Source organism: Hyla sarda, chromosome 6 (genome assembly GCF_029499605.1).
Source record: "Hyla sarda isolate aHylSar1 chromosome 6, aHylSar1.hap1, whole genome shotgun sequence".
NCBI lineage: Eukaryota > Metazoa > Chordata > Amphibia > Anura > Hylidae > Hyla > Hyla sarda.
The window spans coordinates 280,954,030-281,026,118 of record NC_079194.1 but is presented as its reverse complement, the minus strand read 5'-3'; the positions used below and the strand labels follow the sequence as shown (position 1 = coordinate 281,026,118).

At 44.0% G+C, this 72,089-nt stretch overlaps 1 protein-coding gene across 1 annotated transcript; it reads left to right on the top strand.

Moving 5' to 3' along the window:
- Nucleotides 1-12,937: 12,937 nt before the first annotated feature.
- C6H11orf24 (chromosome 6 C11orf24 homolog) lies at nucleotides 12,938-50,291 on the top strand. The gene is made up of 4 exons (XM_056527500.1): nucleotides 12,938-13,536; nucleotides 38,064-38,283; nucleotides 44,006-44,116; nucleotides 47,507-50,291. The coding sequence occupies exons 2-4, from the start codon at nucleotides 38,127-38,129 to the stop codon at nucleotides 48,739-48,741; spliced, it is 1,503 nt and encodes a 500-aa protein (XP_056383475.1). The 5' UTR covers nucleotides 12,938-13,536; nucleotides 38,064-38,126; the 3' UTR covers nucleotides 48,742-50,291.
- The last annotated feature ends 21,798 nt before the right edge of the window (nucleotides 50,292-72,089 follow it).

Genomic DNA, 72,089 nt, shown 5'->3' with positions numbered 1-72,089 from the left:
GGAGGAGGAATGTGGTTGTGTAGTGGCGCCGCTGGTGAGGACGTGATGAGGACGGGGGGGTCGGTGCTTTTGCTGCTGAAGTTGTCACTCTAACTCTGCAAGTGATTCTGCAAGTGATTTACGGGGGGGGGGGGGGGTTTGCTGGCGGACATGGTGTCACCCTGGTCGCAATGCTACTGTGTGAGTCTCTCAGCAGGTCCGGAGCCATCTACGTGCCGCCGCACACATGAGGACGGGGGGGGGCTTGGTTTGTGGGGCTTGCTGGTGAACATGTCACTCACTGCTGTTGCTCACTCTCTGCAAATGATTTCCGGGGGGGGGGGGTTAGCTGGCGGACGTGGTGTCACCCCTCCAGGCTGGTGTCACCGGTGCGGCCCGCACCCCCCACACCCCGGTCGCAACGCCACTGGGCTCACCCCAGGCAGTTAGATGAAGTCTACTCATATTCTCTGAGACAGGTAAGATGATTATGAAGCGTGTTGGTCAGGTACCTTTATTGTTTTACCTAGGTCATATGTCAGATGTAAATGATGACGTCTGTACAAACCTTCTTTCTGCATTGTTGAATCCTGAGGCCACCCAATGTACGGATATTACTACACACATAGCTCCCCATTGCTTAGTGTATGGGGTCATATATGTTACCATGGGGTACAAGACTGCTGGCACATACATTTTCTTACCAACTCTCCGGATCTCGTCTTTGCCCTGTACCACCTCTTTCTTCTTCCATTGGTCTCTCTCAGCATGCATAGCTGGTTCCTGCAAGAGAACTAACCAGAAAATTCCACATTGCCCATCCACCTGTAAACTTTGTACCATAACTGTGGGGGAACAGGAGCACTGCAGCCTTGGCAGACTCCTTCACCATTTAGTCAAATTGGCGTCAGGGGCTGTTTCCTTCATGTGGCTCTGATCTTTATGATGGCCACTTTCTCTGGTCACTCTCGGACTTTGAATACTTGAATTACAAACTACAGATTGGTTTGCTCAAGGATTCAAGAACACTTTTACTCCAATAGGCCCATACTTGTGGGTGGTAATTAAAGTGTAATCATACTCATTGTGTCATACCTTCAGATATCTTACACATCTCAGTGAATACCTTCAACTCTACTTCTCTGAACCACCAGCTCAGATCAAGTGGTTTATTGTAGTAGAACTTCATTCTGCGTGTGGTCACCATATATCCTGTCTTATGTATTACATCTTTACATTACTTCCAACAAACTTACATTTATAACTAAGCATCAACCATGGATTCTCTGAAATACTATCATGGCTCTTGAATTTTTAACCTTATAAGTTTAAGACAATCAGCATCTTCTTGTTACACTAAATTATCATTATAAAGTTATCCACTCAAAATTGATGTTATTCAAATAAATACAATGTAGAATGTATAGGTATATCACATTGTGTATGCAGGTACTATAAACACATTCAAGTTTAAACAGTAGATATGTAGTTTCTTCAATTTAATCTGACTGTGTTTCAGTAGACCAAGGCTGTTTTGTCAATCTTCATATAAGCCCCTCCTTTCTCCTCCCACTCCTCTATGTCACTGGTCACCACCCCTTTGAGTCTGGCTTTTTGTCCTCCCTCTGGTTTAGTCATTCCTCAATAACGATCGAACATCTAGGTATCTGCCTGGATCCCTGTGTTACTTTACAAGGAGACATACAATACACATGTAACATGTAACAATACCAACATTTACAAATACTCAACATACAACTTACAGGGCCCACATTCTCACCAAAAACAAAATGTAAAAGAATAAAAATATACAGAGCTATTTCAAAAATTGGGAAAGATCACCTTCAATGTGCATTATTTATAATCAATAAACCATTAGCTGATTTTAAATGCTTAAGGTAATATTAATTAATTAAATAGTGATCACTTTTTAATTTATTTTATATCTTATTTTATTTTCCTTGGCCAAACCTGTGAAAACAAAGCTTTTTAAATAATTTATTAAATATCATCAAATATTTTCATTATGACATAAATATGTCCAAACACAGCTTCACCAGAAACCATTCACTGGTCATACTCCATGTATTCCTAATTCATTTAATCTACATCATACATACTTCACTATACTAGGTGTGCTAAAATGGCTGCCGGAGAGTGGAGGTGGGAACTAATTGGGTGAGCTAAAATGGCTGCTGGGGGAGGAACTTCGCTTCTGGGGGTGGTAACATGGCTGCCCCCCATACGGATTAAGCATGTGGCAGAGACTAGCAGCCTCATGGCTATCCCCAGAGAGAGAGAGAGCATGGGATGAATAAAGGTAAAATCTTAACATTATCTGGGGTTGTGATTTTAGGGTGTCACTTCATACGGGATTCTTAAGTCCATAATGATAGCATTATACAGACAGTTCTATTTTCACACTCCCTTCTCCCCCCTCACTCAATCTCCATTTTCCATTCATGGTATCCCACACCCTAAAACAAAGGCTCTCTTCATTTAATATATGATATTTCTCACTAGCCTATCAATAGTTTATAAAAAATGTATGTCTGTACATCGGTGTTAAAGGGGTACTCCGGTGCTTAGACATCTTATCCCCTATTCAAAGGATAGGGGATAAGATGCCTGATCGCAGGAGTCCCGCCGCTGGAGACCCCCGTGATCTTGCACGCGGCACACCGTTTAAAATCAGTCCCCGGAGCGTGTTCGCTCCTGGTCTGATTACCGGCGACCACAGGGCCGACGGCGTGTGACGTCACGCTTCCGCCCCGTGTGACGTCACGTTCCGCCCCTCAATGCAAGCCTATGGGAGGGGGCGTGACAGCTATCATGCCCCCTCCCATAGGCTTGTATTGAGGGGCAGAGCGTGACGTCACACGGGGCGGAGGAGTGACATCACACGCCGTCGGCCCTGTGGTCGCCGGTAATCAGACCAGGAGCGAACATGCTCCGGGGACTGATTATAAACGGGGTGCCGTGTGCAAGATCATTGGGGTCCCCAGCGGCAGGACTCCTGCGATCAGGCATCTTATCCCCTATCCTGTGGATAGGGGATAAGATGTCTAAGCACCGGAGAACCCCTTTAAATTCATTACCTAAGTATTTTCATCATACTTTCAGCCAACAACTTCTGCCTATCTATATCCATTCAGATGACTACAATATAACTAAGTTAAATCATAATTGTTCTCAAGAATCACACTGCAGTATGACTGTATATAACACTGCTATATATGCTTACCCATCAACCATCAGTATATTTCAAACTTGCAACTGCCTTAGACATTCCATAGAACATTTCTTACCCCTATTCAGCTGCTAACCACATCGGCTCCTCTTCTACTTCTCCCATCACTTGTATATATCTTTAACGTTTGGACTCACCACATGCTTTTCATCAAAACGTCACTTTTTTTTCATACTCTATACAACTCTCTACAGTTCCCTTCCCCCATTTCCTGCCAGCAATTCTATCAGTGAGGTCAGGTTACATCTGCAAAATCCCCAGCCCCCTACCTCTCCCTGACTATATCTAAAGCCCACAGCCCCCCTTACCTTGGTAGGACCTATTCATGAGCCTCCAGCTGTTGCACAACTAAAACCCCTCTTAACTCCTGTACTTTAAGAGATATCTTTTAAACACTAATACATTTAAATGCAGTTTCAGTCTAGTAGTAGAAAGGGGAAGTCAATTCCCTCTCATCGTCTGAATTAGCTAATTTAACGATAATCCATGGACACATTAAGACAAAACATGACACATATACCACATATTCAATCAGTTATTATGGGACAAGGGTCCCGAGGATATGTTATTTTTGGGGAGTCCCTGGAAATATGTTATTTTAGGAGTCCTGTGTACACACTGTCCTAGATGACAGTCTACCCCAAAATTCAATTGCCCCAAGGGACATAGGCCCGTTTAATCAGCGTCCTGCACCAAAACTCCACTGATACCCTCTCTTTGGATCATCAGCTCACTCCAAACAACTCAATCCTCCCAGGCGACTCAATCAACTCCTCCCTAACAGGATCCTGCTTATTCACTCACTCACACTTCATAAACACTCGGGCAGTAGATAGCTACTTAATGACAGGTACATGGGTAATTGGCTCTTGGCAAGAATTTACCTGTCTGTCTCTGGTAGGTCACGAGCAAGTCGACTAGAGCAGCAAGATAAAACAAAGGGGGAGACCGGAGTACTTTGGCTAGGCACCAGAATGTCCTACCGTAAGCCTGGAGTTGATCAAATTCTGTCTGCGTCCAGCCTTTGTTCATCCATCCGCTCTGTGCATTGGGACTTGCCTATGAGTCCTAAACCCAGGCCCCACATGAGGCACCACCTGATATAGATTTTATCAGTGCTTTTGTAACTATCTTACTCCTGGCCAAATCCATATATAGAACCTATATACCGAAGTATACCAAAGTAAATCAAACGGAGCCATTGTCAGTTTCAAATGCTTCAAAGTTCTGTGTGCTCTTCACTGAGAGTTATTTCAAATCCTTCAAGCTTATATCACCTTTGTAATTAACATAAGTTCCCACCCCACTACTATGCCTTTCCTGAACAGTTTGGCGGGCTTCTTTGTTCAAAGGTTCCACACGATGGGAGGGGTGAGACAGAATGAGCAACATAGCATTAGGGGGAGGGGGGGCTCCTAAATAAACATTTTACATGAAAAAACATAGATACATCTATTACACCTCTATGGTGCCAGAACAGCAAAAAAAAAAAAAAAAAGCACATGGCATACTATTTTGGAAACTACACCCCTCAAGGACATAACAAGAGGTACAGTGAGCCTTAACACCCCACAGGTGTTTGACGACTTATCGTTAAAGTTGGATGTGTAAATTTATTTATTTTTTCACTAAAATGCTGGTTTTCACCCAAATTTTACATTTTTACAAGGGGTAATAGGAGAAAATGCCCCTCAAAATGTGTAACCCTATCTCTTCTGTGTATGGAAATACCCCATGTGTGGACGTCAAGTGCACTGCGGGCACACTACAATGCTCAGAAGAGAAGAAGTCACATCTGGCTTTTGGAAAGCAAATTTAGCTGCAATGGTTTTTGGGGGGCATATCCCATTTAGAAAGCCCCAATGGTGCCAGGGCAGCAAAAAAAAAAAAAACAACACATGGCAACTATTTTGGAAACTACACCCCACAAGGAACGTAACAAGGGGTACAGTGAGCCTTAACACCCCACAGCTGTTTGATAAATGTTAATTAACCCCTTAAGGACTCCTATTTTGGCCTTAAGGACAATTTAATTTTTATGTTTTCATTTTTTCCTCCTCGCCTTCTAAAAATCATAACTCTTTTATATTTTCATCCACACACTAGTATGAGGGCTTGTTTTTTGCGTGACCAGTTGTCCTTTGTAATGACATAACTCATTATATCATAAAATGTATGGCGCAACCAAAATTTTGGAAGGTTTCGTTTTCACGCCATACAATTTACGGTAAAAATGACATGTTTTCTTTATTCTGAGGGTCAACACGATTAAAATGATACCCATTATTACATACTTTTATATTATTGTTGTGCTTTAAAAAAATCACAAACTTTTTAACCAAATTAGTACGTTTATAATCCCTTTATTTTGATGACCTCTAACTTTTTAATTTTTCCGTATAAGCGGCGGTATGAGGGCAAATATTTTGAGCCATGATCTGTACTTTTTTTTGATACCACATTTGCATATAAAAAACTTTTAATACATTTTTTATAAAAAATTTTTAATAAAATGTATTAAAAAAAGTAGCAATTTTGGACATTTTTTTTTTACGTTCACGCCGTTCACCGTACAGGATCATTAACATTTTATTTTAATAGTTCGGACATTTACGCACGCGGCAATACCAAATATGTCTACTAAATTTATTTTTTACGTTTTTGGGGGTAAAATAGGAAAAAACTGACGTTTTACTTTTTTATTGGGGGAGGGGATTTTTCACTTTTTTTTTTTACTTTTACATTTTTTTTTACACTTGAATAGTCCCCATAGGGGACTATTCATAGCAATACCATGATTGCTAATACTGATCTGTTCTATGTATAGGACATAGAACAGATCAGTTTTTTCGGTGATCTTCTGCTCTGGTCTGCTCGATCACAGACCAGAGCAGAAGACGCCGGGAGGAGGAAGGTGAGAGGACCTCCATGCGGCGTTCTGATCTGTATTGATCCCGGCACCTGAGGGGTTAATGGCGGACGCCCGCGAGATCGTGGGCGTCGGCCATTGCCGGCGGGTCCCTGGCTGCGATTAGCAGCCGGGATCAGCCACGCATGACACGGGCATCGCTCCGATACCCGCGGTTATGCACAGGACGTAAATGTACGTCCTGGTGTGTTAAGTACCACCGCACCAGGACGTACATTTACGTCCTGCGTCCTTAAGGGGTTAAATTAGGATGTGAAAAGGAAAAAAAAAAATTTTTACACTAAAATGTTGGGGTTACCCTAAATTTTTCATTTTCACAAGTGGTAATAGGAGAAAATGTCCCCGTAAATTTGTAGATAAATTTCATTGGAGTAAGGACATACATCATATCTGGATGTTAACAGCTCTGTGGGTGCACACCGGTCTTGGAAGAGCAGGAGCGCAGTCAGGGGCCTTGAGCTTTTACATAGCTGCCTATGGAGCCAGAACAGCGGGACCCCCCTCAAGGAGCGTTACATGGGGTAAATTACTAAAATGGGGCACAGTGGGACATAAAAGCATAAAACAGGTTATGTTCCCAGAATGATGACCCAGAGCATAGCCAAAACAACACATTTTTGGGAATGTGATGTGTGTGCCCGTCCCTAACCTGTTTCCTCAAATGCGCACCCCGCTCAGGTGGAGAGAGAGTGCTGCGCATTTGAGGCAACATAAAAAAGTCCCCGATGATAGTGACTCAGTGACCCATGACCCATTTAAAAAAAAAAAAAAATAGCCCCAGAGGTCTTATCAAGTTTTTTTTTTCTTTATAAAAGAGATTTTTGGGCAATTTAGTGATTTGATGTGGTTAAAATTTGGAATGTAATCTGGACTCTGTACATTGGGGTCAAACTATGAGAAATTAAAATGAAAAGGGAAAATGTAGTACTCCATGGAAGTGTGATACTCCCTGAAGCAGTTTTTAATGCGGAGGCTCGGATGATCAGGGCAAGTGTCACACTGAGTGGTGGTGTCCTTCCGTATCCCCCTTTTGTGACACACTCTGCATTTTTTCTGGGATCGTCCCTTCTTTCCAGTGTGGGGGACTTCACCTGGAAAGTGTTGGCCTGGGACGATCCTGGCACCTATAACTCCAGTTCCTTGGGAACTTCGGCCTGCTCTTTTTGCCAGTCGCCAAAGATAAGGACCTTTAGGACTTCTTCTTGGAACTAAAGGTATGTCCCTGTGTTGCCAGCGTACTGGGACAGTACAAAAAAGAGTTGTACATGGCAACCTGTACCATGTAGACCGCAACTTTTTTTGTACCATACCCGTGTTTTCCGCATGGCGTTATATGGCTTGAGGACTTGATCAGAGAGATCAACTCCCCCCATATACCGATTGTAGTCCAGAATACAATCAGGCTTGAGGACCGGTCCCACGGTACCTCGCACAGGGACAGGTGAGCTGCCGTTACCATGAATTAGGGTTAGCATAAGGACATCCCTCTTATACTTATACCTGACCAGCAACAGGTTTTCATGGGTAAGGGGACGGGACTCCCCCTTCGGCATAGGTGTCTGGATCAAATTTAGAGGGAGGCCTCTCTGGTTCTTCCAAACGGTCCCACAAGCGGATGTGGATCTGGTGGCAAGGGATGTGATGCTGGTATAAAAGTTGTCCATGTAAAGATGGTAACCCTTATCCAGCAATGGGTGCACAAGGTCCCAAACGATTTTCCCGCTAACACTCAGAGTGGGGGAACATTATGGGGGTTCAATACGTGAATCTCGTCCCTCATATACTCTAAACTTGTAAGTGTAAGGTACTCTCGCAAAGTTTGTAGAGTTTCACACCATACCGTGCCCGCTTTGAGGGAATATACTGGCAGAATTTTTACAAGGGGTAATAGGAGAAAATGCCCCCCAAAATGTGTAACCCTATCTCTTTTGTGTATGGAAATACCCCATGTGTGGACGTCAAGTGCACTGCAGGCACACTACAATGCTCAGAAGAGAAGAAGTCACATCTGGCTTTCTGAAAGCAAATTTTGCTGAAATGGTTTTTGGGGGGCATGTCCCATTTAGAAAGCCCCTATGGTGCCAGGGCAGCAAAAAAAACAACCACATGGCAACTATTTTGGAAACTACACCCCACAAGGAACGTAACAAGGGATACAATGAGCCCAAACGATTTTCCCGCTAACACCCAGAGTGGGGGAACATTCTGGGGGTTCAATACGGGAATCTCGTCCCTCATATACTCTAAACTTGTAACTGTAAGGTACTCTCGCAAAGTTTGTAGAGTTTCACGCCATACCGCGCCCGCTTCGAGGGAATATACTGGCAGAATTTGTGCTTCGTGCAACTTTTATATATAACGGTGTGTGGGTAAAAAAATTCTGTGGCCAAAAAATAAAATAAAGGGGGGGGGGGGGCAAATGCAGCGCCTTGAACCCCTAATAGGGCCCGGGTAACGCAAAAAAATCTGCGGTGGACCCTTTAGGACTTATTAGGGGTCGGGGGGGGGGGGGGGATTTTAAACTCCCACCTGTCCCTGAAGATAAAACTCACCCTGACTACAGGACCCTTCTTCAGCCCTGAGGGGCTCCGATCTCGGCAGAGGGGGGGTCCCTGGCTCCTTTTCGCAGCTCTGCCCGCTCACTGAACTCAGTGGGCTGACAGAGCTGTGAGAAGGGGACATTAACCTCTCCCCTGCCGGCTGCTATTGGTCGGACGATCTTCTGGCCAATAGCAGCACTCCTGGGGGGGGGGGGTATCTTCGGGTCATCGGGTCACAAGTGACCCGTATTACCGGAATCGCCGCAAATCTCCGGTGTGAATTCACCGGCGATCGCCGCCATGAGTGAGGGACCCCCCTGGGCAATTTGCACGGCGAGCGGCAGGGACCAAAATTCCCACGGGCGTATAAGTACACCCTTGGTCCTTAACCCCTTAAGGACTCAGGGTTTTTCCGTTTTTGCACTTTCGTTTTTTCCTCCTTACCTTTTAAAAATCATAACCCTTTCAATTTTCCACCTAAAAATCCATATTATGGCTTATTTTTTGCGTCGCCAATTCTACTTTGCAGTGACATTAGTCATTGTACCCAAAAATGCACGACGAAACGAAAAAAAAAATCATTGTGCGACAAAATCGAAAAAAAAACACCATTTTGTAACTTTTGGGGGCTTTCGTTTCTACGCAGTGCATATTTCAGTAAAAATTACACCTTATTATTATTCTGTAGGTCCATACGGTTAAAATGATACCCTACTTATATAGGTTTGATTTTGTCGCACTTCTGGAAAAAATCATAACTACATGCAGGAAAATTTATACGTTTAAAAATGTCATCTTCTGACCCCTATAACTTTTTTATTTTTCCACGTATGGGGTGGTATGAGGACTCATTTTTTCCGCCGTGATCTGAAGTTTTTATCGGTATGATTTTTGTTTTGATCGGACTTTTTGATCACTTTTTATTCATTTTTTAATGATATAAAAAGTGACCAAAATACGCTTTTTTGGACTTTGGAATTTTTTTGCGCGTACGCCATTGACCGTACGGCTTAATTAATGATATATTTTTATAGTTCGGACATTTACGCACGCGGCGATACCACATATGTTTATTTTTTATTTTTTTTACACTGTTTTATTTTTTTTATGGGAAAAGGGGGGTGATTCAAACTTTTATTAGGGAAGGGGTTAAATGACCTTTATTAACCCTTTTTTTTTACATTTTTTTTGCAGTGTTATAGGTCCCATAGGGACCTATAACACTGCACACACTGATCTCTAATGCTGATCACTGGCGTGCATTAACACGCCTGTGATCAGCATTATCGGCGCTTGACTGCTCCTGCCTGGATCTCAGGCACGGAGCAGTCATTCGTCGATCGGACACCGGGGAGGCAGGTAAGAGCCCTCCCGGTGTCCGATCAGCTGTTCGGGACGCCGCGATTTCACCGCGGCAGTCCCGAACAGCCCGACTGAGCAGCTGAGTCACTTTCACTTTCACTTTAGAAGCGGCGGTCAGCTTTGACCGCCGCTTCTAAAGGGTTAATACCGCACATCGCCGCGATCGGCGATGTGTGGTATTAGCCGCGGGTCCCGGCCGTTGATTAGCGCCGGGACCGACGCGATATGATGCGGGATCGCGGCGCGATCCCGCTTCATATCGCGGGAGCCGGCGCAGGACGTAAATATACGTCCTGCGTCGTTAAGGGGTTAAAGCGTGCCTGTCATAGTGCAAAAAAAAATATAAGAAAAAAAGTGATATGTTACTCAGGACCCAATCCTGATCATGTGCATATAATTTGTATGTGTCTCGGACCTATATATCCAGAGATATAAGCAATTATCTGCTGGTGAGTTACTTTTTCATTGTGCAGGCTGGAGGGGGCGTGCCAGTCTGTCTACCTCACAGGAGCAAGCCTGTGCAGTCAGCCAATCAGTACTCTTTACTCTGTAACCCTTTCCTCTCTGGTTTTATGCTGTGTCATGTGTCAGAGGAAGATACTTGGAGCTTGCCTGCAGTAATCAGAAGACATTACTGTGAATTCATAACAGGATAAAATGTATAAATATAAGAATAGATCTTTATAAAATTAGTGCAAGGATTTTTTAGAAAAAAGTACAGCATTTTTATGAATACATGTTCTATCTGTTTTATCTTCTAGTAAAGCTGGATGCTAATCAGCATAGCTGTCACTATGTGTGTCATTCATCTTTCACAGACTCCTGAATGTCTGATCAACTTCTTTGTCATTCAGGAGTCCGAGAAAGCTTTTACTATTTCAGCATGCTGGGAGTTGTGGTTTAATAACAACTGAAGCTGCAGTGTTTATAAATAACTGTTAGAGCAGTGTTGCCTCCAGCTGTTTTAAAACTACAGCTCCCAGCATGTCCACACATCCTTTATCTGTAGTTTTGCATACACAATAGAAATCTCCTATACTGGATACCGATATGCTTTACGGCCGGTATCCAGTATGCTGTAAAATCTAGACTAGTCTGTCTGGCTAAAAGACAGGCGACCCCTAGTGGTGGCTATTTTGAGCTTGAATTTCAGGTGAAATTTTTTTTTTTTTTAACAAGTGTATATTGTGAAATGTCATATTATAATGAGTCCTGCAATACATGAAAAGTTTTTAACAATGACAGTGCCTCTTTAAGTACCAGGGAGCGAAGGCGTACCCGTACGCCCTTGGTGCCTAAGTGGTTAATGGGGTACTCCACCCCTAAATATCTCATCCCCTACCCAAAGGATAGGGCATAAGATGTCTGATCTCGGGGGTCTGGCTGCTGGGAGCCCTGCGGTCTCCAGCGCCGGCACGAACTTTGCTCCGTGGCGGATGACTGGCGACCCCACTATTCATGTCTATGGGAGAAGGCGTGACGGCTGTGTACTAGCTCCAAGCTTCCAGAATGCCGCAGTGCCAGCCAAGAGATCGCATGGGTCCCAGCTGCCAGGCCCCCCGCAATCAGACATCTTATCCCCTATATAGGGGATAAAATGTTTAGGGGTGGAGTACCCTTTTAAAGGGTTAAAGGGGTACTTTTTTCTTTTAAATCAACTGGTGGCAGAACGTTAAACATATTGGTAAATTACTTTTATTAAAAAAATCTTAATCCTTCCTGTACTTATTAGCTGCTGAATACTACAGAGGAAATTCTTTTGTTTTTGGAATGCTCTCTGATGACATCACGAGCACAGTTCTCTCTGCTGAGGTCATTATAATAATAATAACACTTTATATATTGTTGTCCTTAGTGGGATTTGAACCCGAGTCCCCAGCACTGCAAGGCAGCAGTGCTAACCACTGAGCCACCATGCTGCCCTTAGCATACATCTGCTATGCATGGTTGCTAAAAATGGACAGAGATGTCAGCAGAGAGCACTGTGCTCGTGATGTCATCAGTGTTCCAAAAAGAAAGGAATTTCCTCTGTAGCATTCAGCAGCTAATAAGTACTGGAAGGATTAAGATTTTTTAATAGAAGTAATTTACAAATATGTTTTTAACTTTCTGCCACCAGTTGATTTAAAAGAAAAAAGGTTTTCACCGGATTACCCCTTTAAGGGAACAAAATTACATTTAGATGGGGTAGATTTTTTTTTTAGGAATCACAAGAATATTCATAAGTACATATACGCGTGCGGTTTACAGAGAACCGTTCAGACGTAGTAGATGTTCGCACTGCAGAAATGATTACAGTGGTCCCTCAACATACGATGGTAATCCGTTCCAAACGGACCATCGTATGTTGAGGGATCCGTACAATGTAAAGTATAGGACAGTGGTCTACAACCTGCGGACCTGCAGATGGTGCAAAACTACAACACCCAGCATGCCCGGACAGCCGTTGGCTGTCCGGGCATGCTGGGTGTTGTAGTTTTGCAACATCTGGAGGTCCGCAGGTTGAAGACCACTGGTATAGGAAGTTGTACTCACCTGTCCCTGCCGCTCCTGACCGTCACCGCTGCCCGGGATGTCGCCGTCCATCGATGTTGCCACATCCCCGAGGTGCCCCCGACGTTCCGGCAAGGCCTCTGCTTCCCCGGCATCCGCGCTCTCCGTCGCCGCCATCACGTTGTTACGCACGCCGCTCCTATTGGATGACGGGACGACGTGCGCAGCGACGTGATGACGATGGAGAGCGCCGACGATGCAGGGGATCCCGAAGAGGACGCGCCGGAGCCCCGAGGACAGGTAAGAGACATCAGCGGAGCTCACGGGGCACCGTAAACGGCTATCCGGTGGTAGCTGAAGCAGTCAGCGCTGCCGGATAGCCGCTTATGCGATGACCCAGACATAAAAAAGTATCGTATGTTGATGCTGCCTTCAACATGCGATGGCCTCTGAGAGGTCATTGTATGCTGAAATTATCGTATGTCGGGGCCATCGTAGGTCGAAGGGTCACTGTACATTTTTCCACACAGGACTGCGGGGAAGTGAATGGAAACTCTTCATACACCTTCTTTCTCACCCGTGTCTTTTCTAGTTACGTTTTATTCTTGGCGTTGGCACGCCCTGCCACAGTACATACTGTAAACCACTGTGTTGGAGAAGACATTTTCTGAGAGGAATAAAGGCGCCATTCCAAGCGGCCTCAAAATACCCGCTAACCGGCGTCAGCCGGTCGTGACGTCACTGCCCCGCCTATCTTCCTCCATGCATAGGAATGTGGGTGTGTCTAATCAGAAGGGGGCGCGGCGTCCCGTCACGGCAGTGCGGGTATGTGGTGGTGACGTTGCGTGTGCGGTACCGCCGGTCCCCTTCCTTGTCACGCTGTATGATTCACACTGGTGCGGAAGCAGAGGACACGCTGTGGACTCTGTCCTGTCATGTGACGCTGGTTGTCATCTCTATGAGCGCTCCTCTCCGGGGACGGGGTGAGTAGTATGGTTCCGTGCGAGTCCTGTCACTTGCAGTGGGTGGTGTAACGCGGGCTACGGGATCACTTCCTGCATATAGACCTATTCATGTCCTAGGCAGGAAACGTATGTATTGTGTGTACAGGGTCTGGCTGTGACATGATGACAACCTCTGGCTGGAGGTGCAGTGCCACGAATGTCACGTTATACGGCGCTGCCCACAGGATACATTGAGTAATGGCTGTGACGTGTTCATTGGCTGCAACTTGAAAAGTTATGGAAAACTGGGAAAACTTTCCTGAGAATTTGCAGGGATGTCCTGTACAGCAGTGTTTCCAGTGTGTTTCCAGCCTTTGGCTGCGCGGGCATGCTGGGAGTTGTAGTTTTCCAACAGCTGGAGACACACACTTTGGAAAGCACTGCTGTCAATCTATATACGCTCCATCCTGTGTATATATATCCATCCTCCTCCAGTCTATATACTTTCCAACCAGCTGTATTCTCCATCCTGTACCCCCCCCCCCCGCAGCTGTATTCTCCATCCTGTCCCCCCCCCGCAGCTGTGTTCTCCATCCTGTCCCCCCCCCGCAGCTGTATTCTCCATCCTGTCCCCCCCCCCCCCGCAGCTGTATTCTCCATCCTGTCCCCCCCCCCCGCAGCTGTATTCTCCATCCTGTACCCCCCCCCCGCAGCTGTATTCTCCATCCTGTACCCCCCCCCCCCCGCAGCTGTATTCTCCATCCTGTACCCCCCCCCCCCCCCCCGCAGCTGTATTCTCCATCCTGTCCCCCCCCCCCCGCAGCTGTATTCTCCATCCTGTCCCCCCCCGCAGCTGTATTCTCCATCCTGTCCCCCCCCCCCCCGCAGCTGTATTCTCCATCCTGTCCCCCCCCCCCGCAGCTGTATTCTCCATCCTGTCCCCCCCCCCGCATCTGTATTCTCCATCCTGTCCCCCCCCCCCCGCATCTGTATTCTCCATCCTGTCCCCCCCCCCCGCAGCTTTATTCTCCATCCTGTGTCCCCCCCCCGCAGCTGTATTCTCCGTCCTGTCCCCCCCGCAGCTGTATTCTCCATCCTGTGCCCCCCCCCCGCAGCTGTGTTCTCCAACCTGTGCCCCCCCACAGCTGTATTCTCCAACCTGTGCCCCCCACAGCTGTATTCTCCATCCTGTCCCCCCCTCCCGCAGCTGTATTCTCCAACCTGTGCCCCCCCCAGCTGTATTCTCCATCCTGTGCCCCCCACAGCTGTATTCTCCATCCTATGTCCCCCACATCTGTATTCTCCAACCTGTGCCCCCCCCCCACAGCGGTATTCTCCAACCTGTGCCCCCCCCCACAGCGGTATTCTCCAACCTGTGCCCCCCCCCCCACAGCGGTGTTCTCTAACCTGTGCCCCCCCCCCCACAGCTGTGTTCTCCAACCTGTGCCCCCCTCACAGCGGTGTTCTCCAACCTGTGCCCCCCCCCACAGCGGTGTTCTCCAACCTGTGCCCCCCCCCCCCACAGCGGTGTTCTCCAACCTGTGCCCCCCCCCCCCACAGCGGTGTTCTCCAACCTGTGCCCCCCCCACAGCGGTGTTCTCCAACCTGTGCCCCCCCCACAGCGGTGTTCTCCAACCTGTGCCCCCCCCCACAGCGGTGTTCTCCAACCTGTGCCCCCCCCCCCCCACAGCGGTATTCTCCAACCTGTGCCCCCCCCCCACAGCTGTATTCTCCAACCTGTGCCCCCCCACAGCTGTATTCTCCAACCTGTGCCCCCCCCCCACAGCTGTATTCTCCAACCTGTGCCCCCCCACCACAGCTGTATTCTCCAACCTGTGCCCCCCCACAGCTGTATTCTCCAACCTGTGCCCCCCCACCACAGCTGTATTCTCCAACCTGTGCCCCCCCACCACAGCTGTATTCTCCAACCTGTGCCCCCCCCCCACAGCTGTATTCTCCAACCTGTGCCCCCCCCACAGCTGTATTCTCCAACCTGTGCCCCCCCCACAGCTGTATTCTCCAACCTGTGCCCCCCCCACAGCTGTATTCTCCAACCTGTGTCCCCCCCACAGCTGTATTCTCCAACCTGTGTCCCCCCCACAGCTGTATTCTCCAACCTGTGCCCCCCCACAGCTGTATTCTCCAACCTGTGCCCCCCCAACTGTATTCGCCAACCTGTGCTGCCTCCAGCTGTATACTCCAACCTGTGCCCCCCAACATAAACCCCCCGATAATAGTGCAACACTGATAAAAAGCAAAACAAATGTACTTTCCTCTGCTGTTATCCATGTTCCATGCTAGGCCTTTAGCCTCTTATGGCCGGTCCCATTTTTTTGTGCCGTTTCTTTTGATATTATAGCTGTCTATGGGGCTATTAAAGGGATACTCCGGTGAAAACCTTTTTTCTTTTAAATCAACTGGTGGCAGAAAGTTAAACATATTTGTAAATTACTTCTATTAAAAAATCTTAATCCTTCCACTACTTATTAGCTGCTGAATGCTACAGAGGAAATTCCTTTCTTTTTGGAACACTGATGACATCATGAGCACAGTGCTCTCTGCTGACATCTCTGTCCATTTTAGCAACCATGCATAGCAGATGTATGCTAAGGGCAGCATGGTGGCTCAGTGGTTAGCACTGCTGCTTTGCAGTGCTGGGGCCTTGGGTTCAAATCCCACTAAGGACAACAATAAATAAAGAGTTATTATTATTATGATAACGTCAGCAGAGAGAACTGTGCTTGTGATGTCATCAGTGAGCATTCCAAAAAGAAAAGAATTTCCTCTGTAGTTTTAAGCAGCTAATAAGTATAGGAAGGATTAAGATTTTTTAATAGAAGTAATTTACAAATATGTTTAACTTTCTGTCACCAGTTGATTTAAAAGAAAAAAGGTTTTCACCAGAGTACCCCTTTAAGACATCTGAACAGGTACCCATAACTGTCGGCAGAACATTCTCAGTGGATAGGAGGAATAAGCAATTTCCAAACTCTTTTGGGGGGCCTATCTCTCCAAGAACATATAATTCCACCAGTGGAAATCCTTCCTGTCCAGGCATTCTTATTCCCAACATCACTTTATTTAGTAGCCTGCCATACACATTAGACCGTCAGCCAGTCTTGCTGCGGGAGTCCATACATATTTGTATCTTGCTTAAAGGAAATATATCGGGGGGGGGGGGGGGGGGACTTATCACCCTATCCAGAGGATAGGGGATAAGTTTCAGATTATGGAGGATCCGACCACATGGGTCCCCGGCTCTCCCTGGTAGCGGAATGTTATGACCCCCACATGAAGCAGGGCCGCCACGCCCTGTCCATATATCTCTGTTGGCGAGCCGTTCGGCTAGCTCTGGCAATCCCATAGAAATATATGAAGGGGGTGTGGTGGCCCCTGGTTCACGTGGGGGTCGTGACTTGCCACTCACAGGGAGGGCCGGTGCCCCATGCAAGAGATTGTGGGGGTCCCATCGCTCTGACCCTCTGCAATCTAAAACTTATCCCCTATCCTTTGGATAGGAAATAAGCTTTTACCCTCGATACTTCTCCTTTAACTAAATATTGTTCAAGGTCCCAGCCACCACAGGTGCCCAGGTGTTTTTTGAGGCCTGGTTCACACTACGGAATTTTGGAAATTCCAGAGCAGCAGAGTCCCATTTCTGGCAATGGGATTCCACTGCACAGTGAACACTACGGAATTCCACTGCTGAAATTCTGCCACTAAAGGAATGGGCTTGTCCATTCCTTGGGCGGAATATGCTCCACAGACATTGCTGTCAATGGGGACGGCAATGTCCATGCTGCCACACTCAGAATCTCGGATTTTGTACGGCCGAAAGTGTGAACCCGGCTTTATGTGTCCAGAGCTCTCTGTATTAAGAAGTCTACCAGCCCCTGTTCTCAACTGTGACTGATATCTGGAGCTCGATTGACCACTCAAGCTATCCGTCATAGCGGAGAGCAGCGTCTGGAAACACTTTCAATACAGAGAGCTCTAGGCACCTAATAATACCAGTCCCCTGGGCACTTGCGGCAACCGGGCCCTTCAGCCAAGTTTGTGATATGTCACCACTGTCCCCCTGTATTAGCACCAAAATCCTGTCCCCTCTATAGTGCATGTAGCCTGGCTATTTACACCATACAGTACTTTAACCACACAGATCTGTTACTGCCATTTGATCAGGTGGGTGGTTTTATGCTACTAAATTAGCATTATGCTAATGAGTTGTTCAGATAGGTACACCCTTAAAAATGCAATTTATGCCATGTTTTTGCTATCTCTGCTAGGCCTTTTGTGCTATTTACAGTTATCACTGCTGACTTGTAATTGGACTTTGGTTAAGAAATACCACAATCTATTATAATCCAGCCTCTGGAATTCTTATTGCAACTACAGACTGACTGTACTGATAAAGTTACCGCACTCAGGAGAGCCCTTTTACCTCTTTATGATGAGAGCCCTTAACCCCAATTGCGGGGGGCAATCCACCCCACTAGACCACCAGGGATGGTTAAAGGGTCCCCTTAGACCCCACTGTTAGCTTTAAAGGGTTCGATCTAAAGGGTTAATAGCTGGCAGCGGTGATCGTCGCATGCCAGCTATTAGCGGCAGCCCTCAGCTTCTGAAATCAGCTGGGGGCCGCCGGGTATGGAGCGGTCTCGATTCAGGAGCCCACTCCTTACACCCTGAGCGCTGGCGTAGTAAAATCAAAGGGGTAGTCGGTCCGGCCCTATTTTCCCAAAGCAGGGCTAAATGCATGAAAATTCAACTACCCGGTGCCCAAAACTGCATGTCACGGGCATTGGGCGATAGCATTTCCACATCCCTGCATCAGTTGCGTTGAGATCCAAGCTTCCCCTATGCCAGATATGTGTGATCCCAGCCATGGACTTGTGAGATGCATGTTTGGGAGAGAAGGGGTTAATCAATATCTATGTCCCTCAAAAATTGGGCCATTGCCAAATATAACTTATCCTCTTCATAAAGGCTCTTGAAAGGCTAAGTCAACAGAATATTAAATGGCTCTAGGATTTATTTTTTATGGCTTTAAAACATTAATGGTGTTGTCCTGTGAAAAACATTATTTAACCGATATGCCAGGACTGCAGAATAAAACTTAAAAACTTCTACTCCCCTCACTCACAGCTTCCGGTATTGGTGTTAAAGGAGTACTCTGGTGGAAAACATTGTTTTTTAATGTAATGGTGCCAGAAAGTTAAACAGATTTGTAAATTACTTCTGTTAAAAAAATCTTTATCCTTCAAGTACTTTTTAGCAGCTGTGTGCTACAGAGAAAATGATGTTCTTTTTTTAATTTCTTTTTTTGTGTTGTCCACAGTGCTCTCTGCTGACACCTGATATCCGTATTAGGAACTGTTCAGAGCAGGAGAAAATCCCCATAGCAAACCTATGCGGCTCTGGAAAGTTCCAGATACAGGCATCAGGTGTCAGCAGAGAGCACTGTGGACAAGACAGAAAAGAAATTAAAAAAATAACACAATTTTCTCTGTAGCATACAGCTGCTAAAAAGTACAGGAAGAGTAATGTTTTTGTTTTTATTAAAAACAAAACTGTTTAACTTTCTGGCACCTGTTGACTTATGAAGACCTATAAAAAAAGGTTTTCCACCGGAGTACCCCTTTAAAGGGGTATTCCAGGCCAAAACTTTTTTTATATATATCAACTGGCTCCGGAAAGTTAAACAGATTTGTAAATTACTTCTATTAAAAAATCTTAATCCTTCCAATAGTTATTAGCTTCTGAAGTTGAGTTGTTTTCTGTCTAACTGCTCTCTTATGACTCACGTCCCGGGAGCTGTGCAGTTCCTATGGGGATATTCTCCCATCATGCACAGCTCCCGGGACGTGACATCATCATTCAGCAGTTAGACAGAAAACTTCAGAAGCTAATAACTATTGGAAGGATTAAGATTTTTTAATAGAAGTAATTTACAAATCTGTTTAACTTTCCGGAGCCAGTTGTTATATATATAAAAAAAAAGGTTTTGCCTGGAATACCCCTTTAAGTCTCAGCATTTCAAGGAGCTGGAGATGCCATGTCACATCCCCAATTAGCCAAGTCAGTGAGTGGTGATGTGTCGCACTGTTGAAGTACTGCAGTGGCTGAGACTGGAGGCTGGGAGTGAGGTGAGTAGAAGCTTTTTATTTATTATTATTTTTTTTTTTTTTAAAGCTTCATTATGCGGTCTGGGCACATAGGTTAAATAGAATTTTTCATGGGGCAACCCCTTTAACTGTGTCAGTGAACTAAACCAAAAACTAAACTATAAAAAAACAAAAAAAAGTCAAGTGATAAATTATACAAACCTCTAATTGTGCCAATAACAAGCCATCATACAGCTACAACAGTAGAGAGAAAAAAGTTATGGCTCTTGGAATGCATCAGTGAAAAAAAAAAAGTCACGATCCTAAAGTTCCAACATGTACAGCTACCTTTTAAGGATTAAACCTTAGGCTGCATTCACATCACGATTTCTCCATCCAACCTGAGTACACGATTTTTATAACTTAAAATCGTATGAAATCGTATATAAAGTCTGATCCATTGACCTCCATAAAAAAATCGGATCCATTACACACATCCGATTTGATCCGCATCTGATTTCACACTATTTTTGTTCGGGTCTGAAATCGGGGTTGACCACGATTTCAGACCTGAACAAAAATCGTGTGAAATCGGATGCGGATGCGGATCAAATCGGATGTGTGCAATGGATCCGATTTTTTTAATGGAGGTCAATGGATCCGACTTTATATACGATTTCATACGATTTTAAGGTTTAAAAATCGTGTACTCAGGTTGGATGGAGAAATTGGAGAAATCGTGATGTGAATGCAGCCTTATTAGCGCAAAGTATTCTTAAAAAAAACAAAAAAACAAGCAATACGTATTTACATGTATGTACTGTTGAAAAAAAAGACAAATGTCCCCTAAATTCAACCAAGGGACTAATTGAGAGGGTTATGGGTGATTTTAGAATTTAGAATGTTTCACCTCTGTTGATCCAGAGTAAGCTATGACACCTACAAGGTATAAGCCATTGTTCCCCAAATAGGAATTTCCCACCTGGTACCGAGTAGCAGTCTGACTGGATCAATATTCAAAACAAGAATTCTGTATGTTTGTATAAGTACACTTTTATTTATTTTAGTAGGTCTTTTTGCCCTGGGGTTGGGGAGGCAGCTTATTACCGTATTTTTCGCCTTATAAGACGCGCTTTTTCTTCCCCAAATCTGGGGGGGGGGAAGTTGGTGCGTCTTATACGGCGAATACCTGCGGCCATCAACGGCCGGGACCCGCGGCTAATACAGGACATCACCGATCGCGGTGATGCCCTGTATTAACCCTTCACACACGGCGATCAAAGCTGACCGCCGCGTCTGAAGGGAAAGTGGCACTAACCCGGCTGCTCAGTTGGGCTGTTTGGGACCGCCACGGTGAAATCGCGGCGTCCCGAACAGCTTACAGGACATCGGGAGGGACCTTACCTGCCTCCTCGGTGTCTGCTCCGTGCCGGGATCCCCTGCATGGCCGGCGCTCTCCTTCGACGTCATCACGTCATCCAATAGGAGCGGCGTGCGTAGCGACGTGATGACGGTGACGGAGAGTGTGGATCCCGGGGAAGAAGATGTCCGAAGCATCGGGGACGCGGCGACAGCGATGGAGCGACATCCAGGGCAGCGGTGACGGGTCCGGAGCGGCGGGGACACGTGAGTATTACCTCCTATACCAGTGGTCTTCAACCTGCGGACCTCCAGATGTTGCAAAACTACAACTCCCAGCATGCCCGGACAGCCGTTGGCTGTCCGGGCATGCTGGGAGTTGTAGTTTTGCAACATCTGGAGGTCCGCAGGTTGAAGATCACTGTTGGGTTCAGAATCTTTTTTTTTTTTTGCTAGATTTTGGACCTTTAAAATAGGGTGCGTCTTATAGGGCGAAAAATAGGGTATTTATGTGGGAGGAATCAGTAAACCAGTGAATCTATTAAAGTTGCTGAAAAAATAAATATATAAGGGAAGAAATACTAAAGACCGACTTGTGTAGTTTGAATAGAAATGTGACAGAATTCTGAGGAATCCAGGTGTTAATCTAAAAGACATTGTATGTGTCCTGGAGGTAAAAGTAACTCTCTCTCTGCACTGTAATAACCTGTTCATGTTTGTCAGGTTCCACAACTCGCCCAGCAATCAGCCAATCCTGTCCTCAGTCTAGCAGAAGTGAAAGCACTTTTCACGTCCTGGATTATAATCCCTATTTTATCTGTCACTTCGATGGAACTGTGTAACCGAAAAAGACTTTCCTCAAGGGCTCAAAATAGAATAATATAATATAGATAGGGTAGGGGGTTTATTATTCACTAAAAGAGCAACTAAAACAACAACCTACAGGTGTGGAAGACCACACAACAAAATGGTGAATATACCCCAGTTGGAAGTAATTTATGATATGTATAAAAATGATTTTATGATATGTATAAAAATGATTTTATTGAAATATACAACTCCCAGCATGCATGTACAGCCATTGACTGTCTGGGCATGCTGGGAGTTATAGTTTTTCAACAGCTGGAGGCACACTGATAGGGAAACATTGATGTATGGGGTGTATAGTGTGTCTGTGTATTGTATGTGATGTGTGACATCGCATACAGTACTGTACAGTTCTTTAAATACCTTCAGGGGGGACAGAATGTCCTCCATTATTGCTGCTATCTGCCTGTTGGTTGTTATTGCTTATTGTTAGCACCATACTGGGTGACCCAGGTAATATCCTTTTTTTGGGTTGCATGTTCAGGTCCTTGCCCACTTCACTTGCACGGTAATTTTTGCACTTGTTGTAACTCACTTGAGTGTTGTGCTTTACTTATTTTTTTCTGCCTTGGTTATTAATTAATAATTTTATCATATATATTTGTTTGTCCTCACTGGCCGTTGCGTGGTATTTAATTCCACAAGTATTGCACATTTTGTTTGCGCATATCCTGCACGACGCCCTCCCCCCCCTTTTTCCCTTACCTTATGCATGCAACCCCTGTAGATATTAATTTATTTATAACCATTAATTGCACCTCACTATTAGCACCGTGACTTCCCAAGAAACTTTTTTATCTCTTCACCTATTCTATTGGCATACAGGTTTTCTCACCCCAGTATCCACCCTATATTTTATTCTTTTATATATATATGTATATATATATAATATATATATATATATATATATATATATATATATATATATATATTCTTTATTTTTATACTACCCTTTATGAATTGATTCTGTGATTTCAGATATCCATATATGTATTTTTTAAACTATATATTTCAATAAAATCATTTTTATACATGATCATACTTGTCATAAGTTACTTCCAACTGTGGTATATTCACCATTTTGTTGTGTGGTCTTCCACACCTGTAGGTTGTTGTTCGATGGAACTGTGTAGCAATACCACACATAAACTGTGGACACGAGTGGCGCTGCTATGTTTTTTTTAAAGGGTACCTCTCATCAAAAAAAACTTTTGATATATTATAGATTAATGTATGCAGAATAACTTTACAATTGCATGTTATTAAAAAATATGCTTCTTTCTATTTAATTTTCCACTTTGAAGAAATGACCACTAGGGGTCTCCCTACCAGTCCTGGCAGCAAGCATTTCAGACTCATGCTGGAGTCCTAAACACTACGAGCTGCCAGTCTGCTTTGTTTGCAAAGGAGAACACTCAGAGCTGCCAGCCTGCTTTGTTCACAGCCTGTTTGGCTGTGAACAAAGCAGGCTGGCAGCTCTGAGTGTTTAGGACTCCAGCATGAGTCAGAAATGCTTGCTGACAGGACTGATCGGGAAAAATACAATAGAAAGAAGCATATTTTTCATTAACATGCTATTGGAAAGTTATTCAACATTCATTAATCTAAAATATATCAAAAGTTTTTTTGATGAGAGGTACCCTTTAATAATTCATAACTTCTTTGATCTGGTATATGCAGGAATCTGGAATAAAACTCAGATAGTTGAGAATTTATCATCCGTGCTGCCAAAATGAGGTGAAACATCCGGGCCAAAATGAGATGAAACATCCGGGCCAAAATGAGATGAAACATCCGGGCCAAAATGAGGTGAAACATCCGGACCAAAATGGAGATGCAATGTAACAAAAATATATTTTATTAAAATTATTAACATGCGACACATTTTCATAGTGAAAGCCGGGACCCGCCTCTAATAGCGCGCAGCACTGATCGCGGTGCCGCGCGCTATTAACCCTTTAGCCGCGCGCTCAAAGCTGAGCCACGCGGCTAAAAGTGAAAGTAAAAAGTGCCGGTTAGCTCAGGGAGCTGTTCGGGATCGCCGCGGTATAATCGCGGCATCCCGAACAGCTGTCGCACAGGAGGAGGTCTCTTACCTTCCTTCCTGCAGTCCGATCGCCGATAGAATGCTTCAAGCCTGAGATCCAGGCTTGAGCATTCAATCGCTGAAAACACTGATTGATCCATTCCTATGGAGATGAATCAATCAGTGTTAAAGATCAGTTAATGCAATGTTATAGCCCCCCCTATAGGAGCTATAATATTGCATTAAAAAAGTGTAAAAAAAAATCATTAACCCTTTCAATTATCCCTTCCCCTAATAAAAGTTTGAATCACCCGGCATTTCCAAGAATAAAAAAAACACAGTGTAAATAAAAATAAACATATGTGGTATCGCCACGTGCGGAAATGTCCGAATTATAAAAATATACCGCTTTTTAAACCGCACGTTTAATGGCGTACGCGCAAAAAAATTCCAAAGTCCAAAATAGCGCATTTTTGATCACTTTTTATACCACAAAAAAGTGAATAAAAAGTGATCAAAAATGTGATCAGAACAAAAATGGTACCGATAAAAACTTCAGATAACGGCGCAAAAAATGAGCTCTCATAGCGCCCTGAACACAGAAAATAAAAAAAAGTTATAGGGGTCAGAAGATGACAATTTTAAACGTATACATTTTCCTGCATGTATTCATGATTTTTTTCTGAAGTGATACAAAATCAAACCTATATAAGTAGGGTATCATTTTAACCGTATGGACCTACAGAATAAAGATATGGTATCATTTTTCCCGAAAAATGTACTGCGTAAAAACGGAAGCCCCCCAAATCTTACAAAATAGTGTTTTTTCATCAATTTTGTCGCACATTGATTTTTTTTCCCGTTTCACCGTAGATATTTGGGTAAAATGACTAATGTCATTACAAAGTAGAATTAGTGACGCAAAAAATAAGCCATCATATAGAATTTTAGGTGAAAATTTTAAAGAGTTATGATTTTTTAAAGTTAAGGAGGAAAAATTGAAAATGGAAAAAGCCCGGGTCCATAAGGGGTTAAAGGAGTACTCCGGTGGAAAATGTTTATTTATTTATTTTTTTAATTAACTGGTGCCAGAAAGTTAAACAGATTTGTAAATTACTTGTATTAAAAAAAATTTTTATGCTTCCAGTACTTATTAGCTGCTGGATGCTACAGAAGAAATTCTTTTCTTTTTGGAACACAGAGCTTTCTGCTGACATCACGAGCACAGTGCTCTCTGTTGACATCTCTGTCCATTTTAAGAACTGTCCAGAGTAGAAGAAAATCCCCATAGCAAACATATGCTGCTCTTGGGCAGTTCGTAAAATGGACAGAAAAATTAGCAGAGAGCACTGTGCTTGTGATGTCAGCAGAGAGCTCTGTGTTCCAAAAAGAAAATAAATTCCTCTCTAGTATTCAGCAGCTAATAAGTACTGGAAGGATTAAGATTTTTTAATAGAAGTAATTTACAGATCTGTTAAACTTTCTGGCACCAGTTGATCTAAAAGAAAAAAAAAAAAAACGGAGTACCCCTTTAACCCCTTACCCCCTTAAGGACCAGGCAGGCCATTTTACACCTTAAGGACCAGAGCGTTTTTTTGCAAATCTGACCACTGTCACTTTAAACATGAATAACTCTGGAATGCTTTTAGTTATCATTCTGATTCCGAGATTGTTTTTTCGTGACATACTCTACTTTTACTTAGTGGTAACATTTTATGGTAACTTGCATCCTTTCTTGGTGGAAAAATCCCCAAATTTGATGAAAAAAATGAAAATTTTGCATTTTTCTAACTTTGAAGCTCTCTGCTTGTAAGGAAAATGGATAGTCAAAATAAAATGTTTTTGGGTTCACATATACAATATGTCTACTTTATGTTTGCATCATAAAATTTATGAGTTTTTACTTTTGGAAGACACCAGAGGGCTTCAAAGTTCAGCAGCAATTTTGAAACTTACACAAAATTTTCAAACTCACTATTTTTCAGGGACCAGTTCAGTTTTGAAGTGGATTTGAAGGATCTTCATATTAGAAATACCCCATAAAAGACCCCATTATAAAAACTACACCCACCAAAGTATTCAAAATGACATTCAGTAAGTGTATTAACCCTTTAGGTGTTTCACAGGAATAGCAGAAAAGTGAAGGAGAAAATTCTAAATCTTCATTTTTTACACTCGCATGTTCTTGTAGACCCAATTTTTGAATTTTTACAAGGAGTAAAAGGAGAAAATGTATACTTATATTTGTAGCCCAATTTCTCTCGAGTAAGGACATAACTCATATGTCCATGTAAAGTGTTCGGCGGGCTCAGAAGGGAAGGAGCGACAAATGGTTTTTGGGGGGGCATGTCACCTTTAGGAAGCCCCTATGGTGCCAGGACAGCAAAAAAAAAAAAAAACACATGGCATACCATTTTGGAAACTAGACCCCTCGGGGAATGTAACAAGGGGTAATGTGAACCTTAATTGGTTTCCCAAAATTTTTACATTTTTAAAAAGGGTAATAGCAGAAAATACCCCCCCAAAATTTGAAGCCCAATTTCTCCCGAAAACGCCCTATATGGGGGTGAAAAGTGCTCTGCTGGCGCACTACAGGTCTCAGAAGAGAAGGAGTCACATTTGGCTTTTTGAAAGCAAATTGTGCTCTGGGGGCATGTCGCATTTAGGAAACCCTTATGGTGTAAGAACAGCAAAAAAAAAAAAAAAACACATGGCATACTATTTTGGAATTTTTTTTTTTACCTAAAATGCTTGTTTTCCCAAAAATTTAACATTTTTAAAAAAGGGTAAAAGCAGAAAATACCCCCCAAAATTTGTAACACAATTTCTCCCGAGTATGGCGATACCCCATATGTGACCCTAAACTGTTGCCTTGAAATATGACAGGGCTCCAAAGTGAGAGAGGTATTCTACACCAGTGATTTCCAAACAGGGTGCCTCCAGCTGTTGTAAAACTCCCAGCATGCCTAGACAGTCAGTGGCTGTCTGGTAATACTGGGAGTAGTTGTTTTGCAACAGCTGGAGGCTGCGTTTTGGAAACAGTGGCGTACCAGACGTTTTCATTTTTATTGGGGAGGAGAGGGGGGCTGTATAGGAGTATGTGTATATGTAGTGTTTTTTACTTTTTATTTTATTTTGTGTTAGTGTAGTGTAGTGTTTTTAGGGTACAGTCGCACGGGCAGGGGTTCACAGTAGTTTCTCGCTGGCAGTTTGAGCTGCAGAAAATTTGCTCAAACTTGCAGCCGTATACTTACTGTAAACCTCCGCCCATGTGAGTACGGTGCATGCTGGGAGTTGTAGTTTGCAACAGCTGTAGGCACACCGGTCGTGAAACACTGAGTTAGGTGAAAAAAATATCTGATTTTCACAACTAGTGTGCCTTCAGCTGTTGCAAAACTACAACTCTCAGCAGTCACCGATAGCCAACGGGCTTGCTGGGAGTTGTCGTTATGCAACCAGCAGATGCACCACTACAACTCCCAGCATACAACATCTGAAGGTACACTTTTCCATAGAAAAAATGTGCCTCCAGCTGTTGCAAAACTATAAGTCCCAGCATGCCTATAAGGGAATGCTGAGAGTTGTGGTGGTCTGCCTCCTGCTGTTACATAACTACAGCTCCCAGCATGCCCTTTTTGCAACAGCAAAAGCAGAAGGCTCTCACTCACCTCCTACTGCTACAAGCCGCCGCTTCAGGTCAGTCCCTCGCCGCCGCCGCTCATGGGTTCCCGATCCCAACAGGGACGCCGTGGATCGGGGTCCCCAGCTGCCGGGGTCCACTTCCCGCTCACGTCCTCCGGAAGAGGGGCGGAGCAGGTTGCGGGAGTGACACCTGCAGCAGGTGCCCTGATTGGTCGGCCGGTAAATCGGCCGACGAATCAGGGCGATCGTGAGGTGGCACCAGTGCCACCTCACCCCTGCTGGCTATGTCTGTTCGGGGCCGTCAGAGACCCGATTGACCCGGAATCCGCCGCAGATCGCTGGGCTGAATTGTCCAGCGATCTGCGGCCATCGCCGACATGGGGGGTCAACATGACCCCCCTGGGCGATATGCCGCGATGCCTGCTGAACAATTTTAGCAGGCATCCGGCTCCGGTCCCCAACCGGCTAGCGGTGGGGACTGGATTTCCCACGGGCGTATGGATACGCCCTGCGTCCTTAAGGACTCAGGATGCAGGGCGTATTAATAAAAAAAAAAAATATATATATATATATATATATATATATATATATATATATATATATTACTTTGCCATTGTATTGCTATTAGAGATGAGTGAACTTACAGTAAATTCGATTCGTCATGAACTTCTCGGCTCGGCAGTTGATGGCTTTTCCTGCATAAATTAGTTCAGCTTTCAGGTGCTCTGGTGGGCTGGAAAAGGTGGATACAGTCCTAGGAGACTCTTTCTGAGGGTCTGAAGAAGCGTGATATGCACACACAACAGCTGTAACCCAGTCTTTCACTGATGAGCGGAGTCCTACAGACATTGTCCGAGCACCATGTAACTGCACCGTCGAAATTAAAGAATATTGCACAGATCCTGGTGAGTGACGTCCCTGCTTTTTCTTGTGACTGCATTTCCGAGATTGCCACTGTCTTTAGGGACTTGGAACCACTCAGGTTTTTTGTGCTTGCCAGCACGAATATAGGAACTGTTTTACCCAGCCTTGGAAAATTGGTATTGCTACGCAGCATTGTTAGACAGATACCAGAAGAGGTGGTAGTGGTGCCGGCTTTTTGTTCTCTTTGTGTTATATTTTGAACTTTACTAACTTTACAGCCCCTGTAGCACAGTCAAATAAAAAAAAAAATCTTGAATACTCCTTTAATCCAATAAAGCACCTCTGGGATGTGGTGGCATGGGAGATTGGTATCATGTATGTGCAGGCAACATATTTACAGCAACTGCGTGATGCCATATGGACCAAAATCCTGGAATATTTCCAGCACCTTGTAGAAAGTAAGCCATGAAGAAAGAAGGCTCAAGGGGGGCAACCTGGTAGTAGCAATGTGTACCTAATAAAGGGACCATTGAGTGTGTGGGTGCGTATACTATACAAACAATAGACTGTGATTTGCAGCAATGTTCACACACAGAAAAAGAAGTTTATGGTCAGTGAATGCCATTAACCATGTTGTCCGAATGGCACATAATAAAATCACTGACCTTGTGAATCACTGACCATCTGAATTCCCAGTTGTAAAAGAATGTGTCCTATAAAGTTGTCAGCAATAGATTTAATGGCCATATTGAAATTATTCTTGAGGTATCTGCGAATTCTGGCCTTTTTTTTTTTTAAATAAAATCTACTTCTCCCTAATTTATCATAGTTTTGCACCTCCTAAAGAAAATTATAGGTCTAAAACAGTCATTCTTTATACCAGTTACTGTAAAACTACTGTAGTTGTAGTTTCTTTTAAATATCCACTGTCCTAGCAAGCCAGAAGAAGTTTGTTCTCAAGGTGTTGTCTCCCGGCTCCGTGTCACATGAGTAAGACAAACTCTCAATGCGTGTCTCAATCACTTGACACAGAGGCAGGAAAAGGAGCGCACAACAGCTCAGACTTCTCCCTGCTCGTTCTGATCAGAGGTCTGAACACTCACTAGGACATTTCAAAATGTTTCCAAATGACAGGTACTCTTTAATGTTTAGGACAAGCGGGGCGCTGTGCACAGAGGACAAGCGGGGCGCTGTGCACAGAGGACAAGCGGGGCGCTGTGCACAGAGGACAAGCGGGGCGCTGTGCACAGAGGACAAGCGGGGCGCCGTGCACAGAGGACAAGCGGGGCGCCGTGCACAGAGGACAAGCGGGGCGCCGTGCACAGAGGACAAGCGGGGCGCCGTGCACAGAGGACAAGCGGGGCGCCGTGCACAGAGGACAAGCGGGGCGCCGTGCACAGAGGACAAGCGGGGCGCCGTGCACAGAGGACAAGCGGGGCGCCGTGCACTGAGGACAAGCGGGGCGCCGTGCACTGAGGACAAGCGGGGCGCCGTGCACTGAGGCTCTGTGACACGCTCCTGATTCACACATCAGGATGATTGACAAGCCAGGAGCCTGCACGGAACCCTGCTTGTCCTGCCCTCACTTCCTGTTTTTTGTCTCCTCATAGATAGCTGCAGGGACAGCATTTTATCACCCAAAAATATATATAAAAAAAAAAAAATCCATGCTTATTACAAATATACATATAATAGTATTATCTTCATTATATCAAAAGTTTTTGTTAAAGATAGGTACACTTTAATTCATGACACTGAGCTATGCTGAAAAGACAAAATATTTTTGAAGTGTCTAGGACTTCACTGTAACTTTTAACATAACTTTAAAGTAGTAGTAAATTTAGAAAAAAACATCCCCTATCCGCAGGACCACTTGGACCCCAATGTTTTGTTACTTGCCAGGCAGAGGTCTATTGGGTAATGTAATGCCATGGACATATTTAGTGTGTACACGGAGAACTTATTCCTGTGTACACACTAAACATAGCTAGAGATGAGCGAACTTACAGTAAATTCGATTCGTCACGAACTTCTCGGCTCGGCAATTGATGACTTATCCTGCGTAAAATGAGTTCACCCTTCAGGTGCTCCGGTGGGCTGGAAAAGGTGGATACATTCCTAGGAAAGAGTCTCCTAGGACTGTATCCACCTTTTCCAGCCCACCGGAGCACCTGAAAGCTGAACTAATTTATGCAGGAAAATCATCAACTGCCGAGCCGAGAAGTTCGTGACGAATCGCATTTACTGTAAGTTCGCTCATCTCTAAACATAGCTAAACATAAATAACAAATATGATGTCGAAGTAGACTTACATTGATAGGCACAACCCCCATCATTTGTAGATGTGGGAAGTTTCACGTGGCACTAGAGTCTGAAATTTCATAGGAACTTGTGCTACTATAGAAAACATAGCCAACAGGCCGCATATCTGATATCTGCTGATGACTAATTCCGTCTTTTTGCAATAAGTGAATCACATAGTTTGGGAGCAGCCCAAAAGTGTGCTTCTTAGAATATATTCAGAGGTATGAGGATGGATAAAGTCACTTTACCTACTCTAAGCTGCTCTGCCGCAATCTACAATCAAAACATTGCTGTAAATAGTCCCCTGTGGGGACTTAACTCCTAGAGGACACAAGGTGTAAATTTACGCCCTTGCCATCTGGGGCTCAACACTTCAGGACATGAAGTATGTATGCCCTGGAGCGTTAAGTAAGTATTAAAGGGGTACACCAGCAAAAAACATCTTATCCGCGCTGCTGGAGACCTCCGCGATCTCTGGCGCAGCACCCCAGTCATCCAGGCACAGAGTGAACTCCGCTCCATTCATGTCTATGGGAGGAGGCATGACGGTTACGTACTAGCCGTCACGCCCCCTCCCATAGACATGAATGGAGCTCCAAGCTTCCATGTTCCAGACCCCACCGCTGCCAGCCCAGAGATCGCAGGCGTCCCCAGCGGCGGGGGTCCCCAGCAACGGGACTCCCGCGATCAGACATCTTATCCCCTATCCTTTGAATAGGGGATGAGATGTTTTTCGCTGTAGTACCCCTTTAAGCAAGAGCTGTGCTTGCCTCATATGATGTGAGGACCTCACTGTTAATGATGGGCAGCTGCGATCCTGCCGTTGCCATTATTAACCCTTTAGATGCTGTGATAAATGCCAATCATGGCATCTAAAGTGAAAGTTAGACATGCTCCGTAGACTGTATCCCCTCAACTGTAACAGTAAAGCGCAGATCACACGCTCTTGAACAGTAAATGCAATCTAGTGATTGCTTGGAAAAGTTCCCTATAGGGACTTAAAAAAGTGTAAAATAAAAAGTTTGTAAAATTATATAAAAATCCATCCTAATAAACAAACAAAAAAAGCCCCCTTATTTTCCCATTTTACAGCCCTGTATATGGAAAAAATAAAGTTACAAAGTTTTTACTATAAAATGCACTGCATAACAAAAAATAAGTTGGGAAATTGCGTTTCTCTTTTCAATTTGCTCTGACAAATATAATTTTTTGTTGCGCCATATATTTTATGTTAAAATGAAACTTGTCATTACAAAGTACAGTTGGTCGCGCAAAATATACGCCCTTATTTATATTGGTCTGTGGATGGAAAAGTAAAAGCGTTATGGCTCTAAAAAAAAGGAGAAAAAACTAAAATGAAAACTTGGCTGTGTCCTTTAGGGGGTTAAGCTTTACCTCATGCATCAACAACACCAGGATATAGCTGGCAGACCAATGGAATGGAATTGAATATTGCATTTCTATCATAAATTGTGGTAAGAGAAGGCTTCTGTGTAAATACGAGTATTGCATTGATGCAGCTGCTCAAAAATTACTGAATCTCCTCTTCTCCGTATGTAGATAGATGCATACATGTGTGGGTGTGTAGATGAGAGCTACAGAAGGGGAATCGCGAAATGTCACTGTCCGATTAGGCTACTGTCTGATTTATACTGTTTGTTTTGGCTATTCATAATCCTCGTTTGTGGACGCGTTAAAGAGAAAACTGGAGAACCCAAAGACTGGGAAGAACATCCCAACGTCTGTATAAATGTTGATGTTGCCATTAATCAGCTTCAGACTCCGCAGCCCAGTACTGCAAGGGAACAGTGCAGTCCCTGGAGTCACCCAGGTGGTGGAATTAGCGACTGTTTATGCACTGTATGATTTTATTTCATTCTGTGCTTTATGGAAGTCCATGTGTGTTTGCCTTGTAGGCAGAATACCAGAGTGTATGGGTGTGAGCATTGACAAAGCAAACAGAGCGAGACATTGCAAACTCATGAGAAATAAAGAGCTGGACGAGCTGCTCTTTATTTTAGTAACTTGCATTTGACAAATCTGGAAGCTCGATTATCTACATTAACCCCTTAAGGACCACAGGTTTTTTAATTTTTGCACTTTCGTATTTTCCACCTCCCCTTCTACAAATCATAACTCTTAGAATTTTGCACCTACAGACCCATATGAGGGCTTGTTTTTTTTTGTGCCACCAATTGTACTTTGTAATGACATCAATCATTTTCACCAAATAATTTACAGCAAAACCAGAAAAAAAATATTTATGGGGCTAAATTGAATAAATATTTTTTATTATTACATTATTTTATTTAAAAACAGGAAATGTTTTTTTTTGTTTTTTTTTTTTTTAGCCCCCATAGGGGGCTATAACATGCAATCTTTTGATTTGCATACACTGTTCAAAGCTTGCAGCAATAGAACACCATTCTGACAACGAGGAGTAAGGGAAGTACCCTTCCGCTGTCCTCTAAGATGTTCAAGACGCCACGATTTCACAGCGGCGGTCCCGATCAGCCCAGTGAGCTAACCGGCAACTGTTTACTCCCGTTTTAGACGCCGCGATCAACTTTGATGACGGCGTCTAAAGGGTTAATCCAGGACATCAGCCCGATCGGCGATGTGCAGTATTAGCCACGGGTCCCGGTTGCTGACAGCAACCGGTACCCACCAGGTATGAAGCTTGCTCAGCTCCTAAGCGTACTTCACATAACAGGAGCCGGCCACGGATGTAAATATACGTCCGTGGTCGTTAAGGGTTCGTTCACGTGAGCGGATATTTCTACCAGTAACTTAAGTGGGTCAGCAGAAAATCCGCAATAGTGGAGATTTGCAATGGTAGCAAAATCTTCATGAAATCCACCCATGTGAATGAACCCTAAGTGTAGGTTGATGTTCCTGGAGGGATCCGCCAAATGGAAAATAATTTAGGAAAACTAGAAGAATGGTCAGAACTCTGGTAACTGAAATTCAGTGTGGATAAGTGCAAGATAATGCACATGGGGCATAAAAACCCTCGGGCAGAATATAGAATATGTGACTCAGTCCTGACCTCAGTATCTGAGGAAAGGGATTTAGGACTAATTATTTCAGAAGACTTAAAGGTAGGAAGACAATGTAATAGAGCAGTAGGAAATGCTAGCAGAATGCTTGGGTGTTTAGGGAGAGGTATAAGCAGTAGAAAGAGAGAAGTGCTCATGCTGCTGTACAGAACACTGGTGAGACCTCACTTGGAGTATTGTGCGCAGTACTGGAGGCCGTATCTCCAGAAGGATATAGATACTCTAGAGAGAGGTCAGAGAAGATACAAAACTAGCACATGGATTGCAGGACAAAACTTACCAGGAAAGGTTAAATGACCTTAACATGTATAGAAGAAAGAAAGAAGAGACAGAGGGGATATCATAGAGACTTTTAAATACATAAAGGGAATCAACACGGTAAAGGAGGAGAGCATATTTAACCCCTTAAGGACCGGGGTTTTTTCCGTTTTTGCATTTTAGTTTTTTGCTCCTTGCCTTTAAAAAATCATAACTCTTTCAATTTTGCACCTAAAAATCCATATGATGGCTTATTTTTTGCGCCACCAATTCTACTTTGTAGTGACGTCAGTCATTTTGCCCAAAAATCTACGGTGAAACGGGAAAAAAAATCATTGTGCGACAAAATTGAAAAAAAACCCGCTGTTTTGTAACACTTGGGGGCTTCCGTTTCTACGTAGTACATTTTTCGGTAAAAATGACACCTGATATTTATTCTGTAGGTCCATACGATTAAAATGATACCCTACTTATATAGGTTTGATTTTGTCGGACTTCTGGAAAAAATCATAACTACATGCAGGAAAATTAATATGTTTAAAATTGTCATCTTCTGACCCCTATAACTTTTTTATTTTTCGGTGTATGGGGCGGTATGAGGGCTCATTTTTTGCGCCGTGATCTGAAGTTTTTAACGGTACCATTTTTGCATTGATAGGACTTATTGATGGCTTTTTATTCATTTTTAAATTATATAAAAAGTGACCAAAAATGCACTATTTTGGACTTTTTGCGCGTACGCCATTGACCGAGCGGTTTAATTAATGATATATTTTTATAATTCGGACATTTCCGCACGCGGTGATACCATATATGTTTGTTTTTATTTACACTGTGTTTTTTTTTTTTTATTGGAAAAGGGGGGTGATTCAAACTTTTAATAGGGGAGCAGTTAAATGATCTTTATTCACTTTTTTTTTCCACTTTTTTTTTGCAGTGTTATAGCTCCCATAGGGACCTATAACACTGCACACACTGATCTCTTATACTGATCATTGTTATCCCATAGGGACCTATAACACTGCACACACTGATCTCCTATGCTGATCACTGGTTTCTCATTAGAAACCAGTGATCAACGATTCTGCCGCATGAATGCTCAGGCCTGGATCTCAGGCACTGAGCAGTCATTCGGCGATCGGACAGCGAGGAGGCAGGAAGGGGCCCTCCCGCTGTCCTGTCAGCTGTTCGGGATGCCGCGATTAGCCGCGGCTATCCCGAACAGCCCGACTGGACTAGCCGGGAACTTTCACTTTTAGCCGCGCGGCTCAGCTCTGAGCGTGCGGCTAAAGGGTTAATAGCGCGCGGCGCCGCGATCGGCGCTGCGCGCTATTAGAGGCGGGTCCCGGCTTCACTATGACGCCGGGCCCGCCGTGATATGACGCGGGGTTACTGTGTAACCCCACGTTATATCAAAAGAGCAGGACCAAGGACGTACCGGTACGTCCTTGGTCCTTAAGGGGTTAAAAAAAGAAAAACTACCACAAGAGGACATAGTTTTAAATTAGAGGGGCAAAGGTTTCTGCAGTAATATGAGAGAGTAGTGGATACATGGAATAGCCTTCCTGCAGAAGTGGTCGCTGCAAATACAGTGAAGGAGTTTAAACCTACATGGGATAGGCATAAGGCTATCCTTCATATAAAATAGGGCCAGGGCCTATTCATAGGATTCAGATTATTGGGCAGACTAGATGGGTCAAATGGTTCTTATCTGCGAACACATTCTATGTTTCTATGTATGTTCAGCGGTTGCTCCACTTACCTGTGTCTATGCCTCTCTCATAAAGATAAATGGAGGGGGCGTGTTTGTACCTGCAGTGTGCGAAACGTCACACACAGCAGCTCAGCCGCGGCCGAGTCAGGGCCCCCTACAGGAGATCCCAGCGGTCAGATCCCCCCCCCCCCCCCAATCAGACATTTATTCCCTATCCCCGGGATCCATTTCATAGCACTGGACATACAAATAACAGGTTGTCTGTCTACTAGAAAATGGGCACTTCTCTTAATCTAACACTAGAGGGTGCACAAGGATAAGTAATTTAATATATCTTTAATACGCTATCATTGTGTTTGCACCATACGGTAACATGTCTGCTGCAGAAACCCACACTGTTGTGATCATGTACTCTTCTCATCCTGTTCTAATTGCTCAAAATTCTAAGCCCATTTATGGCTAATATGGTTGAACTATTGTATTTATAAAACATTTACTGCTGTTATACTGACCGGTACATCCATTTGTATATATAGTATATAGCTTGTTAAATTGCCATAACATTATTTAACATTATTGTTAAAAAGTATAAATAAATACTAGATAAGCCCCCAGTGTATTGCAACGCTGAGGCGATGTAAAAAAAAAAATAATAATAATCCTTCCACTGGGACTTCGGATTCAGCCCTGTGAGAAATCAAAGCAAAGTATGAAATTAAAATTGTTTTCTGCTATTGATATCGTTTGGGACTCCTGGGACCAAGTCCACCTGCAGTAAGCACCTACCTGAACTTTTTTAGTGCTGCCCGAATCTCTCTTGAAACTATATATATATAAATAAAGGTTTATTTGTGCCCCAAATAAGATAAATTCAGGAAGGAAGAAAAACAGTCCAATAACGGTCATACCCCATAGGAGAAGAGCATCAGGAATAAAGTACAAAAACAATCACCTCCTTTTAAGGGTTACTGTCAATAAAATAAATTAAATAGATTTGATACACAGACACCATTAAAAGTTGTGATCACTCAGGATATAACAATTAGAAAATAGAATCTGATTAGAAATAAATAACGTTTCAGTACCTACCTCTAACCAGGGAAAAAAATCCAGATGATACATTCCCCTTTAAAGTGTTACTTTTATGTAAAAACTTTTTGACATGTCAAACTAGATGATCACTAGAACAAGTGCGAAGAAGCACTCGGCTAAACACTTCTCACCCTGTCTCTCTCCTTGCTGCAGGAGATGGAGACCAGGGAACAGACGCGCTTAGCTTAGCGCCACTTTTTTTTTTTTAAGAAACAGTGAGAGAGATCAAACCCAAGTGGGTATGTAGTGTCCCCCCAATACTGCTAAGAAAAACGCACCTAACTTGTATCTGATGTTTAGGGATAGCAGCTTCACCACAATTATTCCTTTTAATAACTTTGGGGCATAAGTTTACTTTGTAATTTATGTTTAGACCTACCGTATATACTCTAATATAAGCCGAGGCCCCTAATTTCACCCCCAAAACCCAGGAAAAGTTATTGACTTGACTATAAGCCTAGGGTGGGAAATACATCATTCCCCCCCCCCCATGTCATCATCCAGACCCCCGTCATTAACACCCCCATCGTCATCCCCCCCCTTCCCCCTTCATCATCACTGCCTGTCATCATCCCCCCCCCCCCCTTCATCACCGCCTGTCAATCCAGTGGTCTTCAACCTGCGGACCTCCAGATGTTGCAAAACTACAACTCCCAACATGCTGGGAGTTGTAGTTTTGAAACATCTGGAGGTCCGCAGGTTGAAGACCACTGCAGCCTTCGTCATCATCCAGACCCCCCCCCCCCCTCTTTAGTTTTCTACTCACCTCCCCTCGGTGGGAAGGAAGGGTGAGCTGGTCCAGGCCATCTATGCTGCAGGGACCGTCCGGTGGGGAGGGTTAGTCGTTCGGGCTGTCCATTTTCACCGAGAGGCCCTCTTCTCCGAGCCGGCCCCGGACTAGTGACGTTGCCTTGACGACGACGCACAGGGACGTTCAAGGCAACGTCACTAGTCCGGGGCCGGAGCGGAGAAGAGGGCCTCTTGGTGAAAATGGACAGCCCGGAACGGCTAACCCTCCCCACCGGACGGTCCCTGCAGCATAGATGGCCCGGACCAGTTCACCCTTCCTTCCCACCGAGGGGAGGTGAGTAGAAAACTAAAGGGGGGGGGGGGTCTGGATGATGACGAAGGCCGCAGTGGTCTTCAACCTGCGGACCTCCAGATGTTTCAAAACTACAACTCCCAGCAAGTGCAAGCTCTGTTTTCTTTGCCAATTTTTTTATTGTACAATTGACGCTTGTCACAATGTATGTTAATCCTTTGTTGTGTTGCTATAGGTCCATTATGCTGCTCTGAAACAGACACTTGTTGTGGATGCCTGTCTGCAGAAGCCCACCACAATGTGGAAGACTCTTATACTATTATGGACTGTGAACCTGTGCCTATCTGACAGCAGGATTAAGATATTGGGAGAGAATGGAGACCACCTTCAGAAGGATTCAGAGATGAGGAATGAGAAGGAATGCAGACAAACCTGCAGGGACAGCCTTACCACAAGTAAGTGTTCACACTATTAGATCTCTAGATTGTTGTCACAACTCGTTCATTATTTCAGACTTTGTTACGGCACCTTGTTCTTAAAGGGGTACTCCGGTGGAAAACTTTATTTTTTTTTTTTTTTAACTCAACTGGTGCCAGAAAGTTAAACAGATTTGTATATTACTTCTATTTAAAATTCTTAATCCTTCCAGTACTTATTAGTGGCTGTATACTACAGAGGAAAGTCTTTTTTGGATTTCTTTTCTGTCACGACCACAGTGCTCTCTGCTGACACCTCTGTCCATGTCAGGAACTGTCCAGAGCAGGAGAAAATCCCCATAGCAAACATATGCTGCTCTGGACAGTTCCTAAAATGGACAGAGGTGTCAGTAGGGAGCACTGTAGTCGTGACAGAAAAGAAATCCAAAAAGAATAGAATTTCCTAGTATACATCCGCTAATAAGTACTGGGAGGATTAAGAATTTTTTACAGAAGTAATTTACAAATCTGTTTAACTTTCTGTTCCACCGGAGTACCCTTTTAATGTTTGTTCTCCTTGACTGATAAGTATGAGACAAAAATGTATTTCTTAACATTAAACTTTTCTTGACACCTCTATTCCTCACTTCATATCTTGGGAGTTGCTCAGCTAATCACGATCCCCTGTTGTGACATCACGAGAATTTATGAATGGCTGTAGCACGTCATGATTGGTCAGCCTACTCACATGACAATGCTTTCTTACCCTGTCTGCTCCTATGCCGCCATCCCTGCACCTCCAGCTACAGGGACATGATGTCACACGCCTACTTAGCCAATCATTGGCTGTGGTGGGACCTTGCTGCAGCCACTGATTGAGGAGCAGGTGTGTGACGTCATGTCGCCAAACCTTTATGCTCCACAGCGGGGAGGGGAGATTGTTTTCTTGTTTTGTTTCTTTACTTTCCCACTTCCTAAACTCATTTTATACTTAAATGGGTACTCCGTTTTAGGAAAATTGGGGATACCCCTTAAACTAAGAGTAAAGGAGTAGTCCAGCTTAGGAACATGTATCCCATATCCAAAGGATAGGGGACAAGTGTCTGATCGCAGGGGGTCCCGGCAACCAGACACAACCCCAACCCCCCCCCCCCCCCCCCGCCCCTGCTCTCCTTTCCTTATGAAAGGAGCTGTGTTGACCACAGCAGATGATGTGGCGTACCTGCCCCCCTCCATGCTTCTCTCTAAGGGAGAGCTGGAGATACATGGGCATAGCGATGAATGGAGGGGACGTGTCACCCATTGCTTCGTGCCATGGCCGACACAGCTACATTCATGCTGAGAGCCGGGGCGCCATGCAGGAGATCGCAGGAGTCCCTTGGATAGGGGATAAATGTTCCTAAGCTGGACTATTCCTTTACTCTTGGTTTAAGCACATTAAAAGATATTCCTCATGAATAGAATAGGGCATAACTAGCTGGTCCCTGGGATTCAGGCCTCCTGGGAGACCTCTGGGATAACCTTCAAAATGATGCTATTAAAAAGTATAACTTCTCATTAAAAAAAAATTCCCTCATATATGAGTATGTGGACATAAAAATCACTTTATGGCTTTTTGGAATTTTGGAAGGCAACAGTTAAAAAAACTCAGAAAATTACTTTGTCTTTAAAGGGTTATCAGTCTTATGTAGCATTTCATATATGTATGTGCAAATTGAATTTCAGTAGCAGCATATCATTAATATGTATAGTGGGTGCTATGTGATTGGCTGAGCCATAAGGTCCTACAAAAAAAGTTTGTTTCAGAAGCAAAACAAAAAAAAAAAAAAAACAGATCAGGCGAGCAGATTTTTTTTTTCTATTCTTTATGGGGCCCAGCATAACAGTATTTTTTTTATTTTACCACTGGAATACACCTTTTAATTTTAATCTGTTAATAATTTTGAGCCCTCAGCAGGCTGAGTGGGCTTGTCGGACAGGGTTTGTGCAGCCAAACCATCAGGTTTGTTCCCTGTTTAAATCTGATCTCTCATCTTCTATGCCAGTGTCTTGTATGTATCTTGGTGCACTTGTGGATTTGATCTTGGACCTCCCAACTTCCCTTTTGCCTGCTGTTCTTTTACTGATGGTCCCTCCTGGTGTTTTGTTCCGGTTTACGTAACAAGAATCCATTTTGGTTTTGATGTATATTCTGACCACCTGGTATCTTGGCACTGCCACACCCCTGATTGCAGCTTATTTTAAAGAGAACAAAATCATTGACTTAAAAAAGTAGTCCAGCGCTAGCAGGAGTAGTGGTATAAAATCTTCTTCTTTATTCCAAATGCATCAAAACGCGTCAAGCTGTATTCCTGCACTTGGTACATGTATTTGCTATTTTGCTGATGTTACTGCATTTGGAATAAAGATGCAGCTTTTATACCATTACTCCTGCTAGCTCTAGACTACTTTTTCAATTTGGGTTGACCACCTGCACAGTGGTGTTCCGTGCACTGGGATTTCTTCTGTAACCTGTGGTGAGCTTATTTCTTAGATATTCGTAAATCATTGGCTATGTTGCAATCTAACATGCCCAATCCTTCTCTTTTCTAAGATATGCAGTCTTGAGACCCCCATACATTTTAAATGGTTAGCCAGTCCTGTTTGAAATCCAATTTATTATGTATGAGTAGCTTAAGACATCCATGCAGAGTAGCAAGAGCCAAGCCTTACTGGGGAAGCATAATTGCTTGAAAGGCTTTTCCTAGACCATTACAGTGCCTCTCCTTGGCTATTTACATGTGCCAATAGATCAGTCATCTGTATAAATAACCCTTATGGTTTTTGGGGGAGATTTATCAAAACCTGTGCAGAGGAAGAGTGGTCTTATTGTCTGGTGGTAACAGAATATTTTGTGTTTTTTTTCAAAGTTACAGGCACGGCAGTGTCCACATGGGTGAGAGCCCACCGCTGAGTACTTGGATAACCAAGTCGTTGAAGTAGGGGTGGGTGACAAATGGCTATGTGTGACCATGTCTCCAATACTTTTCCCTTTCTATAGGTAATTTGTGGGTATTCTCCAACATATGTTCTCAAGTCACTATCCATGAGAAGGATGCCCCAATGTCGTTGAATGATCTCTCTGACTGGCATGGACATGTTATCAAACGTGCCTATGATACGACAGATGGGAGGATCCTCTTTCTTCTGTTTAGGAATTAAGTGATCCCTTGGGGTAGTTAGGGCTGTCCTATATGCTGGTGATAAGACATGGTCAGGATATCCACGCTGCCTAAACCTCCTCCTCAGGTCTCCCGCCTGCACCTTAAATTCAGCCTCATTTGAACAGTTCCTCCTGAGGCGGAGATATTGTCCTTTGGGGATCCCCCTTTTGAGGGGGCCCGAATGACAACTCTCCCACCTCAGGAGGCTGTTCGTTGAAGTGGCCTTGCGAAAAACCGTAGTTGCAAGGCCACCCTGTCCATTCTTAGAGATAGTCAGGTCCAGAAAGGCAATAGAGCTTTTCTCAACCGTATATGTAAAAGTCAGGCCGATACAATTGGAATTTATTGGTTCCATAAACTCTCTTAGTTGTAACGAGGTACCTGTCCACAAAATAAATGTCATCTATATAACGTGCCCATAGTGCGGCACATTCACAGTAGATTTCTCTCTCCTCGACGAACGCCATAGTTGCTTCCCACCAGCCCAAATAGATGATAGCGTATGTAGGCGCACAGGGACTGCCCATGGCAGTCCCCTTGAGCTGGTGGTAATGGCGTCCGTCGAAGAGAAAGTAATTGTTATACAAGATGAACCTTAGTAAAGAAAAAACAAATTAATTATGTTTCTGAAGGTAAGTGGGTCTTGTGGACAGGTAGAATGCAACTGCCCGTAGTCCTGCTTTGTGTGGGATGGAAGAGTAGAGGGCTTGTACATCCAACCCCACAAGAAGAGTCTCTTCTTTCACCCCTATCCCGTCAAGTTTGGACAATAAGTCCGTCGTGTCACGGACATATGACGGGAGAGAGGTGACGAATTGTCTCAGGACTTTATCCAAATAGACCCCCACATTTTGGGTAATACTGCCTATGCCCGACACAATCGGGCGTCCCTTTAAGGGAACTAAGCCCTTGTGTATTTTGGGCATGGTGTAAAAAGTGGGGGTAACTGGATTCTTAGGGCAAAGAAATTCGAATTCTTTATCATCAATAAGTTTGTCTGTTCTAGCCTCCTGTAAGATTTGTATAAGGGTTTCCCTGTATTGATTCGTCGGGTCTCTAACTAGGATCTCATACGACTGTTTATCGTCAATGATCTTATGACACATACGTGTATTTTGATTTCTCCCCATCACGACAATATTACCCCCCTTGTCTGATGCTTTAGTGACTATAGAGGGGTTATTTTCAAGTTCCCTTATGGCTGTTCTTTCTTCAAAACAGAGCTTGTTACGGAGGGTAGAGTCATATGTTTGTAGGTTTCTGAGATCCCTAGTCAAGAGTGGTGCAGTTGCCCATAGTAACCAATCAGCTCGCTTCTTTCATTTTTAAAGAGGCCTGTGAAAAATGAAGTGATCTGATTGGTTGTTATGGGCAACTGCACTACTCTTCCTCTACACATGTTTTGATAAATCTCCCCCTATGTCCCTATAAAAAGGAATAAATATAGACCATATTTACCGGCGTATAACACACACTTTTAAAACTTATATTTAAGGCAAAAAGCCTGCCTGCGTGTTATACGCTGATAAATGTGCTGGTCACTGATTTAAAGTGGCCGCAGCGGCGGCTGCTTGATAAGGATCGGCAGCCCTGCCGCGGCCACTTTAAAACAGTGACCAGCGGCTCCTACAGGCTCAGACTTCTCTCCGCTCTGCTTTTTTTCCTTACCTCCCCCCTGCCTCATTATTTCTTTTTTTTCCCCTGCTTTTTATTTTTTTTATTTTTTTTTATTATTATTTTTGTTACCTCGCTGCGCTTCAGCAGGCCAGGTCAGAGTGGCTGCAGCGCCGTCTGCTTAAGTTCAGCAGCTCGGCTGCGGCCACTTTAGAATAGTGACCAGCAGTGACTGCAGGAAATGAAAAGTGACATCCTTGATGCCGCGCAGAGGAGCCGGCAGAGGATGTCACTGATCTGCTTCCCTGACCACGCAGCTTGAAAGACGTGATGCCTGACCTGGTCTACCAAAGCGCAGCCAGGTAACAAAAAAAAAAACAATAAAAAGCAGGGGAAAAGGGGGAATGATGAGGCAGGGGGTGGGAATGATGAGGCATGGAAAGAATGGCATAGGAGGAATGACGGGGGGGGGGTATGATCAGACATGGTGGGGGGGATGATGAGACTGGGAAATGATGAGGGGAAGGTAAGGCACTAAAGGGGTAATGTCCGTATGGCTAGTGGTCTATGGCAGCGATAGGGTACATGTCTTCATGCTTGGTGGTCTATGACGTGGAATTGATGGGGGGGATGATAAGACATGGGGGGTGGCAGCGATAAGAGGGGTAAGTGTGGCACAGGGGCTGATAAAAGGGGAGGAATGATGTGGCACTGGAGGGGTTGGGACCAAACTGAGGTTCAGGGGAAATCAAAGTTGGTGGTCTGATGTGGCATTTAGTCCAAGTCATTTATTTTACATTTATTTATTTATTTTTATTGAAATTTCCCTGTTAAAATTGGGGTGCGTGTTATACTCCAATAAATACGGTATGTGTTTATATAATTTTTATTTTTTCATATTAAAAATGTCAGCTAATGTTTTTAAATCTTTTTTTTTTTTTCAGATAATCTTTACTGCAGAAAATCTTTGTTACTCAACAAGTGGTGTGTAATAATACGCTGTAACAGATTATGCCACACGAATGGATCTCGATTGATCACAGATCCACCTTTAAGTAAGTTTTCAGCATTGTACACCAACTTGTATTTTGCACAGTCTCACACCAACCCAAACCACACTTGCTACGATCTACACTGTTTAGCTATTATGAAGAATGTGCACCTTGTTGATAAATTTAATCACACATAACGTACGTCTAGGCAAATAGGTAAAAATTACTTTTACACAATGCCAGAAGTCTGACCAATAAAACTGATGACCTGGAGTTGATAATGTCTAAGGAGAATTATGACATAGTGGGTATAACAGAGACTTGGTTGGACGATAGCTGTGACTGGGCAGTCAACATACAGGGTTATAGTCTATTCAGGAAGGATCGGACAAAACGGAAAGGGGGAGGAGTTTGTCTTTATGTAAAGTCCAGTCGGAAGGTCACACTGCAGGAGGATATACAGGAGGGAAACGATAATGTGGAGTCATTATGGGTAGAAATATATGGAGATTTAAAAAATTCTGCTGGGGTTTGCTATAAGCCACCAAACAGAAGATCAATTACTGAGGCAAATAAACAAGGCAGCAAATCAGAATGAGGTGATAATAATGGGGGACTTTAACTATCCTGATATAAACTGGGAGACTGAGACCTGTGAATCTCATAAAGGAAGCAGGTTTCTGACTATAGCTGAAGACAATTATCTGTTCCAAATGGTGCAGGGCCCGACCAGAGGGGGGGCGCCCTACTAGACTTAATATTAACTAACAGACCAACTAATGTGCAGGTAGAAGGATACCTAGGGAATAGTGATCATAATATAATACATTATAACTTGTTCAATAAGGGAATCTCTCGATGGGCCACAAAAACAATGTTCATTAGGAAAGCAAAGTTTGATCAACTAAGAGAAGCCCTTAACAATATAAAATGGGATAATGTCCTTAAGAATATTTTAAATTCTCACTGTAAGAGGTATATACCTTATGGGAATAAAAGGGTCAGGAATAGAAGAAAACCAATGTGGATTAATAAAAATTTTAAGGGGGCAATAAATGACAAAAATTAAGCATTTAAACTACTAAAACAGGATGGCAGTGAAGAAGCATTAAAAAGCTATAGAGAAAAATTGAAATTATGTAAAAAACAGATAAAAGCCGCAAAAATAGACAGACTCCTTGCCAAAGAGTACAACTAATGTTCTTTAACTAAATAAATAGCAAAAAGGTCAAAAATGAAAGTGTAGGCCCTTTAAAAAATGATGAGTAAGAAATTATAGACGAGGATCAGGAAAAAGTAAATATATTAAACAGTTCTTCTCCACTGTATTCACCAAGGAAAATGAAATGCCAGGTGAAATACAGCGAGATACGGTAAAGTCCCCAGTACAGGTCACCTGTCTAACCCAGGAAGAAGTACAGTGTCGCCTACAAAAAAATCAAAATAGACAAATCACCAGGCCCTGATGCCATTCACCCCCATGTTCTAAAGGAATTAAGTAATATAATAGACAGACCCCTATTTTTTAATATTCAAGGACTCTATAGTGACAGGGAAAGTTCCCCAGGACTGGTGCATAGCAAATGTGGTGCCAATATTTAAAAAGGGGTCAAAAGGTGACCCCGGGAATTATAGACCTGTTAGTTTAACCTCCATTGTATGTAAATTGTTTGAGGGTTTTCTAAGAGATGCTATTTTGGAGTATCTTGATAAATATAACTGTATGATTCCATATCAGCATGGCTTTATGAGGGATCGGTCCTGTCAAACTAACCTGATCAGCTTTTATGAGGAGGTGAGCTCCAGACTGGACCAGTGGGAATTGCTGGATGTTGTATATCTGGATTTTTCCAAAGAATTTGATATGGTGCCACATAAAAGATTGGTACATAAAATGAGAAGGAATGGGCTGGGGGAAAATGTGTGTAAGTAGGTAAGTAACTTGCTCAGTGATAGAAAACAGAGGGTGGTTATTAATTGTACTTATTCTGATTGGGTGACGGTTAGTAGTGGGGTACCACAGGGATCAGTCTTGGGTCCTGTTCTATTTAATATATTAATACATAAATGACCTTGTAGAGGGGTTGAATAGTAAAGTAGCAATCTTTGCAAATGATACTAAACTCTGTAAAGCGGTAAACACTATAGAGGACAGTGCACTGTTACAAATGGATCTGGCTAGGTTGGAAGTTTGGTGCTGGGAAGTGGCAGATGAGGTTCAACACTGATAAATGTTAGGTAATGCACATGGGGAAGAAAAGTCCGGGCTTGGATTATGTATTAAATGGGAGAACACTTGGGACAACTGATGTGGAAAAGGACTTAGGAGTCTTAGCTAACAGTAAATTTAGCTGTAGTGACCAGTGTCGGGCAGCTGATGCCAAGGTGAATAAAATCATGGGGTGCATCAATAGGGGCATAGATGCCCATGACAAGGAAATAATTCTACCACTTCACAAATCAATAGTCAGACCACACATGGAATACTGTGTACAGAACTGGGCACCAGTGTACAAGAAAGATATAGTGGAGCTGGAGAGGGTTTGAAGACGGGCAACCAGAGTAATACTGGGAATGGGAGGACTACAGTACCCAGAAAGATTATCAGTATTAGGGTTATTTAGTTAAGAAAAAAGAAGGCTGAGGGGAGACCTAATAACTATGTATAAATATATCAGGGGACGGTACAGAGATCTCTCCCATGATCTATTTATACCCAGGACTGTATCTATAACAAGGGGGCATCCTCTACGTCTTGAGGAAAGAAGGTTTCTACACCAGCACAGATGGGGATTATTTACTGTAAGAGCAGTGAGACTGTGGAATTCTCTCCTGGAGGAGGTGGTCATGGTGTAAAAGAGTTCAAAAGAGGTCTGGATGCATTTTTGGAGAGTAATAACATTGCTGGTTATATATACTAGATTTATAGGGACAGAACTTTGATCCAGGGATTTATTCTGATGCCATATTTGGAGTCAGGAAGGAATTTTTAGCCCTAATATGAGGGTTTATTTTCCTTCCTCTGGATCAATTTAGTAGGGAGTCATTAGGGATTATTATCATTAGGGTTGAACTTGGTGGACTCTGGTCTTTTTTCAACCTTATGAACTATGTTACTATGTAATGATAATATCTCTCTCCCCCCCCCTACCCCCCCCCCCCCTTTGTCCTGCAAAAATTGCTGTGTCAAGGGAGATATTTACATTTCTAAAAGTTGTTTTAACCGCTTTCTCAAACAGCATGGTAGGAAATCTAATTTTCAGATGTATAACGTTTTGCTGGTAGTATATATATATATATATATATATATATATATATATATATATATATATATATATATATATATATATATATATATATATATATATATATATATATATATATATGGTTAAACCAGATGACAGATTCCCTTCAAAAGTGGTTTGCTAATTTATTTCTTTAAACATTGAACAGGTAGAAATTATTTAAAAAGAAGACGGAAACGAAGTCCTAAAGGAGCACCTACAAGCAGGAAACCTACTACAAGAAGCACAGAATCTGATATCCCAACTGATAAAACACCCTCAATAATGCCAGCAGGAGAAACTACTAGAATTGAAACAAGAGTTAAACCAACAGCAATCACCGGTAAAACCATGCCTGCCCCTACAGAACATCCAGCAAAACAAATTAGCACAAGCACAGAGAAAGCAATAACTACTGCTGCAACCTCTAGTACGGCAGTAACGTCAACTACAACTACTGCTCCACCCACAACTAGGACAGAGCCAAAAATTGTACCGTCAAAAAGTTCTTCTCCAATAATACTTAAGAGCACAGACTCGGTCACTCCAAAAGTTAATGTTGAAATAAGCACTAGCACAGACTCCACATCAAAAACTATTCACACCCAAAAGCCTTTAGCTATAAGTATAACAGAAAAGCCAGCAACAAATAAAACATATGGAACAACTGAGCAAGAAAACATTGAAGAAAAAACAACCCCGGGTAGAACCCCAGTTTTGATGCCAACAACCATCAGCAATGAGACATCAGTTGCGTCAACCATAGGATCACCCGTGCTTGCTGATTCTTCTAATAACAACACCGAAGAGCCTTTACCAAACACTAGTGCGATGTCAAGTGTGACTCCAACTACTATTAAAGAAGAAGCTCCATTCAACACTACAGTCCTCTCTCCAGCCACCGCTACAAACACAACAGTGGCTACAACACAAACCATCACATCAGAGCCAACCAACAAATTGCCTACCACAAGACAAACAGTGGCAACCGTTCCGACAACTACTATCCCCGTTCCACTAGTGACAACCTCTTCAACTAGTGAGACTACTACCTCTACAACAAAGCCAATAACTTTATTAACATCAACCAGTGTGAACCCAACCACAAGCAAAACTTCCACGCCAGACTCTCATGTGTTGATCTCGACAACGATATCTACAATGTCTTCCATGGTAGATGGCAACCAAAAGAAAGAAGATGACAGTATCGTCATTGTCTCCGGGGAAGTAGCGAAACATGTCCAGAACACCAGCTTTTTATTGGCGGTGCTCCTGTTGGGAAACATGTTTTTTATAACTATTATAGTGCTTTTTGTACTTCAAGCCTATGAGAGCTACAAGAAAAAAGACTATACCCAGGTAGATTATTTAATAAATGGGATGTACGCTGATTCAGAGATATAAATGGACAGTTTATAGTTAGGCTTTTTGTTTTATATACATATTAGATCTACACCCACAATATTAACATTTTGCTATTTTTTTTTTTTCATTCCCATAACCATTGGTGCATTTGTGATGACCCTAGTGTAGTGAGTAACTGACTGAGCTGTGTTGCAGCCACTTTCACACTCCTGATGGAAAAATACGCACAGAAGGGCGGTATATAAGGGCAATAATTGAAGGTGTGGACCTAAATAAACATTGCCTTTTTCAGTCTTTCAGGTTAATAATAATAAAACTAGTAATAATAATCTTGTTCTTTTGCACATTTTATAAATGTATTTTATAGAGCTTTAACATGAGAATATAATCGAGGAAAACATGCTGTGCATTACAATATTCTTTACCATCTATAACAATGATCTCCAAATTGTGGGCCTCCAAATGTTGCAAAACTACAACTCGTAGCAAGCCCGGACAGCAGTTGTCTTATTTTTTATGACCACGAAGTGATCTGATTTAGATCACTATTGGGGAGATTTATCAAAACCTGTCCAGAGGAAAAGTTGTGGAAGTATGTGGAAACATTAGTAAATTTATAGGTTTCTTTAGAAAATTTAGTGTTTTTTTTTTTTTTTCCCCTTTAATGAGAACACACACCTTTTCCCTGATGGCCACGCCCTTTTGTAGGGTTTTCTGAGTGAGTAGGGTCTTTTGGATCTTTTTTTTTTTTCCAGAAATTCTGGTGCACGACACATGCAACACAAAAAAACCTTACAAAATCTACTCGGAAAAGCCTTAGTAAATGGGGCCAAATAAGTCCGTATGCATTTGTTACTCAGTTTTATGCACTATGTGGCAGTTTCTCATGTTATTTGTGCCAAATAGGTTACCATAATGTTTACATTACAATTTTCAGTATGGAATAAACATAGCCTGCTTTGAAATGGTTGTCCTCTTTTAGATCCTGTTTTGGATAAGGCTTTGTACACTACCATATTTATGTCTGTACAGCCTCAAAGTTGTTCAGGGCTGTAATATGGTGCTAAATAGATATTTTTGTGCACATATTTTATTTTGTTTGGAGGCATATGAAGGAATAATACAGAATAATATGGAAGCGTTCATTCCTATAAGCATCAAAATGCATTAAAAGGTGAGTGCAGGCTTTATTCACACATGCTGTTTTTGGTACAGTGTTCATTGCAGTTTTTTTTGTTTTTTTTAACTATGTTGAGGAATGGACTTTAAGAGGAAGAAGTATAAAGGAAAGAATTGTATTTGCCTCTTCTTTACGTGCATTTAGCTCAAGGACCTGCATATGTGAATCCAGCTTTACAGTGGTATTAGAGTATTATTAGGCTAGGTTCACACCTGAGTAATTTCCAGCCAGAAAAAAAAATTTTGTCTGGAAATTCTGACTGGTCCTGTCACTGTCTGAATCAGCTGGCGCTAGTCGTCGGTGCTCATGCTGAGTGTAGATACTGTAGAAACCAAAGTCCAAAATAGAAAAAGAAGACGCGGATCACTCACCGTTATGATGCTGTGAACTTTATTTAAGTCTGGATACAGTGGCTACCTACGGGACGATGTCTGTGGCAGGGCAGGAGGTCTGACAGAGCCCTGTCCGAAGCAACGGCGCCATTTCACGCCCACTGGGCGTTTCTTCAGGCCCGGAATTGACATTTCCGGACCTGAAGAAACGCCCAGTGGGTGTGAAACAGTGCCCTCGCTTCGGACAGGGCTCTGTCAGACCTCCTGCCCTGCCACAGACATCGTCCTGTAGGTAGCCACTGTATCCAGACTTAAATAAAGTTCACAGCATCATACCGGTGAGTGATCCGCGTCTTCTTTTTCTATTTTAGACTCAAGTCTTAAGCTATGTTCACACGACGGAATTTCTGTGACATTCCATTGCAGCAGAGTCTCAATGATTTCAATGGGATTCTGCTATACTGTGCACATGGCAGACATGTTTCTGCCTGGGAAATTCTGTCTATTTTTATTTTTTTATTAATTTTTTTGTCTGAAGCATTTTTTCAAAATAAATCTGCCCCGGTGTGTATTTTCTTATGTTGTACAGCAAGTACAGGTTCTGTAGACCTTTTAGTTGGTGTGATACTGGTGCAGTTATCAACCACACGACCTTGATGATTTTTACGTGGCTGCTGAACATTTTGGTATTGATATTGACTTTTGTCCATGTGATCTGTTTACTGAACATAGTTTACACCAAAATCCACTTTAAAGCTATATAAATAAGCAAAATTTTAAGCCAAGCCTTATGTTTTTAAAGTGCAATGGTCAATTGTCCTTATGAGGTACAGAGGTGCAGACACCAGCAGTTAGGGCATTAGAAGATGGTTAAGACCATACCTTTACTGTGGCTGCAGTCTATAGAGTTGTATCGCGGCAGTTTTGTAATCCAGCTGAAAGGTTGGAGAGGCGGCCAAATCACAATGGCATTCCTCCTTCCTGCCCTGACCAAGGTCAAGACCCGGAGGGGCCGGCCGCTGCGACTCTTGACGGCCTCTCTCACTGTTTAGCTGGATTACAAATTGGCTGCAATATAACTTTACAAACTGCGATTACATGAAGTAAAGGTACAGTCTTTCCCATTTCCTAAGGTCGTAACTGCTTGTGTTTGCACCTCTGTGCCTTTTAGGGTGGTAACAGTTGCACTGTAATAAGGCCGGGTTTTTTGTTTGTTTTTTAATGTTTTTTTTTTATGCTGCAACTGACTTAAACTGATCTAAAATGCTGTTAGTTTGTCATTCTGTCCCTGATTGACCTCATTGTTTAAAAAATAGTCAGTTCAAGATGGTTTACCTGGTGAAGTGTTTCCTATTTTTGTGAACTATTAAAAACCATGGAGAGGGGAAAAGCTGATTTAGATTAAACTAGGCAAAATTCACTTAAGAAAAACTATACATATTTCAGCTCCATTCCATTTACATGTTAGGGAATATGTTTGAATCTTTTATCTAATTTTCCATTATAAGCCATATGTATTATTTTTATATGTTCTACAGAAATAAACACAAATTAATAAAATTTTATAAATTGTGATCATGATTGTGTTTTATTTTTATTTTATTTTTTTATAGCCTGTACATGGTTATTTTACTGTTTATGAACAGGCTACAACAGTAAGGCTATGTTCACGCCACAATTCAAATTTAATTCAGGGTTCCAAAACTCTGCCTTGCTACTCTATGTCCATGGAAAATGCTGGAAAAGTGACAGACCTCATTTTAAGTCAATAGAATACTATCCTTGCTGAACCTGTTGTGGATCTGTTAAAAAATGAATACGATGGCTTTCATTGTTCCTTTATGAATGATATGAATGAAAGAAATTAAAAGGGTCTTCCAGCCTTAAAAAAAAAAAAAATAAACAGTATCCCCTGTCCACAAGGCCCGACAGTCCGGGCTGAATGGAGCAGAGGACAGCATGCGCTCCATTTATTCTTTATGGGAGCGCCAGAGATACCCGAAAACATCGCTCAAGTATCTCCGACGAAACTTTAAGGCAGACTCACACGGGCCGCAGCCGGAGCTCGCTCTGCAGTCCCTTTGTGTGACCCTACCCTTAGACAATGAATGGAGCATTTGCTATTCAGAATGGAGGGTTCTAGAAACCAGGGGGCTTCCCCCTAATAAGATACTTGTCCCCTATCTTGTGGAAAGGGTTATAAGTTCTTATGGCTGGAATACTTCTTTTAACCACTTAAGGACCTGGATACGTCCTGGTACTTAAGGACCCAGAACGTATCCATACACCCGTGGGAATTTCGGTCCCTGCCGGAGGGGACCGGACCGGGGTGACTGCTGATATCTATCAGCAGGCACCCCGCGCAAATGCCCAGGGGGGGGGTCATCAGACGCCCCCATGTCGGCGATTGCCGCAAGTCGCCGGTGAATTCACACCGGCGATTTGCACCAATTCTGGGTCATTACGGGTCTATGGTGACCCGGAATATAAGGGGGATCGCGGTTGTCCAAGACACCCACGATCCCCCTGAAGGGATAGGAGTGAGGTGGCAGGGGTGCCACCTCTCCTATCCCTGCTATTGGTCGTCAAGGAGCGACGACTAAAAGCAGATCGGGGGTGGGGGGGTTAACTTTTGGTTTCCCCGTTCTGCCCTCCCACAATAGGCAGGGAAGAATGGGGAAACCGAGGAGGACCGGTGGCAGATGATCCACTTACCCATCCGGAGGCTGCGGGCGACAGTGATCGGCGGGCGGCGATGTCGTGCAGCTGGCTCACTGGATCCTACGGAAGTCGGTGAGTTGCCTAGCAACATCTGGAGGTCTACAGTTTGAGACCACTGTATAGTAATCTCTAAACTGTAGCCCTCCAGATGTTGCAAAACTACAACTCCCAGCATGCCCAGACAGCTGTTTGCTGTTTGGGCATGCTGGGAGTTGTAGTTTTGCAACAGCTGGTGGGCTGCAGTTTGGAGATCACTGTGCATTGGTCTCTAAACTGTAGCCCTCCAGATGTTGCAAAACTGCAAATCCCAGCATGCCCAAACAGTAAACAGCTGTCTCGGCATGCTGGGAGTTGTAGTTGCGTACCTCTAGCTGTTGCATAACTACATCTCCCAGCATGCCCTTCGACGATCAGTACAATGCTGGGAGTTGTAGTTTTGCAACAGCTGGAGGCACACTGGTTGGAAAATACTGAGTTAAGTAATAGAACCTAACTGAAGGTTTTCCAACCAGTGGGCCTCCAGCTATTGCACAAGTACAACTCCCAGCGTGCACGGTCTGTCAGTGCATGCTGGGCGTTATAGTTTTGAAACAGCTGGAGGTACATTCACACGGGCGGGGGTTTACAGAGAGTTTTCAGCTTCAAGTTTGGGCTGCGGCTAATTTTTCTCCGCAGCGCAAACTCCTAGCGGGAAACTGCCAGTTCGAATGTACCCTAAAAACACTACACTACCACAAAATAAAGGGTAAAACACAACATATACACCCCCTTACACTGCCCCCCCCCCCCAATAAAAATGAAAACGTATTGTACGGTAGTGTTTCCAAAACGGAGCCTCCAGCTGTTGCAAAACAACAACTCCCTGCATTTCCGGACAGCCACTGACTGTCCAGGCATGCTGGGAGTTTAGCAACAGCTAGAGGCACATTGTTTGGGAATCACTGGCGTAGAATACCCCTATGTCCACCCCTATGCAATCCCTAATGCAGTCCTCAAATGCGCATGGCGCTCTCTCACTTCTGAGCCCTGTCGTATTTCAAGGAAACAGTTTAGGGCCACAGATGGGGTATTTCCGTACTCAGGAGAATTTGCCTAACAAATTTTGGGGGGCTTTTTCTCCTTTTACCCCTTAAGAAAAGGTAAAGTTGGGGTCTACTCCAGCATGTTATTGTAATTATTTTTTACACTAACATGCTGGTGTTGCCCCATACTTTTAATTTTCACAAGAGGTAAAAGGAAAAAAAAGACCCCCAAAATTATGCAATTTCTCCTGAGTACGGAAATACCCCATATGCGCACAACAAGGCTCAGGAGTGCAAGCGCCATGTACATTTGAGGTGATTTGCACAGGGGTGGCTGATCATTACAGCGGTTCTGACATAAACGCAAAAAAAAACACCCACATGTGACCCCAATTTGGAAACTACACCCCTCACAGAACGTAACACGGGGTATAGTGAGCCTTAACACCCCACAGGTGTTATGAGAATTTTTGTAAAATTTGGACGTGAAAATGAAAATGTTTATTTTTTTCACTAAAATGCTGGTTTTATCTTACATTTTTAATTTTCACAAGAGGTAATAGGAAAAAAAAAAGTCCCCCCAAACTTGTTACACCATCTCTTCCGAGTATATAAATACGCCATGTGTGGACATAAAGTGCTCTGCTGGTGCACTACAGGGCTCAGAAGAGAAGGAGCAGCGCCATTGGGCTTTGGAGAGAGAATTTGGCTGGAATTGAAGGCCACGTGTGTTTACAAAGCCCCCATGGTGCCAGAATAGTGGACCCCCCCCTCCCCCCACATGTGACCCCATTTTGGAAACTACACCCCTCACGAAATGTAATAAGGGATGCAGTGAGCATTTGCACTCCACTGGTGTTTGACACAGGTCCATGAAAATTAAAATTTTTCATTTGCACAGCCCACTGTTCCAAAAGTCTGTTAAACACCAGTGGGGTGTAAATACTCACTGCACCCCTTATTACATTCTGTGAGGGTGTCGTTTCCAAAATAGGGTCACATGTAAGGGGGGTCCACTGTTCTGGCACCATGGGGGCTTTGTAAACGCACATGGCCCCCGACTTCCATTCCAAACAAATTCTCTCTCCAAAAGCCCAATGGCACTCCCTCTCTTCTGAGCATTGTGATTCGCCCGCAGAGCAATTTACATCAACATTTACCAGTGACCCAGAAAAAAAGGGTGATTGGTGGAGTCCGAGTCGGCACCAATCACCCTTGCCCAGCATGAATGAGGTGGCACCTGTGCTGCTGGGCGGCATCAGCGGCTGATTGGCGGTGGAGGGTGTGGGGAGGCTCACACGGGGTCCAATGTGGCCGCGGTCCCGAGCGGCGGTGGTCTCCTGAGGCAGGTCACATGTAGGGGGGTACACTGTTATGGCACCATGGGGCTTTGGAATCGCACATGGCCCCCGACTTCCATTCCAAACAAATTCTCTCTCCAAAAGCCCAATGGCACTCCCTCTCTTCTAAGCATTGTAATTGCCCGCAGAGCAATTTACATCAACACATGGGATATTTCCATACTCAGAAGAAATGCGGTTATGCTGTTATGGCACTATAGGGCTTCCTAAATGCGACATGCCCCCCAAAAATCATTTCAGCAAAATTTGCTTTCAAAAAGCCAAATGTGGCTCCTTCTCTTCTGAGCATTGTAGTGCGCCCGCAGAGCACATGACATCCACACATGGGGTATTTCAATACTCAGAAGAAATCGGGTTACAACTTTTGGGGGGCATTTTCTCCTATTACCTCTTGTAAAAAATTTAAATTTGGGGAAAAAACTGCATTTTAGTGAAAAAATTATTTCATTTACACATCCGACTTTACCAAAAAGTCATCAAACACCTGTGGGGTGTTAAGGCTCACTGTACCCCTTGTTACGTGCCATGGGTTGTGTAGTTTCCAAGATAGTATGCCATGTGGTTTTTTTTTTTTTTTTTTTTTGCTGTTATGGCACCATAGGGGCTTCCTAAATGAGACATGCCCCCCAAAAACCATTTCAGCAAAATTCACTCTCCAAAATCCCTTTGTCGCTCCTTCGTTTCTGAGCCCTCTAGTGCACCCACAGAGCACTTTACATCCACATATGAGGTGTTTCCTTACTCGTGAGAAATTGGGTTACACATTTTGTGGGGCATTTTCTCCTTTTACCCCTTGTAAAAATAAAAAAAAAACTGGGTCTACAAGAACATGTTAAAGGGATACTCCGCTGCCCTGCTTCTGGAGCTCTGCTCCCCAGCATCCGGAAGTTTATTGTTCCGAACGCTGCATGTAGGCTTCCGTGTTCAGGGCCGCCCCTCGTGACATCATGCCCGCCCCCTCGTGAAGTCACACCTGCCCTCTCAACGAAAGTCTATAAGAAGGGGGCATGATGGCCATCGCGCCCCCTTCCAATAGACTTTCATTGAGGGGGCGGGCGTGACGTCACGAGGGGGCGGGCATGACGTCACGAGGGGCGGCCCTGAACACGGAATCCCGCACGCAGCATTCGGAACAATAACCTTCCGGACGCTGGGGAGTGGAGCTCCAGAAGCAGGGCAGCGGAGTACCCCTTTAATGTAATAAATGGAGATTTTGAATTTTCTCCTTCACTTTGCTCCTATTCCTGTGAAACACCTAAAGGGTTAACACACTTTCTGAATGTCATTTTGTATACTTTGAGGGGTGCAGTTTTTATAATAGGGTCATTTATGAGGTGTTTGTAATATTTTGAAAATTTTTTGAAAAATACGAAAATTGCTGCTGAACTTTGAAGCTCTCTAATGTCTTCCAAAAGTAAAAACATTTCAAGTTTTTATGCAAACATAAAGTAGACATATTGTGTATGTGAATCAATAAATAATTTATTTGGTATGTCTATTTTCCTTACAAGCAGAGAGCTTCATAGTTAGAAAAATGCTAAATTTTTTAATTTCTCATGAAATTTTGGAATTTTTCACCAAGAAAGGATGCAAGTATCGACAAAAAATTTTTAAGTAGAATATTTCACGAATAAACAATCTCTGAATCAAACTCATAAGTAAAAGCATCCCAGAATTATTAATGCTTAAAGTGACAGAGGTCAGATGTGCTCTTGTCATGTCTTTCCTGGTCTGTGTTCACACACAGCTATGGGTTTTGCTGTGTGTGAACAGTTTTATGTTCCCTGGTCAGGGAATGATTAAATGTTTCTGGCTTTTTCTGCCTCAGCCTCTGTTAGCCAATAGCCTTTTGGGTGTGTCTATTTATAGTCAGCCCAGCCTAGCCTCTGGGCTGGTTATACTTAATTTACTGAATGACTGCCTGATGTCTAGCTGCTTTTCTGCCTATGCTGCTAATGGAGGCTGGGTGAAACACTTCTTATTTGAGCTTTTAAATTTACTATCTCTGTTGTAGCATGCACTTTGTATTTTCTGGTTTTAGCCATGTTAGGTGGCATGCTCATAGTGGATTTTAAGCTGTTTGTTTCGGTTTTAGGATCTGTTTATCCTTTCTGCTATGTGTCTGTTCACACTGTGTTTTCTCTTGTATGCGCTTATGTGAAGTTCTGTGTTTTATATTTCTGTTTTCCTACTGGGTCAGCTTCTGACCACACAGGTGAGTGTGCCGCTGGCCAGTAGGATCATGGATGGGTGCCCAAGGTTCATTGATGCTCCTGAGAAGTAAATGGTAGACTGATCCCGCAAAAGAGCTACAGTACTTTAGTGCAAATTGCTGGAAATATTAATGTTTTTTAGTATAGAAAGGGGTTTTAAACAAAGTGAATGGAAGCTTGTATAAGAAGTTGGGTAGCTGCAGACCAGCCAGAGTGCCCATGCTTATGAAGATTTATCAGTCAGGAGGTCATTAGAGACTTTGGTCAGGGGTATTGATCTCGGTTTCTGAGTGTGAAGTGTGAAAACCAGACTGTTAAGGGGTCAAGAAGAGAACTATCCAAGAGCAAGTGGTTTAGGGGGAGGGACTAGACCAAGCATTTCAGGAGATTAGAATATGAAAAATTCAACAACTCTCCTTCCAGATATGTTAGTCAATTTTTTTTATTAATAAAGCAAAATTATATGTTTATGCTTTTTTACTGTTTCCTTTAATTCAACAATAACAGGAGACATAGGGATTCAATTCATCCTAAGTGACATGATCAAATTTAGATCCAGAGGAAATTCCATATCTAGGACATTTCGATCTTGCGACCTTTATCAACCGGTATCTAAAAGGATAATAATGGAATCAATATTATTCATTAAAAGTAGTATATGTATATATCAAAATCAACATACCAACTGTTTAGCAAACATCTTAATAATATTATTATAAGGTACAACCTGATTAGATGAACCTCGTATTACTATACAGCGAATATCATATTGTAAAATTAAAGGGCGCTCTGTGCTGTCCTCACAGCACAGATCGCTGCTTGTCCTCAGTGTACAGAGGGCCACTTATCTTCACAGCACAGATAGCCGCTTGTCCTCAGTGTACAGATAGCCGCTTGTCCTCAGTGTACAGACCGCTGCTTGTTCTCACTGTACAGAGCGCCGCTTGTCCTCACAGCACAGAGCAACGCTTGTCCTCACAGCACAGCGCGCCGCTTGTCCTCACAGCACAGAGCGCTGCTTGTGCTCACCGCACAGAGCGCCGCTTGTCCTCACAGCACAGAGTGCCGCTTGTCCTCAGTGTACAAATAGCCGCTTGTCCTCAGTGTACAGACCGCTGCTTGTTCTCACAGCACAGAGCAACGCTTGTCCTCACAGCACAGCGCGCCGCTTGTCCTCACAGCACAGAGCAACGCTTGTCCTCACAGCACAGAGCGCCGCTTGTCCTCACAGCACAGAGCAACGCTTGTCCTCACAGCACAGAGCGCCGCTTGTCCTCACAGCACAGAGCAACGCTTGTCCTCACAGCACAGCGCGCCGCTTGTCCTCACAGCACAGAGCGCCGCTTGTGTTCACCGCACAGAGCGCTGCTTGTGCTCACCGCACAGAGCGCCGCTTGTCCTCACAGCACAGAGTGCCGCTTGTCCTCAGTGTACAAATAGCCGCTTGTCCTCAGTGTACAGACCGCTGCTTGTTCTCACTGTACAGAGAGTTGCTTGTCCTCACAGCACAGAGCGACGCTTGTCCTCACAGCACTGATCGCCGCTTGTCCTCAGTGTACAGAGTGCTACTTATCCTCACAGCACAGATAGCCGCTTGTCCTCAGTGTACAGATAGCCGCTTGTCCCCAGTGTACAGACCACTGATTGTCCTCACTGTACAGAGCGTCGCTTGTCCTCACAGCACAGAGCAACGCTTGTCCTCACAGCACAGCGCGCCTCTTGTCCTCACAGCACAGAGCAACGCTTGTCCTCACAGCACAGAGCGCCGCTTGTCCTCACAGCACAGACCAACGCTTGTCCTCACAGCACAGAGCGCCGCTTGTCCTCACAGCACAGAGCGCCGCTTGTGTTCACCGCACAGAGTGCCGCTTGTACTCACAGCTCAGAGCGCCGCTTGTCCTCATTGCTCAGAGCCCTGCTTGTCCTAACTGCACAGAGCCCTGTGGGGTATGAGCTCCTGCGTGTCTGATTGACAGGCAGGGAGCTGCGTTGAGCTGACCACATGCTCAGCCAGCAGTCTGCGATTTTGGACTCACTGCCAGGCCGGCGTGAGTCCGAAATCAATGCAAAAGCTTGTGGCCAGGGACTCCTAGGGAGACCCCTAGTGGCCACATTTTCAAAATGTTTTTTAATAAAATCCTATTAGAAAGTTGTTTAATATGGTGTGATCTATAACACATAAGAAAAATGTGATGACAGGTACTCTTTAAAGAAGTGAAATGGGTAGATGAGTAAAAAAAATTATAAGCATAAATATTAGTAGCTTCTGGATTCTACGAACAGAAGATTTGAGACAGGTCGATAGTTAGCTGTACAACGACGAGTCCAAGGATGTTTTATTTAGTAATTGGATTATGAAAGAATGTTTGAACAAGGCGATGAAGATTTTTGAAGAAAGGTAGAGGACACGATGTGAGGAGATAGTCGCTAGTGCAGGGGCAAGAGGAACAGAGGAGGCTGGATACTTCTTTCTCTGTTACTGGGTTAAAATCGTGGTGAACAGAAAAGATGGGAGGCAGTGGGATCAATATAACTTGGGGATGGGGTAATATCATGGGATGATATCGTGATGGATTAAATACATTTTAGTTCTTTATTGGAGGCTAGGTCTTTAGCACAAAGGCGGGGATAGGTGTGTGCACTTTGGGTTTGAGGACAAAGTTAAAATGGTCAAAGAGATACATGGACACATATGCTACAGTATTTGGAAGAAAACAATGAAGGTTTTGCATTCTTGTATAGCCTCTTTGGGGGAGATTTATCAAAACCTGTGCAGAGGAAAAGATGCTGAGTTGCCCATAGCAACCAATCAGATTGCTTCTTTCATTTTGCAGAGGCCTTTTCAAAAATGAAAGACGAAATGTGATTGGTTGCTATGGGCAACTGGTCAGCTTTTTCTCTGCACAGGTTTTGATAAATCTCCCCCTTTATCTTTTGGTTAACTGGCATGCTCTGAAGTCAGAAGTCAACAGAGTACGAAGAATCTATGAAAGGTTGCCGGAAAAGTTGGGTCCTATAGGTATAAGCACTAATGTATTACCTATCTTTGTTATCACTTACCCATGTAACTGGAGGAGGCACATGTTAATACCATATTAGGAAGAAAAGTTTGTCTGAAAACAGAACGGACACTTTGTAATTAGGATTAATATTGTTATAAGTGACTCTGTTGTATAAATAACATGCTCGCGGTAGCCTGCAGCACTATGGAACTTTCTCAGCAGTGCTTTCAAGCCCCTGGCTACTTTCAGTGGTAATAAAGACTTTTGTGAAGCCAGTTCTCATTTATTTCTGTGAGTCCATACATCCTTTCCAGACTCCCTCTGGCGGATTTTGTTCTCTAAATCCATTTTCCTTCATAAAAAGAAGCCCTGTTATAAAACCTCCAGCTGGGCTGCTCCTAGCTGTTCACAGCAAGGCATGAATGTAACCACTAACAAAAACTAGCATTAAAAAGCCTGATGAGTTTCCTATGGACTATATTCACTATTGCTGTACAGTGATGCTTACTGCAATGCATCAGTTCTCCACTGTGGCTCTGTGAAAGGATATATATATATATATATTTTTTTTTTAACCCCTGCATATTTGTGAGATGTAACCTGTGTCTTCTGCTTGTGAGCTTAGATTTGCTTTAGACTTGATAAAGGGAGGAATCCCGAAAGCTTCTCTACAAAATGCTGTTAGTCCAATAAAAAAGGTATTACAAGATACTGCAACATTTTTTGATTTGCATCTATATATATATATATATATATATATATATATATATACCGTATTTATCGGCGTATAACACGCATTTTTTAGGCTAACATTTTTAGCCTAAAGTCTATCTGCGTGTTATATGCCGATAAGCCGCTGCAGTTCAATGATTTAAAGCGGGCGCTTTAAATCAATGAACTGCAGTGGCTTTTGCAGGTCCAGAGACCTGCCGTCGCTGACGGCTTCTCTGCCCCTGCCTGTCCTGGGGTCCAGAGACTGCCACCGTCATTGCCCCATTGCCTCCCCGTTTTATAATTACCTGTTCCCGGGGTCCGCGCTGCTTCTGGCTCCGGCCAGTCTCCTGCGTTGTCGCTATGCGTTGCGCTGCGCAATGACGAGTGACGTCTTCAACGCGACGTCAACGTCAGTGGGCCGGCGCACAGTGACAGCTAAGGATGCCTCCGGAGCCAAAAGAAGCGTTGACCCCGGGAACAGGTAATTATAAAACCGGGATGGGGGAGGTAATGGAGCAGCGGCGACGGCAGTCTCTGGATAGCCAGGGGGAGAGAAGCGGCGGCAGCAGGACTCTGGACCCCAGGAAAGGCAGGGGGAGAGAAGCGGGCAGCGACGGTGGTCTCTGACCCCGCAAAAGCCGCACTTCTGCGGGGTCAGAAACAGTCTATCAGGGTATACACATGCATACACACGCACCCTCATTTTACCAAGGATTTTTGGGTAAAAAACTTTTTTTACCCAAATATCCTTGGAAAAATGAGGGTGCGTGTTATAGGCCGGTGCGTGGTATACCCCGATAAATATGGTATATATATATATATATATATATATATATATATATATATATATATATATATATATATATATATAGTAAAAAGAATGGTGGTTTATTCCATGATGTAAAGACAACGTTACAGTAGGCTTCCGCTACCCAGAAAAAGGTAGCAGGAGGCTAATGAAACATTGTCTTCACATCATGGAATAAACCACCACTTTTTATTTCATCTACTTGGTCTGCTGCATTTATCTATTTACTATTGTGTTGGACCTGGTAACCGCAGTTTTGTGCATGCGTGCACGCATTTTTCAATTTCTTTTTACATTTTTCTCTTACGGATGTGATGCTTCCATTTGGACTTTATATACAGTATCTGTATGTGTGTATATATATATATATATATATATATATATATTTGTGGTCAGGACAACTATCAGAACCGAGCCTACCAAACCGTATGCAAAGCAGCTTGAGTTGTGCCATAACTGCTGCGACAGATATACCTAAAAGAGGACATACCCTGTAGTGAGATATTGAAGAATGTGGTTGGATGGGAGGGAAGAAATACTGAGAACCTCAGCTAGACAGGCGCCGACGGGCCCTATATGTATGGTAAGAGCTGCCCCTCCCAGAAACACGGCTAACAATTAGCCAAACACTTGTGGTCAGGACAACTATCAGAACCGAGCACCGAGCCTACCTAACCTTATGCAAAGCAGCTTGAGTTGTGCCATAACTGCTGCGACAGATATACCTAACATCATTAGGGTTTGAAGACATCATTAGGGGTTGAAGTAGGAAATATTTATTGTATGAATGGAGTACAATCACATAACCAGAACCTTAAATGCCAATAACATTTCACAATGTGGATCTGGAATGTATTTGGAGTAACATGAAGATCTCCACCTGCCCAGTTTCTTAATAAAGTGTACTGGAGTATTATTCTTAGAAGCTGCCGAGGCAGCTCCTATTCTAAATGAATGGCCAGATATAGACATCGGGTAGACCCCAATATTACTCAGTAACACACAGATGTATTTCATGAGCACTGCAGTTGGCAATGGTGCTCCCAATGCTGGGAACAATGGAGAATCAGTTGCCTCCCCACTCATGACACGTAACCATTCTAGGATGACTACAACAGGACACCATGCGTTACCGGCAGGGAAATACTTATTCTCATTGACTTTCCCAGGTGTAAGTGTTTTTGAACAGTGTAGCGTCAGGACATAGAAGGAGTCACACCACACTATTTGTGAGTTCTGTAAGAAAGCAGAAGAAGTATGAATCCTAGAGAATTCACCCAACCTGAAGAAGCCGTAATATGATAAATACATTGCAGTTTTTAACACTAAACTAAGAGTATGACCAAAGGGCATGCCAGACAAGACTTCTGACAAGAATCTGAATAGCTGCCCAGACACCGATTGATGTGTAGAGCCTGGTGCACTGTTAACTTTACTAATTCCTTTAAGGATTGCTCGGATAGAATGGAGTGAAAACAGTGACAGTCTGTCTGGGCATTCTAAGGACTGCAAGTGCTGGATGCCCGAGAGGTAGAGCTTTATCATATTATGAGAGAGTTTTAGGTTTGAATGGCAGAAAGCAACAAAAGCCAGCAGGTATTTGATATTACCGAAATGGTGCTGGGGGTATGTACGTTGGAACTTGCCAAACAATCTCCATGCTGTGTTATATGATTTGAACGTATTGTATGAAAGCGACTGTGCAATAAGCGTCTTAGCACTGCTTATATGTTGTTTCAATCCATCATCAATGACCTGAGGTGAGGAGTGGGAGTCGGTAGGGATCGGCCTCTGGACACACCTGGAAAAAAATTAAGCCAAGACAAGGCATCTGCCGCAATATTTTTCTGCCCACTAATATGTTCACCAAAGAAATGAAACTTATGAAGCAAAGTCAGCCAAATGAATCTCCTAACAAAGGACATGATCTCCATAGAACTAGACTGAGCACTATTCAAGATGTCTGCTACAGCAGCATTGTCACTCAAGAATATGACACTAGTATTGGTCCACTCCCGGCCCCAGACCTGAGAGGCTGCCACCACAAGGTAGATCTCAAACAAAGTGGAGACTTGCTTGTACCCAGGCAGGCTAACTATTTCAGCAGGCCAGGCATTGACCATCCAATGAGACCGACAGGTTGCTGCAAAACCAGTAGTGGAAACCACGTCGGTATGGACACATGGGGACTGCTGTGAGGCCTTTGGTATAAACAAGGATATGCCATTCCAATGGGACAATGACCTCTATTGATCAACACCCAGTGGAGGGCCTGTGCAAACTGATCAAAAATCCACGGGCTGCTCTTGAAGCCAAATGTCAGTTTGTTAGCGAAATAATACCGGTCGTCCCACTTGATGCCATGCCATTGTAATAGACTGAGTTTAATGGGGAGTAACTTAAAGGCATCTGTTATGTCCACCTTGGACAAAAAATACCCTTTCCCTAGATGGAGAATAACCTGTATGGCCTTATCTATGGAGGAGTACTTCATCGAGAACTCCTCCGATGGTATCAATGAATTTAGACTGGGGATGTGACAAGAATGAGGCGTGGAAAGGTTGTAAATTAACCTTTTTCTATTTAAAAAATTTCTCACACACCACTCCCACTGGATTCACTCTCCAAATATCAAAAGGTGGGAAAGACAACGGACCAATGAGGAAACCCTTTTGCAATTCTACTTCCAGTAGGGTAGTGACAGAAACAGGATCCGTGGAGGCAATAGATTTTTGGACTCAAAAGAGGACAGGGGAAGTGACACTAAGCCGGTGTAAAACCCCTCTGTTAACCCACTGATCAGGAACCAGACCCATGCAAGGATACTAGGTTTACCAGTTTGCCTTCAAGTATATCTATCTTATTGTTACTGGGAATAAAGTGTGATAGAGCAGCGTTTAGAAAACCGTCCAACCCACCTGGCATGCTAGTCTGAGAAGTACTAGGGGTGGGATTGACCAGTAAAGCTGGAGTAGGTGTATTCTCAACCGCTTCCAACCTGAATTCTATTCTTGAGATGAAGGATGACATATTATTTAACATGACATGCAACTGCAACAAAGAGATTTGGATAGTGTCCGGAGGTGCAGTTTCCTGACTAGAACCTGCCAAGTCCGCAGACAGGAGGCGAAAAAGTTCAGCTTTTCTAGCAGCAGCGGGGTATGGAATGTGTCTCTTGTACAATTCTGCCATCAGCTTGGGGATGGTCCATGCTCTAAGTTATGGTATACTGTTGTGCTCGTATTGCTGATCCACATTATCTGGTAGAGAGGCAGTTTTTTCTATGTCTGATATGTGGATTAATAAAAAAAAGGGGGAACCAGTCATGGCTGTTGAAACGGAACAAATGATGCCCACAACCTGTATAAACATGATGAATATATATATATATATATATATATATATATATATATATATATATATATATATATATGCTTTGATTTAACAAGAGAAAGCCTCCGAAACAACAAGTGATTTATGCACCCAGAACACAAGCATGACTTATGCTATGGACAGTTATGCAGAAACGGACGACACTTGCCAAAATGGACGAATTAGTAGCGAATACCTGCAAATGGACATAACAGCATGTGAATATGTGCTGATTAACATCTGCCCTCCCCCACTGTCTATACAGATAACCATGCACCCTAAGTACTAGGAAGCTCGTTAGCGATGGCAGAAGACGACAACTTGATGGATATACCCTCTGGGTACTGGGAAGCTTGCGAGCGATGTGTATACCTGAAAAAAGTGCCAGTAAAAACCAAAATGATGTACCCTGATAACATGAAAGACTTAAGACACTTTAGACAAATAGACGTGAATATGGATGCGGCCTATGGAAACCACCTGAAAATTGACATAACAACATGAAAACCTGCTTATAACATAGAAAACAGAATATAAAATTTTCACCCAGAAAACCTTATACTACCAGGGAAGTTTAACACAATGGATATAAGAGGCAGAACATGCACCTGTGGGAGGTTTATGCACAATAAAACATTGATCAACACATGCCCTTTGTTTTTTACCTTATACTAACGGAAATTTGCAGACAATACGCCTCGTAGTAACAAGGAAAATTGATGTTGACATGCCTCTATAACAAAACTAAAATAATAAGGGTGTAAGCAGGTGGAGTACTCAGACCACTAAAAAACACATGATTCTAATTTGGACTGTAAGGACGTAACTGGTAGCAACCGAACCTGCACCAGCCATGTATGCGTAGCTAAGCATGATCAACTGTTCTGATATTATGACGGGCTACAGTATGAGCCTATGTACTAAGTGTATAACATAGGCAGGACACAACAAGTGGGCAGAGACACAGCTCTGCTATGTACAATGCCTAGCGTACATGTGAGCATATCCAGAGCGCATGCCACAACAAGTAACACACAGACCTGTAGTAGGAACATGAAGCCAGACGGCCAGTTCTGTAAATATGGAGTACACCATAGTTTTTTTTAGTAAAATTTACTGTTTAATGCATCGTTACCTTCCCATTTGAATCCAAAATGGCAGCATTCAAGATGGCCATGATGTTGGTGAAATGACTTACCTTCCTCCCCAGCTTGTGTCTAAAATTGTATCACCCAAACCATTTTCATTTTATATGGGTGTTTACTTACTTTTGAGACACCCTGTATAAGGAAAATAAAAAGGGGGAGGAAGCAGGGAAAGGGGAGAAGGTGCCCTGGGACCCATTGTGAATAGTGGGATCCTGTGTTATCTATAAATTGCCATCACCTTTCATTACAATTCTACTTGTGATGATTCTGAGATGACTTTTGTAAAGTGATCGCTTCAGGACAGGAATTGTCAGCTTGTTATCATGTTCAGTATCGAGTGAAAACTGCATGAAATTCTGGATTTTATTTTATTTTTTTATAAATATCGATGGTGACATAGAAATTTTTTTAAATTACAAAAAAAATTAGATACTAGTCAATTTTCTTATGACATATTCCTGTTACGCCGAGCGCTCCGGGTCCCCGCTCCTCCCCGGAGCGCTCGCTACACTCTCGCTGCGATACCACCTCCAGCCGGGATGCGATTCGCGATGCGGGTGGCGCCCGCTCGCGATGCGCACCCCGGCTCCCGTACCTGACTCGCTCTCCGTCGGTCCTGTCCCGGCGCGCGCGGCCCCGCTCCCTAGGGCGCGCGCGCGCCGGGTCTCTGCGATTTAAAGGGCCACTGCGCCGCTGATTGGCGCAGTGGTTCTAATTAGTGCGTTCACCTGTGCACTCCCTATTTATCCTCACTTCCCCTGCACTCCCTCGCCGGATCTTGTTGCCATTGTGCCAGTGAAAGCGTTTCCTTGTGTGTTCCTAGCCTGTGTTCCAGACCTCCTGCCGTTGCCCCTGACTACGATCCTTGCTGCCTGCCCCGACCTTCTGCTACGTCCGACCTTGCTTCTGTCTACTCCCTTGTACCGCGCCTATCTTCAGCAGTCAGAGAGGTTGAGCCGTTGCTAGTGGATACGACCTGGTCACTACCGCCGCAGCAAGACCATCCCGCTTTGCGGCGGGCTCTGGTGAAAACCAGTAGTGACTTAGAACCGATCCACTAGCACGGTCCACGCCAATCCCTCTCTGGCACAGAGGATCCACCTCCTGCCAGCCGGCATCGTGACAGTAGATCCGGCCATGGATCCCGCTGAAGTTCCTCTGCCAGTTGTCGCCGACCTCACCACGGTGGTCGCCCAGCAGTCACAACAGATAGCGCAACAAGGCCAACAGCTGTCTCAACTGACCGTGATGCTACAGCAGCTACTACCACAGCTTCAGCAATCATCTCCTCCGCCAGCTCCTGCACCTCCTCCGCAGCGAGTGGCCGCTTCTGGCCTACGACTATCCTTGCCGGATAAATTTGATGGGGACTCTAAATTTTGCCGTGGCTTTCTTTCCCAATGTTCCCTGCACTTGGAGATGATGTCGGACCAGTTTCCTACTGAAAGGTCTAAGGTGGCTTTCGTAGTCAGCATTCTGTCTGGAAAAGCTCTGTCATGGGCCACACCGCTCTGGGACCGCAATGACCCCGTCACTGCCTCTATACACTCCTTCTTCTCGGAAATTCGAAGTGTCTTTGAGGAACCTGCCCGAGCCTCTTCTGCTGAGACTGCCCTGTTGAACCTGGTCCAGGGTAATTCTTCCGTTGGCGAGTACGCCGTACAATTCCGTACTCTTGCTTCAGAACTATCCTGGAATAATGAGGCCCTCTGCGCGACCTTTAAAAAAGGCCTATCCAGCAACATTAAAGATGTTCTGGCCGCACGAGAAATCCCTGCTAACCTACATGAACTCATTCATCTAGCCACTCGCATTGACATGCGTTTTTCCGAAAGGCGTCAGGAGCTCCGCCAGGATATGGACTTTGTTCGCACGAGGCGTTTTTTCTCCCCGGCTCCTCTCTCCTCTGGTCCCCTGCAATCCGTTCCTGTGCCTCCCGCCGTGGAGGCTATGCAGGTCGACCGGTCTCGCCTGACACCTCAAGAGAGGACAAGACGCCGCATGGAGAATCTCTGCCTGTACTGTGCCGGTACCGAACACTTCCTGAAGGATTGTCCTATCCGTCCTCCCCGCCTGGAAAGACGTACGCTGACTCCGCACAAAGGTGAAACAGTCCTTGATGTCAACTCTGCTTCTCCACGTCTTACTGTGCCTGTGCGGATATCTGCCTCTACCTTCTCCTTCTCCACTAAAGCCTTCTTGGACTCCGGATCTGCAGGAAACTTTATTTTGGCCTCTCTCATCAACAGGTTCAACATCCCAGTGACCAGTCTCGCCAGACCTCTCTACATCAATTGTGTTAATAATGAAAGATTGGACTGTACCATACGTCTCCGCACGGAGCCCCTTCTAATGTGCATCGGACCTCATCACGAGAAAATTGAATTTTTGGTCCTCCCCAATTGCACTTCCGAAATTCTCCTTGGTCTACCCTGGCTTCAACACCATTCCCCAACCCTGGATTGGTCCACTGGGGAGATCAAGAGTTGGGGTCCCTCTTGTTTCAAGGACTGCCTTAAACCGGTTCCCAGTTCCCCTTGCCGTGACTCTGTGGTTCCCCCTGTAACCGGTCTCCCTAAGGCCTATATGGACTTTGCGGATGTTTTTTGCAAAAAACAAGCTGAGACTCTACCTCCTCACAGGTCTTATGATTGTCCTATTGACCTCCTCCCGGGCACTACTCCACCCCGGGGCAGAATTTATCCTCTCTCTGCCCCAGAGACTCTTGCTATGTCTGAGTACATCCAGGAAAATTTAAAAAAGGGCTTTATCCGCAAATCCTCCTCTCCTGCCGGAGCCGGATTTTTCTTTGTGTCCAAAAAAGATGGCTCCCTACGTCCTTGCATTGACTACCGCGGTCTTAATAAAATCACGGTAAAGAACCGCTACCCCCTACCTCTCATCTCTGAACTCTTTGATCGCCTCCAAGGTGCCCACATCTTTACCAAACTGGACTTAAGAGGTGCTTATAATCTCATCCGCATCAGAGAGGGGGATGAATGGAAAACGGCATTTAACACTAGAGATGGACACTTTGAGTATCTGGTCATGCCCTTTGGCCTGTGCAACGCCCCTGCCGTCTTCCAAGACTTTGTTAATGAAATTTTTCGTGATCTCTTATACTCCTGTGTTGTTGTATATCTGGACGATATCCTGATTTTTTCTGCCAATCTAGAAGAACACCGCCAGCATGTCCGTATGGTTCTTCAGAGACTTCGTGACAATCAACTTTATGCCAAGATGGAGAAATGTCTGTTTGAATGCCAATCTCTTCCTTTCCTAGGATACTTGGTCTCTGGCCAGGGACTACAAATGGATCCAGACAAACTCTCTGCCGTCTTAGATTGGCCACGCCCCTCCGGACTCCGTGCTATCCAACGTTTTTTGGGGTTCGCCAATTATTACAGGCAATTTATTCCACATTTTTCTACCGTTGTGGCTCCTATCGTGGCTTTAACCAAAAAAAATGCCAATCCCAAGTCTTGGCCTCCTCAAGCGGAAGACGCCTTTAAACGGCTCAAGTCTGCCTTTTCTTCGGCTCCCGTGCTCTCCAGACCTGACCCATCTAAACCCTTCCTATTGGAGGTTGATGCCTCCTCTGTAGGAGCTGGAGCGGTCCTTCTACAAAAAAATTCTTCCGGGCATGCTGTTACTTGTGGTTTTTTTTCTAGGACCTTCTCTCCGGCGGAGAGGAACTACTCCATCGGGGATCGAGAACTTCTAGCCATTAAATTAGCACTTGAGGAATGGAGGCATCTGCTGGAGGGATCAAGATTTCCAGTTATTATTTACACCGATCACAAGAACCTCTCCTATCTCCAGTCTGCCCAACGGCTGAATCCTCGCCAGGCCAGGTGGTCTCTGTTCTTTGCCCGATTTAATTTTGAAATTCACTTTCGGCCTGCCGATAAGAACATTAGGGCCGATGCTCTCTCTCGTTCCTCGGATGCCTCGGAAGTTGAACTCTCTCCGCAACACATCATTCCTCCTGACTGCCTGATTTCCACTTCTCCAGCCTCCATCAGGCAAACTCCTCCAGGAAAGACCTTCGTCTCTCCACGCCAACGTCTCGGAATCCTCAAATGGGGTCACTCCTCCCATCTCGCAGGTCATGCAGGCATCAAGAAATCTGTGCAACTCATCTCTCGCTTCTATTGGTGGCCGACTCTGGAGACGGATGTCGTGGACTTTGTGCGAGCCTGCACTGTCTGTGCCCGGGATAAGACTCCTCGCCAGAAGCCCGCTGGTTTTCTTCATCCTCTGCCTGTCCCCGAACAGCCTTGGTCTCTGATTGGTATGGATTTTATTACAGACTTACCCCCATCCCGTGGCAACACTGTTGTTTGGGTGGTCGTTGATCGATTCTCCAAAATGGCACATTTCATCCATCTTCCTGGTCTTCCTTCAGCGCCTCAGTTGGCTAAACAATTTTTTGTACACATTTTTCGTCTTCACGGGTTGCCCACGCAGATCGTCTCGGATAGAGGCGTCCAATTCGTGTCAAAATTCTGGAGGGCTCTCTGTAAACAACTCAAGATTAAATTAAACTTTTCTTCTGCATATCATCCTCAATCCAATGGACAAGTAGAAAGAATTAACCAGGTCTTGGGTGATTATTTACGACATTTTGTTTCCTCCCGCCAGGATGATTGGGCAGATCTTCTACCATGGGCCGAATTCTCGTATAACTTCAGAGTCTCTGAATCTTCCTCCAAATCCCCATTTTTCGTGGTGTACGGCCGTCACCCTCTTCCTCCCCTCCCTACCCCCTTGCCCTCTGGTCTGCCCGCTGTGGATGAAATTTCTCGTGATCTTTCCACCATATGGAGAGAGACCCAAAATTCTCTCTTACAGGCTTCATCACGCATGAAGAAGTTTGCTGATAAGAAAAGAAGAGCTCCTCCCATTTTTTCTCCTGGAGACAAGGTATGGCTCTCCGCTAAATATGTCCGCTTCCGTGTCCCTAGCTACAAGTTGGGACCACGCTATCTTGGTCCTTTCAAAATTTTGTGCCAGATTAATCCTGTCTCTTACAAACTTCTTCTTCCTCCTTCTCTTCGTATTCCTAATGCCTTTCACGTTTCTCTTCTTAAACCACTCATTATCAACCGTTTCTCTCCCAAACTTGTTTCCCCCACTCCTGTTTCCGGCTCCTCGGACATCTTCTCCGTTAAAGAAATACCGGCATCCAAAAAGGTCAGGGGTAAAACTTTTTTTTTGGTTGATTGGGAGGGTTGTGGTCCAGAAGAGAGATCCTGGGAACCTGAGGACAATATCCTAGACAAAAGTCTGCTCCTCAGGTTCTCAGGCTCTAAGAAGAGGGGGAGACCCAAGGGGGGGGGTACTGTTACGCCGAGCGCTCCGGGTCCCCGCTCCTCCCCGGAGCGCTCGCTACACTCTCGCTGCGATACCACCTCCAGCCGGGATGCGATTCGCGATGCGGGTGGCGCCCGCTCGCGATGCGCACCCCGGCTCCCGTACCTGACTCGCTCTCCGTCGGTCCTGTCCCGGCAC

Coding starts and splice junctions, on each gene's coding strand:
- C6H11orf24 (XM_056527500.1), top strand. CDS start 38,127: ATGTGGAAGACTCTTATACTATTATGGACTGTGAACCTGTGCCTATCT. Junction 38,284..44,005: donor CAGGGACAGCCTTACCACAA/GTAAGTGTTCAC, acceptor TTTTTTTTTCAG/ATAATCTTTACTGCAGAAAA. Junction 44,117..47,506: donor GATCACAGATCCACCTTTAA/GTAAGTTTTCAG, acceptor AACATTGAACAG/GTAGAAATTATTTAAAAAGA.